Source organism: Hippoglossus stenolepis, chromosome 15, assembly GCF_022539355.2.
Source record: "Hippoglossus stenolepis isolate QCI-W04-F060 chromosome 15, HSTE1.2, whole genome shotgun sequence".
NCBI classification, from domain to species: Eukaryota; Metazoa; Chordata; class Actinopteri; order Pleuronectiformes; family Pleuronectidae; genus Hippoglossus; species Hippoglossus stenolepis.
Window position 1 is genome coordinate 7,167,546 of NC_061497.1, and position 57,572 is coordinate 7,225,117.

The 57,572-nt window shown below is 40.5% G+C and overlaps 3 protein-coding genes across 5 annotated transcripts; 1 reads left to right on the top strand and 2 right to left on the bottom strand.

The window, feature by feature from the left end:
• Positions 1-437: 437 nt before the first annotated feature.
• kif4 (kinesin family member 4) lies at positions 438-20,253 on the bottom strand. Of its 2 annotated transcripts, XM_035178574.2 has the most exons (32): positions 20,055-20,253; positions 15,003-15,273; positions 13,209-13,354; positions 13,010-13,124; positions 12,569-12,759; positions 12,343-12,432; positions 12,043-12,209; positions 10,766-10,860; positions 10,472-10,591; positions 10,126-10,301; positions 9,871-9,932; positions 9,632-9,764; positions 9,381-9,439; positions 8,951-9,056; positions 8,462-8,569; positions 8,148-8,324; positions 7,751-7,854; positions 7,437-7,581; positions 7,214-7,324; positions 7,052-7,135; positions 6,711-6,824; positions 6,393-6,548; positions 6,181-6,278; positions 5,150-5,279; positions 4,883-5,053; positions 4,644-4,763; positions 4,465-4,542; positions 4,139-4,240; positions 3,522-3,689; positions 2,692-2,817; positions 1,911-2,027; positions 438-1,275 (listed from the first exon to the last, which is right to left on the bottom strand). In XM_035178574.2, the coding sequence occupies exons 3-32, from the start codon at positions 13,329-13,331 to the stop codon at positions 1,063-1,065; spliced, it is 3,759 nt and encodes a 1,252-aa protein (XP_035034465.2). In that variant the 5' UTR covers positions 13,332-13,354; positions 15,003-15,273; positions 20,055-20,253; the 3' UTR covers positions 438-1,062. The 2 variants fall into 2 exon arrangements, with proteins under 2 accessions (XP_035034465.2, XP_047199381.1); XM_047343425.1 differs by having other exon boundaries at positions 15,003-20,253.
• Positions 20,254-20,326: 73 nt separating this feature from the next.
• On the top strand, positions 20,327-33,322 carry ammecr1 (AMMECR nuclear protein 1). 2 transcript variants are annotated; one of them, XM_035178575.2, is made up of 7 exons: positions 20,327-20,465; positions 20,587-21,841; positions 24,021-24,131; positions 25,327-25,441; positions 27,273-27,363; positions 27,475-27,571; positions 28,336-33,322. In XM_035178575.2, exons 2-7 carry the CDS (start codon positions 21,366-21,368, stop codon positions 28,448-28,450), a joined length of 1,005 nt encoding a protein of 334 aa, XP_035034466.2. In that variant the 5' UTR covers positions 20,327-20,465; positions 20,587-21,365; the 3' UTR covers positions 28,451-33,322. The 2 variants fall into 2 exon arrangements, with proteins under 2 accessions (XP_035034466.2, XP_035034467.2); XM_035178576.2 differs by lacking the exon at positions 24,021-24,131 and having other exon boundaries at positions 20,329-21,841.
• Positions 33,323-38,819: 5,497 nt separating this feature from the next.
• Positions 38,820-55,063, bottom strand: LOC118122349 (transmembrane protein 164). Its single transcript, XM_035179025.2, has 6 exons — positions 54,177-55,063; positions 48,952-49,001; positions 46,756-46,822; positions 45,212-45,290; positions 41,827-41,927; positions 38,820-40,300 (listed from the first exon to the last, which is right to left on the bottom strand). The coding sequence occupies exons 1-6, from the start codon at positions 54,612-54,614 to the stop codon at positions 40,094-40,096; spliced, it is 942 nt and encodes a 313-aa protein (XP_035034916.1). The 5' UTR covers positions 54,615-55,063; the 3' UTR covers positions 38,820-40,093.
• Positions 55,064-57,572: the final 2,509 nt, after the last annotated feature.

A 57,572-nucleotide genomic window follows, 5' to 3' on the forward strand; every position in this document is an offset into this window, starting at 1 on the left:
ACATGGAGAACCCGTGGTAGCCTTCAGTTGTCATAAAAACTCAAAAGGGGTTTAGTTTGTCCAGTCTGGGCTACTGTCAAAAACATTAAATAACCACTAAATGTTTTGTATTTTGCTACTTATAATGTAAAATACTTCATAAAAGGGACATAAAGGCTGCTCTTCAATAGTGTGTTGAGTTATACCTGTGACCCGTGCTTGTCATTCAACATGGAGGACATCTCCCACAGTGACTGAGGTTCAGGCTTTGATTAACACAAATAAGCACCAAACCAATGTATGTGATTTATACATACATTTACATTAGTGACATCAGTACCAGCTGCAGCCTTTGGACTTGGATAACTTGTTGACACCAGTTGAAGGAAACACGATAGAGAAGATATTTCTTTAAGCAGCAAATGAAACGGTTTTAAATACAAAAGACAAAAAGCGACTTCATCAATGGCTGTTTATTTTGCTTTTATGAACGTTTGGGGGATTTGAAAGAAACGTGTGCTACATTTGAAATACTCAGAGCTCAAACTGCTCAGTTAAACTCAGCAATATCAAAAGTAAAAACATTAATCATTAATGAAACTATTTTCCATCAGTTTACGATGCTACGATAATAAACATTGGTACACTTGGAGACAAAATGAAAAACAATGTTTTTTAAAAACAAGATTTAACTGTAAATCTTTATTCCGCTCCGATACTACACGAACAGTTAAAAACAAGTTGCTCTCCAGGATGTTGAGCTACATTGTGTGGAATGGTGCTCATTAAAAATGTGACTGTAGATTAAAGATCTATTGAATTAATGCATTAGAAAAGTAGATTCATTTCTACACTATGGGTGAAATATGATGTAATACATTCAACTAAAAGTTTCATACAGGCTTCTTTATCATCTCATTGTGTATTTCAATAAACTAATCAAAGCTATTCACAGTCCTCATGTTAACAAAGTGTTTTACAGTTAACAGCTACTTTCAAGTTACGACAACACATAAAAAAGACATTAAACCGAACACATACATACGGACACCTAACGTCGAAAGCCCCGCGGCACCGTCCCAATTAAGACTCCTCTCTGATTGGCGTGCATCCAGAGAAAAAACTGTTCTGAAAACTCGTCAGGAGTCTTTTCTTCTTCTTGAGGAAACTGACTGTTGTTCTGTCCTCCCCTGCATCCTCCTCCTCTTCCTCCTCCTCTTCCTCTGGCAAGATGGGTTTCCTGAGCAGCTTCAGGTCTGAAGCGGTATGCCCCATGCTAACAATCTCTTTTAGCACCTAGAATGGTACAGATTGGTACATTAGTGCTGGTTCTGCATTAGATCTTTGTGGACCAAATACTAAACGCAAAAACACACAATTGAAATCAGAACAAATTTGAAATGTAGATTTGCAGATAAAGGAGACCATATATTGTATATGAAGATGAATGACATGTCCACTTCCCCCCCACTATGCAGAAATCAAATTACATGATGTCATTTGAAGCCAGAGTATGCAAAGTGGCTATTGGGGGAATTGAGCCACGGTATCAATGTCCTGGCAATACACACACACTTTCATTTTCATTCATGGCATTTTGACACCTTTGTAGAGCAGCCTGCTGGAAATCTGATCCAAGTCTGTCACATTTGCGAGCCTCTCTCGTCTTTGAGGAGTTCTCACACAGCAATTGGCAGCAATCACACACTGAACAGAGTCTGCAACTTTCAACTTGTGCTGGCGACTGGCAAATCAGGCTTAAAATCATGTAATGTGAATTAGACTTAAGAGAATGCATCTCAGTCCGTTTAAATCTTCTTCTTTTTAACTCTCAAGCACATATTCTGCATTTAAAAAGGCAATCATTCTCAAGACCACCACATGAATGATTTGTCTTTGTGGTGCTGAGTGTTCAGAAGAAGCCAGTTTACCTTCTTTGTGGGAGTACAAGATGGCGGCTTGAAGAAGGTGGTGTTATCAGGGCTGGCAGTTGTCGGTTCTTGAAGAGATTCAGAGTCCCTGGAAGCATTTTCTGTCGGCCCAGCATCCTGGAATGAGACAAACGTTCAAAACCGAGAACAATGCTTATTGTTTCTCATGCATTTATTATAAAAGAAGCCAATGTTTTCAATAAAGCAAAGCGAGGATTTCTTTTCAGTTAAAAGTCAGATGTGACTGGACAAGTGGAAAGTGTCTGTGGCTGCAAATAAACTTTAACTAGAGCTCGTAACTAGAAGTCCTTTTAGATTAATACAAATTTCATGTAATTAACTTACATGTTTAACATTTCAATTCCATAATTGGTGAGGTCATGCAGTTGTCATAAATAAATTAGTCGTGAATAAATAAAAGCAAAAACGATAAAAATGATAACTTTTAACTTGATACGTTAATAATATTTGTGGCACTTATTACATTGATGATTGATATTAGTGAGTGTTCAAAACACATCCTGACAACACAACCTGCACATGTGAGAAAAGATTGTGTATCAGATTTTCTTTCACAACACTGAAAACATACATACAAAGTTTAAGTTGCATGTAACACACATTATATAATTTTTTTTTTGCCATTATTGATTTGTAAAATTTAATATTTCAAAATATTCCTCCCTAAAAACTGTAAGAGCAACTGTTGTGTTAGATTAGTTAGTTAAAAGCCAGTCAGTTGATGATGCTGAACATGGTCTGACAATTCAACATGATTTACCTCAGAAGGCCCCTGGTTGTCCATATTTCGGCATTTCTCATGATCACACTGGCAGTTTTCCCCACACGTCATCTTTCCTTTGCGACATCTGCACTGTTTGTTACTGCAGCGACCTTTACACGCACACTGCAAGAGGAGAAATCATCACAATCGTGGCCTTTGCATCAAAAGCCTGATGCTTATATGTGTATATCCCATTAACCTGTAAAATGTGATACATAAACCGTTTTCAGACATGAGTTCTGGCAGAAGGCCGTTGAATTGGGTTCGGACTCAGCAGGAGAATCTGTGCTATTGTTGTTCACAACAACACAGAATCTTCCGGAGCATTCAGGTGCAAGCAGAGGCAGAAGGTAACGCATCAATACCGCAGTGGTGATCACTTGTTTTTGTTTACAGCACATCAACACCACCCTTTATAACCAAAGCTCTCTGGACATCTTTGTGTCTTCTACATGTATGGCTCCACTTTTTCATCTGGAGATATTTGTGTTTTTGTTTTAGTCTGTCGCATGTTAGAGGCGTCATCAACACACCCACTTGCTCTTGGTGACATGAGCTGATTCAGACAGTCTGCTGAATTTTAACTGGGAGGCTGGCAGGAGAAACTCTGGACAAAGTTCAGACACCCTCCCTCAGACAATTGCGTTTTCATATACAGCCCCGCGGGGAAAATGTCAGAAGATTATCCAGAGTTCAGTGCATGTCTGAAAGCAGCTTTACAGATTTTGTAGACAGGTCAATTAATAGTCGTTCTTTAAAGAGAAATTTAACACGAACAACATTTGTGACCTTCCACTGAGCAAAGAAGTCCCCCATCCCAGTCTTACCCCAGTAGCCTTCGGTTTTTTTGAGGCCCTGCGTCCCTTCTCGGGTTTCTCAGGGCGCCACTCCTCCTCCTCCTCCTCCTTCTCGCTCTCATTCTCAGACATCAGCTCTTCAACGCTGATGGCCATGTTCAGCGGTGCTTTTGCTGTGGTGAAGCGCTTCACTTTAGGCTTTTGTTCATAGAGAGAGAGAGAGAGAAAAAAACAAAAAGAAAACTTGGATTCAGCTACATAGCTTAATTATTAAAATAAAACAGATAACATTCACAGAATCATTCACTCTTGGTGCATTGTTGTCTTACTTTACAACTTTCTGACTAAATCATTCTTAATATTGTTTTAGACAGACTTTGTTTTAATGCATTTTATTTTATTCATAACAAGATCACCAAGATACCTATTTATCACTGTACAGGCTCAGTGCTGTTGCTATATATGGATTTCTGATAGTAATTTCTACTCTTCCTCTCTTTTCACTTGGAAAACACTTGCTTAAGCTTGAAAAGTGCCAAATAAAATATATGTATATTTAATATAATGTAAATTTTTTCGTATTTAAATAACCCAACTTGAACATCAAACACACAATAGATAAAAGGTACAATATTTGCAATACCAACCTTTGGAGGAACGTACTCAAACGAGTCATCTGGGCTCTTTTCGTTGTTTATCGTAGGCACAAGGATCTTTTTCCCACTTGCCAGGTGAAGCAATGAGAGTTTCTATTGAGGAGAAACACAATATATGGTTGTGTTCAATCACAGCACAGGCGAAGATAAATAAACAGCAACATCAAAATGCAACTATTTACCAGACGACACATTTTTCAATAGTACGTTTTTCTAAAGCTGTGTTATAAATTAAAGCACAGAATTTATTATTCATAATTTCACTTCACATTAAATGATAAGAAAATGTTTTTTTATTGAGTGAATTCTACAGTCACCTGTCTGTATTGCTCGTTCTGCTCCAGCAGTTTCTGGTTCTGCTCGCTTAATTCCTGCAGCTTTTCAAGCTCTTCTTCCTAAAATGATATTACAAATAAGCACGTGATTGACTTCGGCATGATTTTCTTAGAAAAACGGTGAGAGTGGATTAAACACTCTGGAACCAGCGGAGACAAACCTGAACTTTGAGGCGCTCGAGAAGCTCCTTCTCCTTTGAACTCTCCTCATCTGTCGGCTTTGTTGTGTCCAACTCACTACATATGGGTTTGCTCTGTAGCTGGTTAAGAAGGTAAAGCACCTGCAGACAGAAATGAAAAAAGTTAATATATATCACACAGTGCACACACAACTTATTATTTTATGGCTAACCTTTCTCTAAAAAGGATTATGATGGTTCAGACTGGTTCAAATGGACACCTTCTCTTGATGTTCCTGCTCCAGTTCAACCAACTGCTGCTGATGCTCCATGTCCATGGTTGACATCACATTTCTCTCATCAGCGAGCATCTTCCTTATATCTTGTGAGTTTCCTTTTTCCTGTTTGACTTCACTCTCCAGCTTGGAACTGGCTGTTTTAGCAGACACCAGCTAGATGAACCACAAAGCAGCAAATTAATGCGCGATGAATTAATTAAAAAAAGAAGAAGTTGTGAATCATGGGACTTTCTAAGAGAAGACAATCACCTCAGACATCAAGACTTTAAGGGCACACTTGGCTTCCACGATGCTTGTGATGGCGTCGATCCGCTGTTTCAAACGCCCCTCGCTGTCTGCGAGAAGAAGTTTCTGCTGGAGGTCAGCGATCTGGGCGTTCCTGTTCAAATACAAATTAGTCTGAACACTTAATTATCCCTTTGCTGAACAAGGATATACAGAAATAGAGGTTTTTGTAAAATCTATATCATGGTTTCACAGTCACAAAATTATTAGTATTAGGCCATCTTGATATAGAAAAGAATTCTAAGATCGCGAGAATAGTGTTACCAGCATTACCAACATAAAGATGTAATGGAGAACAATGTCATAATTTTAAGAGAATAAAGCTAAAGAAATAAAATTCCTTCTGGATCCCAAATCTTGAACGTAGATGTAACCAACAATAACCCTGCAGTTGAATGCTACCAAACATTTCCAAATCCGCGTGATCGTCAGAATTGACAGTTTCTTACACAATCATTTCAAAGTCCTGATACTTGTGATAATGTGGTGCTCTTTTTAAGAATATTTTCAGTATTCGTATTGTTGCTTACTGTATAATGAGTGACATCTCAGTGACCTGCTGGAGGACAGGAAGCTCAAAAGGCTGATCTGCTCAAATTCTTCTGACATGTAGCCTAAAATTAGGATTTTATTCTTGTAAAAATTTTGACTGCTCTTCTCGTAATATTACAACTGAATTCTTATTATTTCCTCCATTTATTTGGCAATCCAATGCATTGACATGAAATGAAAGCACATACAGTATCTTGAAAGAAAATGTGCAATATCCGCTTTAGCCAGATGGTGGCGACTACCAGCAGACATTAGCGAGCTCAGGATGGAACATTGTTCAGTTTTTTAAACTATTTTGCAAATGAGAAACATATTAGCTGATAAATATGTATTGGAAAGTATTTCAGCCTGAGGTAAGAAAGTTTGATAAATGCAGATTAAATATAAAGCTCAAATCAAATGAACAGTTTAGGACCAAGTCTGAGATGGTTTCTGTGACTCACCTGAGAGCCATTTCTGTCTGCAGGTTCTCCACCTGTTTGGTCAGAGGCGTTTCCAGCGCCCCGTGGCTCTCCAGCTCAGAGATGATCAGGGTCCGGCGCTGCATGAATGGACAAAATTAAACTGTGATTTTATGTAACATTTCTGCTCTGTTGGTGCAATGACTTCTCAGTTATTCTCACTTTTGTGGATTTTTATCTCAAGTTCAGCTCACCCTTATTTTGGTAGCAGGTCTCTCCCCGGCATCGAGCTGCTGTTTTAGATGGTTGATCTCCTGAGCCAACACTTTTCTGTCGTCCAGCAGGTCAGTGAGGTGGCGCCGGGCCTCTTCTGTACTGACCATCACCTCCACTTCATTGAGAAGCCAAGTCTGATCACATAAACGCAGGGTTAACAATACAAAGATGGTCAATATAGAAATATTTCATTGTACAACCTACTCATGTATTATTATAAATATAATTCCATTTGCATTTAATGACCTCTAATTGACAAAATAAAAGTCAATGCCACTAGAAGCAGGTTTTACTACCTTAACTCTTGCAGCAGCTCCCTCTATTCCTCTGTTCTGAGCATCTTTCCGTTTGTCTACCACCTCACTTCTCTTCTGTAGAGCATCTTTCAGCCGTTTGTTTGCAGCTGCAGCCTGAAAGGGAAACAATAAACTTGCAAAATTCAACTTTGGATCATTTCAGGTTATATTTAATTTAAGCGGTTTAACATGAACATGATATTCAAACTTAATTATCTTAGAGCATGAGTCAATCAGACGTTTGTTGGTACAAAATATAATGTTTATGGTATGCATTTTCTATTTTACAGATACTGAAAATATTAAAGCAAGCATATTTACTTTGAGATCAAACGTCTCACCTCTTCAGTTTTACGACGCAGAATATTGGCCTGTTTCTGGAAATCCCGCTCGAGTTTCAGCATCTCGTACTGGCGCTTACGATCCTGTAAAAAAAATGAAGACAAAGAATTTTATCACTGAGTGAATTAAAGTGTCTCAAGAAGAAGTTGATCCTTACACACCTTCTCCTTCAGCTGCAGCACCTCTCTGTCCTTCTTGCTCTTCCATTGTCTGAATTTGTCAGAGTCCTCCCTCATCTGTCTCATCAGCTGCGTACGCTGCGTCTTCATGGACTGTGAGAAAGTGTTATTGTGCTTAGATTGGGCATCTTAGATGTGAAACAAGTAGTATTAAAATGGTCACCATCACAGACATTAAATAAATGGAAAGAAGATCAGTAGTTACCTGTATCTCGTGCATGAGTTTGCCAACTTTCTGAACTGAGGATTCTTTGATTTTTATCATTTTAGACTGATCAAGAAGCTTCTTCTTCATGTCTGTGAGCTGACCCTCGAGCTCCTGCAGCCTCTTCCTCCGCTGCTCACTAAGCCTACAAGATGGAGGTGATGTTTGTCAGACAAAGATAGAAGTAAAAGAGTGAGGGCTTATTAGTTCACTTTTGAAATTTTACGTAAAAACTAATAAAACTCATAAATAGGCTTCAATATTACATGGAGATGCAACAAAACCACAGCAAAAGAAAAACTCAGTATTCCTACTTGGCCTGGTTAGTGTCTTTCTTTGCAGACTGAAGAGCCAACACAAGATCCTCTTTCTCCTTCTGCAGAGATTCCACTGACGACTGTAGAGACATCACGTTTTTCTGTGGGAGACATTGTTCTGAAGATTAAAACCTGTTCAATTTTCAAAACTTAATTTATATGGCTCATAACGAATATTAATCACACAAAAACACTATGATTTATACATAACCCATTTCAATGCTCACACGACCCACCTCATGTTAAGTGGATTCCCACACAATCAATGTCAGTAAATTCAAAAAATCATAACAAATAAATAGGATTTAGAATTTAAATATACAGAATATGGGCACAATATTACAAAGCAGTTTTTAAGCCATTCATGTCAGAAATGTATCAAACATTCTCTTACCTGGTGCTCTGACTGCATCGGCTCAAGCTGGCTGTCATTCTGGCACATTTTCTTCACAAAAGCTTCCTTCAAACTCAACACTTTGTTCAGCTCGATCAGTTCCTTGGAGAGCTGGGCCTGCCGCAATGCATGATGGGTTGCAAAGGCCTCCGGGGAGTCCTTACCACCGGCGGCATCCTGTTTAATGTGTTGGAAGTGGGGAACATCTTACATTACATATCGTTCAGGAGTAAAAAGATAAGAAAGGAGACACTTTTTTATTCTTTGACAAATGTTATTTCATGTGAATAATAAGAGCATAAATGTAAACGTACTGATTGGTTGTCTTCTGCAGCATTATTACTTCCATTCGCAGACATCTCAGGTACGTCCTCTCCTGCAGCCATAGCTTCGATGGAGGCAGTGATGCCTGCGCTCTCATTCTTTTAAAATCCAACAAACAGTAAAACTGTTTAAAAAATAATGGTTTTGAGATACAAATTATCCAGAGCTGGATTTATAGTCGAGATTGTAGGTATCTGGACAGAAACATATTTTTGGTCTTCAAGCTCCGAGTTTCACTACATTCAATTTGAAAAGAAATAATTGGTACAAAGTGCCAGCTTTCATTTGAACAGTGTCCAAACTGCACACGCTTCAAAAGCTGTGCTCAATAAATAATGGTCAAAAAGCTCAATTCACTTATTAATTATAGATTACTCAAGTGAGTCTATAAAAAGTAAAATATGATGTCCACTGCAAATTTCAGTAAATCTCGACCCTGCTGTCTTTTGGTGAATAATTGTATAAGTTGACTTTAGTACCTTGAGCTCTAAGATGACTTCTTGCAGATTCCTCATCACCTCAACATTTTCCTTCAATTCCTGGTCATCCAGCGTCTCCAACAATTTCTCAAGATCCACTGTACATCTGAAACAAAGGTAAATAAAGAGTAAGGCTCAATATAATCAACTCCTTGGTCAATACACTTTTTACATCAATCATTTAATACCTTTTCTCAACAGAAGATATAGTCTTTCAGGTACAAAAAAAACCCAGTTGTACTGTTAAAGCTCTTGAGATCGTTAAGTATGCAACAACAAATAGCTGAAATTATAAAAAGGAAAAAAATCTGACGATCCAAAGCTAAACTAAACCTTAAAGTATGGCTTGGCACAGAAACGTTTTCTATGTCTTCATTATTCTGTCTGACCCTTTAAAATCACTCCTGGCTTCATGCCTTTGTGAACTTACGCTGCATGGTGCCGCAGTTGTTCCAGTTTGCTTTGCAGTACCTCATTTGCGTGTTCCGTCTATAGAATAGAGGAAATGCAATATGTTAAACACGATGGAGAACAATACTGAACAGTAAACTGTCAGATAAAAGGAAACACCAAAAGATAAACTAAGTGAGTGAATAAAACTTTTTTATATCAACAGCCATTTTATTTTTCTGTTTTCAGTTATGGTTTTGAAAGAGGGAAGGTCAACTTTAAGGTCATCACCATAATGATCTTTTCAAACATGAAGGCGGTCTGTCCAGCTGCCTCACTCAGTTCTCTGCTCAGCTTCATGTTCTCGCCCTGCAGAGCGCGGTTCCTTTCCACCAGCTTGGTAACATTCTCCGATGAATCTGACCTGTAACAGACGGACTGTGTGACTGTTGCAGCCTTTTGCTGTGGGTAATACTGTAACCCTGGTGTATTTATCTCACATTATGTAACTGGGGAATTTTTTGTCTTACCCAGAGAGCACCGGAGCTACCCCTCCACGGGCATGCAGGAGCATCACCTGCAGCTCCTGAACCTAAAGAGTAAATCAAGACACTTAAACCATCAACTTTAAAGAGAGGAAGGTAGATTGCGTGTCACGGACTCTCAGCTTTATCAATCTTTGATTTCTTTTTTAAACAATAGTTAATATAAACAAAGATTTCCAGCTTGTAAATAAGTAACTGAGCTGAATTTACTCGACAAAGATTTTTTTTCAGTCTCTGTACCTGTTGTTTCAAACGGCCCATTTCTGCAGATCTGGGGTCAACATTGACAATTGGTTTGTTTTTAATTTTGCGAGCTCTGTCCGCGTATCGCAGGGTGTTGATGGTCTCCTCCATGTTTGAGTCTGCGGGACTGATGCATGCAATCATCAAAGTGTGGCTATTGCCTCCTAGAGAGTCTGATGAAGCAAATACAGAAAAAAAACAAAAGTTGTCAGTTTTGCGTTCAACAACACGCACGCAACAGAACAGATACATGGATGAAAAATTAAGACTTTCAAACAGACAGTTAGACACTAAAAGTGAGAATGGAATCTGACTAACATAATGACCAATGACTAAAGCCTACTTTGTAGCAGGCGGGTGAGTTTGGAGTCTCTGTAAGGAACAAAGGAGTTTTTCTTGCTTTCATCTCCCAACGCACTGATGACATTACCCAAAGACAAAAGGCCGCGATTGATGCTGATGCCTACAGAAGAAAATAAATGGCATCAAAACAGAAATAGTGTTATTAAGGATACAATCACAATACAAAGAGTATAAAGTTCATAAGGAGTATATAAAAAATTTGGGGGAAACATAAATTGAGAGTTGACAACTTATAAATAACTGAATCTTAAGTAAATTTGATATATTAATTTACCTTCTTTTAAACGATCGCCCTCTGCTTTGGTTTTCTTTTGTCGCTCTGAACCAGCTAAATCCACAAGGTGCAACTTTGAAACCATTGAGTCGACTCTGCAACAAAAGTTAAAATTGTTCAAAAGCATGTATTGCATATAGACCTGCACACAATAGTCAAATTTCAGGGGCAGTAGCATATGGTATCTCTACAAAAAAAAAACACTAACAACAACTAACAAACCAGCCTGTGTGGAGATTGTCAAACATTTAAAATGACCGAGTCTGAAGAAAATGATTTGCTAGTCTAATGAAACTCTGTCTTGAGAACACCAGGCACTGATCACCACTGAGCCCATTGGATGTCAACTGATGACAAATTAGCCTCTGGGGGCAACAGCCAATATTTTGGGGCTTGCGGTCTCGACAGCAGATATATGGGCCAAAACTGCATTCACTGCACATTGTTTACAGTTTGACTTGTTTCTTTTACCACACAAGTCAAACTTTTGTCCACATAAAAACACAAAAAGTGATACTTTGATGTTTCAGATTCAGACAACATTTTAGGTTTAATAAGTTAAAAAGCCAATAGCAAACACATTTCAGTCAATGTGTTCCACCTCTATTGCTCTCAACACAGACCATTTACCTGAGGGCAACAAAAGTCAGCTCGATTTGTGATTGGTCAAACTAGAAACAGAAACCAGACGCTTCCAGGCCCAAAATCTTGTCCCTCACAGATCCGGCATATTCACATGTAGAATCTGGTTAAAGAGATTAGGCTAAAACCAACCAAACGGTGCAGCATGGTGGTGGCAGCAGCCTCATGCAATAGGGGGTACTGCACAGCAACACAGGCAAGGAGACTGGTCACGAATAATGCAGCCAAATACAGCTATTGCTCCCTGAAGAAACCTACTCCAGAATGCAGGCTGGGGCAAGAAGAGCCAAGTAGACACTGGAGTGGCTTCAGGACAAGTCTCTGACTGCCTTTAAGTAGCCTGGCCAAACTCCAGACTTAAAACCCATTGAGCCCTGAAGATGGCAGCTCACAGACACTTCATACTAATCTGATGGGACCATGAGAGGATTTGCCAGGAAGAAAAAGCTAAACAGCACAGCTCCAGGTGTGCAAAGCTTGGAAAGACTTGAAGTCATAATTGCAGTTCCTTCAAAGTACTGAGTTAAAGGTCTGAACAATATGAGAGAGTTAAGTTTGTGGTGTTAAAGGTATGTTAAACCAACAAGTAAGTATCACAATGATAAAATGATTAATGGAGAAAACACCACACTGACTTGTCTGTCCCTCTGCGCTGCTCCAGTGTGATGGTGAAGATGGCATGTGAGCGTGAAGAAGCAGCATTCATAGCTGTTGAGCCGACAGTGCGAGCAGAGTTTCCCACCTCTAGACAGCCCACCATCTCCTGGGCAGTGAACACCTTCCTCTCAGTTAAGCCCACAATCTGTAAAAGACAGTCAATGAAAACACAGGCTGACACCAACATATAGAATTAGACATGGATGTAGTTTATTCAGGTTTATCTGTCCATTTATTATAAGCTCCCAATACAAGAGACAATGTGTGATGTCACTCACCTTAATGCCATCTTTGGGATCTTCCCGAATGCTGATGGAAGGTTTATCTTTAGATGAAGATAGCAAGTCCAATATATCTTCATTATAGATCTACAATCAAAAGGAAATGCTTCACCAAATAAAATTATATAACTATTGTGCAGTAAAGTAACATTTGCTGCATGACGAAGACAACAATAAATGTCATTTAAAAAAATGTATAACACAAAACAATATGTCCACCAACCTCCAGGTAAGATACTGCCAGAGAGAAATCACTGTCTTTCCGTTTCTCACTTTCCTGAAATATTCTCTGGATAACTCTTGGGATAACTCCAACTGAAGAATCATTCTCCTGAGCTGATGTGTATGTTCCTCCCATGGAGAAGGTCTTTCCTGATCCCGTTTGTCCGTAAGCAAGAACCGTGGCATGGTAGCCTACAAAAAGGACAATTTAGTGAGGATACAAAATGACGAAGACAACAAAAACAATAATTTGACTTGACTTAGTTCATTTGATGATACTCTACATTTTACTTTTTTGCAGCCAATAATGATATTACATCTCTTTAAGCAAAACTATAGATCCAAATCTGTTCTTATTTTGCAGACCCTGCATGGTCATATCCCAGTACTAGGGTAAAACTGGACAGACAGAGACAATCGCTGTTTCACAAGGCATAGCTACCTTTGAAAAGCCCAGACAATAAGGGGGACACAGCCGTACTGTAGACTTCTTCTTGCTCAGCATTGGGATCGAACACATAATCATAGGTGAACGCCTTCTCTGTGCCGACAATTATCTGAAAACAAACATAAATTTAGCAATTTTTACGCATTAAAGTTTAACACATAAGAAGTATTTTCCCAAATGATTGAGCTCACACCTGGGGCTCGTCAGGCACATAAGTGAGACAGCACTGACATCCTTCATTGATTTCTTTCGGTACCAACGGACGGCATCGCAAAGCAACCCGCACTGGGATCACCTTCCCCTCCTCATTTGTCATGATGAGAGATTCCAGTAAATATCCTGTTAGGGAAGAAAAGAAGAAAAAGGGAAGAGGAGGATGTTATAATGAAGAAGAGAAGTGAGTAACACCAGTCCAATAATGTGGCCAGATGTGTCATCAGAAGTCCTTAAATATTTTCACTGGAAAAGGGACTTATGAAAAAAACATTACATATCGTTCAGGAGTAAAAAAAAACATTAATATAGAAGCCAAGATATTTTCTATGTAAAGATATAGTAGGGTAATGGTATCCAGAGCAGAGAATAGAATCGCAATCCAGCATGTTGTGATCGGAGCTTTTCTGTTCTTTGTTTTAGTCGCTACTCCAGGCACACATTAATGTCATGTATATCGGCCCTCCCCCTGTTTATAAAGCAAGATGAGAGTCCAGTACAGCATTCAGGTGATGCAAACATGACACTCAGGTGAGTTTGTCAGTTAAACATAACCTTTAAACAAGAGACACTGAAAAATAAAGTGCTGACACTGACCCAAGTGGGAGATAAACCCAGTGATTCCTGTTATTCAAAATAAGAATTTTCTCATGAGGAGACTATAGCTATATGCCTAGCGTCAATGTTTTGTTATAATTTGAGAACAAAAGGGAAAACATTGAAATTGAAGAAAGCAAGTCAACAGTGACGATAAGACAACATCAAAGTTCTGTTATTTATAAACAGTAGCTGTCGTAGTGGCTGGCATTATAATGGAATTTTTGCTCCAGATAGATAGATGTGATTTGAAGAAAAAACTTCTTAAAGATCTCTCTGTGTAATAATGATAATAACATCTGCAGTTGTCTTTCAGTTGACTGTCCTTTGTTGTTATGTTACCCTTTACTTCAAAATGACTATAAATAAAGGAAAGTCCCATTGTTTTATCATTATTCCTAAAACGTTGAATAACATACCTATACAAATTCTAGTTATTATTATTATTATTTATACCGATGTAAACATGATTAATACATTTGAAATGGAAATGTCAGATACACTTTATTACCATACACTAAAATACATAATCTTCTGTTATGACCGTGTTTGATCAAACTGAACTGTGTGGCACAGGGATATTCACCATCTTGTCCTATATTGTAAAGTATAAAGTTACACATGTGGGCAGCAGTCCCCACATGTAGTACAGTCAAGGTAAATGGTATCAGTGTCTGGAACATGGGACTGGTTTTATGGCGGTGAATCTAACAATTGTCTCGGGAGAATCGATATGGGTGTTGTCACAACTGTCCCCAGAGTCGGTCCACGATTCACCGTGTGTGGAGCAGCTGATTTGCCTGAGGATAACACCACAGCTTCCAGTTCCATTAACCGAGCGGACACATCAGAACCGAGCTGTGTGTTAAGATATCACCCTGCGACGAACCGTTTTACGATAACTCATCTATCCCTGTGATGTCACTCGGTCAATCGGTTGGTATTATAGGACACACGAGCCAGTAGGCTAACCGCAGCTCCCGTTCATTCCAATGGAGACGCACTGAAACTCAAGCTAGCAACTTTGTCGTTAGCGGTGGTTAAAAGTGCATTCGAACGAATTGACAGCAGCACTGGTGGAGAAACAAACCCCCGTGAACCGAGCGCCCTGATAACATCATGTCATCAACTAGCTAGCTGCCGTTATTAGCAATACGTTGATTTTTTTTAAAGTTACCTTTCCACGTCTCCTCCAACAGCACGAAACGTGTGTCACCGAACTTGCACCCGGAGGCTGTGGTCGACAGAAGAGGACATGGATATCCGCGCGCCTCTGTGAAACGTTTCCTCTGAGTGTTGACTTGTTGTAAACGTTGTTCTTGGCCTGTGTTGTTGAGGCCGACGTCGTCTGTGAGATGAGTGTTGTTACTGCCCGCCACTTTCAAACACCCGGCTCCTCCCCGCGCAGCCTTCTTCTACGCGTGCTTTATGGCACCTGCGCCGCTTTACTGACCCCCACAGGAAGAATAGAAAAGTACAGCATTGACAAAGGATGCATTATGAGCTTTATGTTTGTGCACATACAGGGAATTTGAGTCTGTTGAGCATTGCTCTAGTAAAAGATCATACAGCGTATATTGAGTTAAGGATATTACAAACAACTTAACAATAAATAACACATACAAAGAATGATAGATTAAGAATTGTGCAAAAAATAAGCAACAGACAATATGTACAAATAGTGATGAATGGGAAATGAATACACCAAGACTCTCGTGTGTGCAAGTCAGCTGCTCTGTCAATGATTATAAGATGGTATTAATGCAATCACTCTCTATCTTTCTCTGTTTATCTTAAAGTCTGAGAGAATTATTCTGCTTGTCATTCTTGTGCTAGAGACCATGCAGTTCCTAAATGTAGTCAACAAAGTAAGATATCTGGGTCACATCACTAGGAACGATTTATGTGGTGATGATAGTGAGTGCTGTAAACTGTATGCACAAGCCAGCATGTTGGCACCTGAATTCTCTGTGTACAGATGATGTTTAAAGAGCACTTTTTAGAGCCTGCTGTACTCCACTTTTCACAGCCCATCTGTGGTGCAGCTGTAGTCCTGCAAAACTGAAAAGGTCTTCATGCAGGTGGGATATAACGGTGCATTCAGAAATTAGCTACAGCTTCCGAGATGGATAAGTGCAAGTCACATGAATGTGGCCATCAATCTTTTATACTCTGCTGAGGAATTTTATGCATAGGTTAATTTGATTAAAACATGTGATCACAGGGACCTTTAGTGAGACAAAGGTAGTCATCTTGTTGATTGGAAACAAAAGGTCTATGTTTTTAATCCCTGTGGACATGTAAAGAGTGATGATTGTAATTACATTTTTTTGTTCTGTATTTTCTCATTTATTTATTAAAATGTTTATACTGACCTGATTGAGATAAAGCTAAACAAACAAACAATAGTCCTGTGTCTAGTGTCTTAGACTTCTGCAATGAAAGGAAGCTCTATTCAATACAGTATGCCTTACTGCTGCTAATTCAGCTTTTCGTTCCTTTTTTTCCATCTGTCTTCTCTGAGCTTGTGCCTTCTACACAGTGAAAAAAAATCGTTCACTTCATTTCATATTGCTCAAGTGATGCATTCAAGATTCTGGATACATTTGCAATGAAACAAATTTCAGTTTTTGTTCAATCTAACTGTATCACCGCATCAAGCAGTCTGTAATTGATTCCGTGTTCAAATCCTTGACCTAATGTGCTGAGATAGAGCAGGTTTTCCACTAACCATTTCTCCTGCTGAAGTGTCCTTGGGCAAGACACAGTGCCGCAAAATTGCCCCTGACGACTGTGCTGACAGTGTGTGAGGGCTGAGTAATGGAGTGGGTGCTGCACATAGATTCACTGTGAATGGATAAATAGCTAAATTTACTGTAAAGCACGTTGAATGGTCATTAAAACTAGAGAAGTGCTATATAAAACACAGAACATTTACTGTTTCATGCATAAATGACTCGTGAATGAACAGATATTACAGGCATAATATATCTCACTAAATTCCCAATGGTGATTTAAAAGCTGCGCTCTCTAACCTAAGATTGTCACACTTTAATAATAATGACAGAGCGAGGCGTGAAGGTGAATCACTGTTAAAACTTAAAACTTGACATTTCATCCCCTCATTTACTGACAATGACGACCACATGAGAAAGTACATCGATTCCTAGGTCACCAAAACCTACAAAACAACCACAGGACCGGTGTGAGGCAGAGAGAAGAGTCACTGTCAGAACAGTATGTGACTCAATATTTCTGAAAGATAGACGTGCCACTTAAGAAATAAAAAGCTCAGGGGGGATTTTTGTTTCACTCCATATAAGTGCATATAGAGGGAGAGGAGAAGCTGAGTGGGTGACATGTCATCCTTCTTTATGAGATGAGTTTTCAGCCTGCGATAAAATAGGGAGTGACTCTGATGGAGGAGACAAAATGTCATTACAATGGGAGTCAGAGGGGGAAACAGCTGAGTCCAGACAGAGAGGGAAGAGAATGAGGCAGTATTGTCAGAGGGTGCACAAAATTACATTTGCATTCATGAGATGCATTAACATTTCCATTAATTCCTTCATTTGCACAATTGAGCACACATATTTTCCTGTAACCAAATCTTGTTTTGCAAATCCATCTGGGGATTTTATTAGCACCAACAGCTTGGTTATAAATATGGTCCTGTGCGAGCCGCGACCTTTAACTGCCCTATGACCCCTGGGAACTGCAACAACATTGATGGAGTTTATCCACTGTGACACAGATGTGTGACTCAGCCTCCACACCTGTGGAAGGTGCTGCTGACCTCCTACAATCTTTTTCAGAGTACACGTCCAGAGGTATTTAATGTGTTAACCAGCCTATCATATTGATTATTTATCATCTTACTGGGCAGTTGAACCCATAAAGATAATAACCATGAATAAAAAAAAGGAGAGATACGATTTCCTTTATCTTAAACAGGGCGAGAGATTTTGTGTAACAACAGGAGATTGGCCAACTGTAAGTGCTTGTTTTAATATGTAGAAATCTCAGTTGGAGAGAAGTTATCACTGAGTCACTGAGCAAAGCAAATCCAAACATACAATGTTATTCTGTGTTTTCTGACTTTTGGAAGACCCTGCAAGGTTTTAAGTAAACTTTCCGTGGACTTGAGTTATAATTAAGACGGCCTACTCGCTGTCAACTGTCGACTTTTGCACATGATATCTCCGGAGTGAGCGGGTCCTGCGGCTGTGGGGAAATTCCACTACAAGGCTTAATAACAACATGCTAGATTGTTCCTGCTCCCAGGAATAGAAACAGAGGGGGAACGAATGGAACAAACCAGTCCATTCTCTCCATATACATATTCACCGGGTGATGATTGTGCATGTCAGAATTCCTCTTGAATAGGAAGATTAAAACTCTGCAGCTCAGCCTTTTCACTTCACTTAAAGCCACGCTGACCTTGAACGGCAGTTTATGCTGTAGCTGGAACAGGCAGTAACTCACCCTGCCAGCGTCCCTGCTGTAGTTTTAAAAGATAATCTGGATGGATTGCATTGCAGTGACATCACCTACGCCCAAAATCCAGTGGTCACATGAATGGTGTTTTGAAGAGAAAACACTCTGCTCAGCTGCTCTGAGCCACATGTACATCACAGTTAATTTGGCTCTAGTGAGCTAAAACATTCTGTGCTTCACATTAACCCCTGAATATGTACTATTAGATCAAAATAAAGTTAATCTATGTAGAAAAACATTTTAATTAAGTAGAAAGTCTTTAAGATTCAAAATTCAATAACTATATTGTCACTGTGCAAGCTAGCGCAATGACATTTTGAAAGTGTCATCCTCATATCAAATCGTACCTGTTATAAAGATTTACAAGGGGAATATACAGATATAAAAAAGCCATAAAATAAAATGTAAATATATGCACAATAATGTAGATAAAGTTCTTCAATATAATTAGAGTGAATTTCAGTATTTTTGCACATCACACACATCAGAACTTATATACACGCCTTTTATATTTAGCTTAATATGTACTTTAGTTTGCCAAAGATGACCTTTCACCAGACAAACATCTGAAGTCAACAATACAATCAGTACTCCATTCTAAAATAACTTAATGTAAAATTTAAATCTGAACTTGACAGGAAAAGCAAGTGAAGGCAAAGCAAGAGGACACTGAGGGCACATTTGCAAGTCTAATGTAAGTACAGGCCCCTTTTTTGGCATCGCTATATTGCAGACATTGTCATCTGTTTCATTGGCTCTGGTTCTGTTATGAGGATCAACACGACACATAAAGCAAACAGCACAGATACTAATATGACAGTCTACTCTCAGCTTTCACATAGTTTTCTCTGAGGTCAGTGAGCGGCAGGGAATATTTTCCTCTGAGATTGTTTAATCTGAGAGGTTGGAAGTCTGATTCTTTGGACATCGTAAACTCTATTGGCCAAAACCTTTTTTTGTCAAAGTGTGAAGCTTTGTATAGGTTTTAAAATTCAAGAGGGTTAGATGAGGATCAGATCATGACAGGTTCAAACCTTCACAGTGTAAAAACATAAAAAGGTATGATTAATAAGAAATTGTTCACTCAGATAGGCAATGTTGTGCTGAAAAGAAAAACAGTACCAGGGATTGGCATGGTTTTAACATTTTCAATGTGGTATGTAAAGGTAAAATCAAATGTATTAAAAATGACCAAAACCGTCAACTACTAAGGGATCAAGCTTGGAGAAGGATATCACTGGTTTTAGTCTCACCAGTTTCTTCACTTCTGCTTTGCTTCAAATTAAGTTCAACTTAAGTGCAGACCATGCAGACTGAGTGTGTAGATTTCCTATTGCCTAAGTATTTTTGAAAAGAATGAGAGGGGAACAACAATTTAAATGGATTTCAATTTCAGTCTCGAGCATCCAGGGTTCAAAATCTCCTACATCCCCCCACCCAGGTGATAGAGGGAAACTCTATCAGACAGTGTTTTTTTACAGAATCAGTAGTCTGCAGGGTCATCTTCAACTCATCATGTCTGACATTTAGACAATGTTCACCTCTCTATACTGATGAATGTACATGTTAATAGATGTTTATCATGAGGCAGGGGTGATGACAAGGTGTGGAGTGCATAACAATTCAGAGAGCCAGAATTGGTCATGGGACATTTGTGACATATGTCAGGATGCCCTGACCGCACAACACTCACATAACAAATTACTAACATGAACTATTAAAGATGTAGTACCTTAGAGTGAGTCACTTTTACAGAGATGCTTGCTTCCAGGATGCATCACCTCACAGCGTCCCTAATTATGCGAATACACATCTAAAGAAAAAGGCCCAGATGGACGCCATTCTGGTCCTAAAGCCTTTCATAACTTCGGGGTATACCCATACTTTCTCATGCACGCATACGCGCGTATGAGCGTCAGGGGCGCGCGTGCCTGCACGGCAGCTACGCACGATGTGTGGCAAGTGGACGCAACGCAGTCTCTGAATCCGGTTCCGACGTGCCGACGACACCGATGCCCGTGCCCACAGAGCGATCACAGGGCTTCTTACCCGAACAGCACTGAATGGTAGCAGCTGAGAGACGGGTGCGGAGCGAGGGGCGGCCGAACCCGGAGGATTTCCCACGGACCGGACCTGCTCCTCTGTATGTCTCCTCACACACGGATGACAACCTGCAAACAAACCCCTGCTGAAAACTTTCAGCTCTACATCTGACGCGGGGGTGTTATTGACGTTTTTATTTTTCCAAAAAAAAAAAAACCCAGGCTCCAACAACAGAGACGCCGTCATGCAGGTGCAAACTGTGGCCTAACGTTGCTGAAATGACTCGCTCGGTGCTGACGCGGTTCATCGTGCCATGCCAACCCCGCATTGTCAGATGCCATTTTACTCTGCGTGATCCCGGTGTCTGGGATTCCTACATACTGGGCCTGTGGTGTCAGTAGAAGTTCGCGAGGCAGGAGCAAACAGAGCTGGTGCAACGAGGAGCGACGCGGACACTGTGCGCAATTCGTGCTGAGGCTTATGGGTCCTGCGTACTCGAGCTCCCGGCTCCCACTTGGAGAGGTGCGCTGCTGCGGGGCTTCGGCGCACCGGCTGTCGGCTTCACATCTGGACCGCCTGCCTAGTGTCATCTGCGGCCTGTTCGGAGGGTGCTCTCCCTGAACTTGTGTGTGTACCAGGGGAACCGGCTGAGATCGCCTCGGATGGTGTCGTGTTAGGGAGGAGAGGCTGACTATTTGGCCCGGACTAGATCGGTGATCCACCGGAACACCGTGGTCCAAAAAGGCTGGACCCGCTGACTACTCAAGGAATAAAAAAGAAAAACACTCATCCAGCGCAAAGTATGGATTTGGCGTAGCGAAGTCGCGCATTTTAAAGGCAACGCTAGGGTGACATTGCAGTCTTCTCGCCACATCGCTTATTTCGTCGTCCGACAAAAAATAAAAGCGTGAAAGTGGAGTATCGTCCGTCGTACGTATCGGCGCAGTGGGATTTCTACGTCTGGTCGGCGTTCCCCCCCACCCTTCCCGCGGTGACGGTTATGGGTCGGAAGCGGTGTGTCGGTGCAGATTGTTCCAAGATGGCGGCCGGGTGCTGCGGGGTGAAGAAGCAGAAACTGTCGGGATCGCCTGGGTCGGGGGGTCCCGGCGGGGTGGGGGCGGGACGCGGGGTGCCAGGAACCGGACATTGTGGCTCGGAGCTGGGGATTGGCTCCTCCGCGACCGTTGCAGCGGCGGCGAACGTGAGCAGAGCCAACGGCCTGGGGGGACCCGGGGGTATCGTTAGTGGCAGCGGTAGTAGTAGTGGTAGCAGCGGCACGAACGCTCTGTCCCCAGCCCCGGCCGGTTACTCTTCATCCGGCCTCTCCCCGAATCTCAGCCCGGGACCCGGTTCGGGAAGTGGAGGCAGAAAAATGGTGGTCTCGGCGGAGATGTGCTGCTTCTGTTTTGACGTGCTTTATTGCCATCTGTACGGATACCAACCTCCGAGAACACCCAGGTTTACAAATGATCCCTAGTGAGTATTTTCTGTCTTTTGTTGTTTTGCTGCATGTCAAAGCTCATTGATATAATCACTCTACTATTGTGAACCGCGGCGCCGCTCACAGCTTCCCACACACACACCCCGCTCCCGCTTTACGGGCACAGACTGTCACGTCGAAACAACCTTTTCATTTCCCATGAATTTGAAGCGAAAAAGTCGCGATCAGAGGTGAATTTGTTCAAGTTGGAATTTGGGCCTTGTCGAGGAGACTGTCTGCACTGGCCCGCAGCCACACTAGCTTAGCATGGACGCTAAAATGAATGATCGGATCTGATGTTATCGGGCTAGATCACCTATCAATGACTGACGCACACTGTCGCTTATTAACATCCCGTCGGCACTTGGCATAAAATACATTTTACGATTCTGTATCCCACTCGAACAGCGCTAGCTAACGTTAGCTAAGGAGGTTAGCTCCTAGCTCAAGCCAGCTAACCACCAACAGTTGCAGGGAGAGGGTGGAACGAGCTATAGGAGATAATGTCTCATCATTTTATCGCTTCATCAGCAGCAGCTTTGCTTGTCGTTGTAGATTTCCCCCAAAATGTCAAACAGAAAATATCAAAAGTTAACATTTGTGTCCTTAATCTCTCCAGCTACCCTCAATGAACTCTGGATTGCCACATAATAGGCTTAGCTTTGTTAGCTATGAGCTACATTAGCGTGGTAGGGCAGCGCTAATGGGCTTGTATTAATTCATGAAATGGTAAATGTGTGGAAAGTCTAACACCACTGCGGGGTGGAGGTTTACCTTACAGCTGGTTTTGTGTAACGGGGGCTAGTGTGGTCTCGAACAAAGCGAAAACAAGCCGAGTGTAGCATCAGCCCATAAAGAAAAGGAGGCTCCTGTCAAGCAGTTTTGTGCCCAAATGACAGCATTCAATTAACATGACAAATGCTGTGTTTGACAAACTAAGACATCCACCGGACGTAGGATTAAATGTGGACGTTGACATTTATCGACTCAAAGGATTGATTCATATTTTCTGTAACCGCACTCCGGCGCCCTCCACCTAAACCCGTTCACCCCCTGGACGTACAGGCGGTGTAATGTGATAGCATGTGACTCTGTAGGCGTTTTTACATCCATGTTGAGGCTGTGGGTTGTTTACCCCCGAAGACAGAGCGGACTGTCCCAGTTCATCGACTTAACATGGGGCCAGGGAAGTTTGGAGCGACTTGTTGACAGGGGCCGTGTTTGAAATAGTTCAAGTAATGGGTGTATTGTGGTTTTTAAATGTGTCATTCGACGGTCGTATGATCAGCGACGGCGTAAAAGTGTATGGCAAAGCAGACTCTTCACACAATGCAGACACTATTATCCAATGCCGCCTACATTTCAAATGCACATCATGGGTTGTAAATGGCACATTCAACATGTTTGGTGGTATTTATGATCCATTATGGGGAACAATCCCTCACACATGTATACTGTAAACAAAGTCTGTATTCCTCTGCACACACATGTCAATACAAAGCACAAAATGTTGCACAAGAAAACAAAGGAAGTACACAAATGTATTATATAATATTATATAATACATAACATTTCCATTTTACCCAAGCCTGTAAGACCTAAACAGTGAGAGTTTGGCCAAACCGTCACCATATGAAACCAGATTCTAAACCCAACCTGCTCATTGTGAAGAGGAATGCAGAAGGCTAATGCCCACAGGTTTGAGAGACCCATACTTATGGTTGGCGGTGTCCTTGACACATGCTTCACTTGGGGGCATTGTCAGACCGAATTATCGAAACGCCCAAAACAACCACAACATTTGACACAGACACAGCACTCTGCAAACTTGGCCATTAAACTACAGACTGTGACCATTTAGTGATAATTATGTTGAAGCAGTTGTTTTTGAGTTAAGGAACAGGAACCTTTGCCTCTTGTAAACATGCCCTTTATTTTATTAAATCATGGAGGTGCTGTTTTACCCATTTCAGTTTTGAAAATAACCCCTGTAGCAATGTAGTATTAACAGCAACTCTTCTCTAATGGAATCCCACATGCTGACAGTTCTGCCTCAATATATCATTCTTTTAAAACATTCAAAAAGGTTTTCACACTTAAGAAATGTCCATTCGCTGTGCATGTTATTATAGTTCTGCCTCTTGGACATGGTGTCTGTTCTGTCCTGTTTTTCAGCCCGCTGTTTGTCACATGGAAAATAGGCAGAGACAAGCGGTTGCGGGGTTGTATAGGTACTTTTTCTGCCATGAATCTGCACTCAGGACTCAGGGAGTACACCCTTACCAGGTAAGCAACAATGTGGAATTAATTCTTTCTTTGTCAAAGCTGTGATAGAGAATCTTTGTTGATAAATAAAGTCACTGTTGTAAATTAAAGTGAACAAGCAACACAGTGACAGGGGTGATGCCAGCATCTCACATTAATGTTATTGTCTATCAAAGGTTGAGTGTGTAAGATTTAGCTGAAAGGCATCTATTGGCAGAAATTTAATATAAAATAATGTTAAATCATCAAAATTTTACGAATGGTTGTTTTCTTTACCCTAGAATGATCCCTTTTGTAGGAGGAGCGGGTCCTCTCTACAGAGGTCGCCATGTTTTGTACAGTAGCCTAAACTGGACAAACTTAACACCATTTGAGTTTTATGACCGCTAAGGTCTACCACAGGTTCTCTGTGATGTTTGGAAGGGGAGGGTGAGATGAGGGGTATTCAGCTGTAACATGAAACGTCACCAAAAGATGTCACTAAATTCTACACACTGATCCTTTTAAATATCATGTAACCCACCTCACTCGTGTTTTTTTAATTGGATATGCAAAAAATGGCTCATACCCAGAAATATCAGTCCCATAAACATGTCAGATTTTTTTCCAACAAGATCCATGAATTATTCTCTGAGAAATCCACAAAAACCTTGCAATGTTAAAGTGAAATAAAATCCTGGATCCTCACTTTCTCTCTCTTGACCCATACCACATCCTTCCACCAAGTTTCTTGGTAACCCTTCCAATAGATTTGATGTAATCTTGCTAACTAACAGTCAGACAAACGGACGCATATGAAAATATAGCCTCCTTGGTGAAAGTAAAAAGTAGAGTCTCACCTGCTGTGGAATGTCTTCATTAGTACTTTTGACCTGAGGGCAGACCTGTCAAATACACTTAAACACACAGAGACATAGCTCTTAACTGCACACACATACACACACTACAAACAGCACTGTGGACAGACATTATAAGTGACTGCTGCAACTAAAGTTAATTTATATTAGAGAAAATGTCTCCCCTGATTCTTCATCTCATGTTGTAAAATTAAGTGGAAACTTGCCCTCATTTTCAAAAAAAAAGTTAATTGTACTGGATCTAAGTTTCGAACCCTGCGCATATTTATCCAACCGTTTTTCGCCATAATTGAGTCAGCTACTTTCTGAAGTTCCTCCTGTAATGGTGTTTTCCTTTGTGCCTTTTCTCTTGTCTGCAGTGCCCTTAAAGACAGCCGCTTCCCCCCTATGACAAGGGATGAGCTGCCTCGCCTCTTCTGCTCAGTGTCTCTTCTCACCAACTTTGAAGACGTCGGTGATTACCTTGACTGGGAGGTTCGACACATGCTTTGCTAAAACAGGCACAGACACAGAATAATATTTGCTTTGAGGATGGTGGTGCTTTACAGCTTTGGTCTCTCTCCTAATTATACTCAGGCAGCTCTAACACTTTTTTTTTTTTAAAGATTTATTTGTCTGCACCAAAATTCTTTGCAACAGCAGCAACAAGTAAACGACCAAGAATAATTGTTAAGGGTGTTCCGATCAGGATTTTTGGGCCTGATATGATCGGCTTTCTCTTACCCGCTCTATAACCAAATAAACACTACAGGGCTAAATCCTACTCAGAATTTTTTCAGTAAATATCCATTATTACTGTCAAGATGTTCCTTTTTTCCCCAATTCAGCACCACATAAACTCCTATATCAGCTGTGTCTGTGTCACGTTTCACCTGCGCTGTCAGCAGCTGCAGGAGTCACGCTGTGCGGGATTTTATAACAACCATATGAGCAGGACACACATTTCAACTCTCTCTGACTGTTTGGAAATCATTCATAACGCAGATAGATGACGAAGAAAAAAGGCAATAATACCAGAGAAAGGACAAATGTGCGTCCTGTTCGCACCGCACAGCGTCTGTCCTGCCGGGCTGTGACAGGCTCTCACCAGGGAGTCACACACAGCGGACAGCAGTAGAGGAGGTTATACAACCCGATCAGACAGACCACTCGTGATAGAATCCCTGCTCTATATGCAAATAAACACGTACACGTACCTTACACCCCAGTCCGTCCGCTCTGCATCGGCCAATCGGCTTGCTGCTCCCTCACTGCGAGGGACACCTAGCCACTCAACAAAATCACGACTGTTTGCTGTCCTGGCTCCCAAATGGTGGAACGAGCTCCCCATTGACATCAGGACAGCAGAAAGTCTGCGCATCTTCCGCCGCAGGCTAAAAACACATCTCTTCCGACTACACCTTGGTTAACTCTGGTAATAAAAAAAAAAGAAAAAAATAAGTTTGGCTTTTTTGAAGCTAATGTACTTAAATGATTCTTGCTGTTCTGGGTTTGTACCCTTATGGTTGAATGCACTTATTGGAAGTCGCTTTGGATAAAAGTGTCAGCTAAAGGAAATGTAATGTACATCACCCTGAAAGGCACACAAACGTTTTTACACAAAAAAATAAATAACTTTACAACCAATTTACAAGAAGGCTCACACCGCCGAAGCCCATGATGCAGCCATTGCACTGTTTAATCGATACTGCGCATGTGCAACTCTCAACAGAGATGAGAAGAGAAGCAAGATGCCTCACTCGTTGGTTATTTCCACCATCAGCTCCGGGGGGGGGGAAGAAAAGTAATCATCTAACTACCTAAGTTAGAATACAAAAGTATTCACAGATTCCTTCTTATCTCTGTTGAGAGTCGCAACTCATGGGTGACAGCTGTTTGTTGTGCCTCATCAGATCGGCATTTGTAGAGATCGCCGATCAAACTAATTAGAGGGAATATCGGCCGATCAATCGGAGCACCCTTAATATTTGTGTATTATCTTTTTATCTGAATAATAGTGCTCAAATAAATCAATAATCTATTATAGCAAGTAGATTTTTGTGCACCACAATTCATTGAGCTTGATTGGGTGCTTTGCTGGTGCTTACATATTGATATATCTATATCATTCATTAACGCCAGTAGTGGATACACTTTACACTAACCAATCAGGGGGGAATTTTCAATAACGTTGAATGTGGTTGTAAAATATAGCAGTTCTCCATTTTGCCTGAAGTGCTTGCTCATTTTTTACAGCTTCGACTTGATGGAGCGATTTATGTGATTAAACATATTCTTTCATTGTTGTTTCTCTCTTGATGTTTAGGTGGGTGTTCATGGTATTAGGATAGAATTTTTCAATGAAAAAGGATCAAAGCGCACCGCCACTTACCTACCAGAGGTTGCGAAGGAGCAAGGTGAGATCTTTTTGTGCTCCTTGAAATCCAGCCTGATCTGTGTTCTTTTAATAAAAATTTACAAATCTAACTAAATCTGGATATTGTGTAAAACTGTTCTTTTTCATCAAGGTTGGGACCACATTCAAACCATAGATTCCTTACTACGAAAGGGAGGTTATAAAGCTCCCATCACAAATGACTTCAGGAAGACCATTAAGTTAACCAGGTAAGATTACACATGTTGTTTTAAAGTATCTATCTCCTGCATAAGTTGGGGAAAAGTTGTGTAAAGGTTTTTTTTTTGGCTCCAGAGGGAGCTGCAGGAAAGCTGATAAATTCTCAATCTTTGACCCAACTTTGCATTGTGGGCAATCTCGGAGCAACGGGCAATATTTTGGGGCTTCCAGTGTAGACAGCAGATATCCGCACACTTGTTTACAGTCACAATTTTCCTCTGCACAAAACATAAACTGATTGTAGGTGTTTTTAGTTCCAGATGATGTTTTGGCTAATCTAAATCAACAGCTAGCTCCATATGAATCCAAATAACAACAATAAATAAGCAGATGGCTGATGTATTTCGCTCTCCACACGGACTGTTTACCCGTGGGCAACCAAAGCCTGCTCAAATATGATTGGTCAAACTAGAAATCGAAACTAGAAGGCTTCCTGTCCCAAAATCGTGTTCCTCACCTACAGATTCTGCACATTCACAGACAGGTTATGATTAGATAAAAACAATCTCTGGTTTTGCTGCAGCAATTCTTTTCCTCATATTTCAAACTGTCCACAGCGAAACTGATAATTTGCAATGCTGAATCAGTAGAGCACTTTTTCAAATAGAAAAAAGGAACACATAAAAAAGTTTCCAAAGTGCAGTATGGTCTTGTAAACTGATCGTAAAGAATCACAGTAGGTGCAGCTCTGTGTCTTGGCCCGTTGTGCGTTTTCCAGCCTTGCCGTTACCGATGCATCTCTTCTCATCCCAAGGTACCGTAGCGAGAAGTTGACAATGGGTTATGCAGAGTACATCGCCCACCGTCAGCACCATCACTACCAGAATGGCATTGGGCACCCTCTACCACCGTACAACCATTATTCCTGACAGCGAGCCGCATGACCAATCATTGGACCTCTCCGCGGACCTTTTCCCAGGAGAGCCTGCCCCCTCCTGGTCTAGCTATTTCTACTACTGTACCATTTTATGATGATAGTTTCCGTTGCCATGCTGGCCGTCTCCCAGACGTTGACATGGCAACGGGTGGCAACGAAGCATCATTTGATTATGGCAAGAAATTCACTTTCTTTCTTTGCCTGTGGTTAAGTTTTTGCAGCATATGTATCCTTATAACTATAACCCCCTTTACTCATACGTTTGAAAATTAACAACTAATAGATTTTATTAATCTTTTCAGCAAACCTAATCAGGTGTTTGATTCTGTGGATGGAAGGAAGTCTCTTAGTAGATTAGTCTAACACTTATATTGTTTAGGCTTTGCTACAGTTCTACATTAACTAAAAAATCTTTAGTTCTCCTATTTTCTTTCTTAATATCCCGACATGTATAACCATGTAGCAAGGCAACTGCAGTTCTCAAAGGCTGTGTCATCTCTGTCCTGATTCCTCTCAAAAACAAAAAAAATAAGATTGACTGTGGAGGTTGTTTGAGCCTTGTAAACTCTTATAGTGTTGTAGTTGGAACTATTTATTGGGAACTGTGTACTCCAAAGTATAAACAGTAGGATAGTAATGCCCTTTGACTGGCCATTGCTAGTTGCGTTTCTTGTGCGAGCTGTGTGTATCTCAGTGTGTGGATATGGACGTTGATCTGCCACGAGAACAAACGAAAATTAGAAATTTGATTTTTAAAAACTCCCGACAGTTTTTCTTTTGGGAACCTTTCCCCTTGAGTGTTTGTCGTGTTTTTTGTGGTGGAACCTGTAAACTTGCAACGATGTTCCCTCTTTTTCAAATTACAGTAATCGCGGAGGAAGCCATTTGTCTGAGGATAATCACGTCCTTGCTGGTGATTTGTTATGTAAAATGGGCTACAAGTGGGCTCTGCTCTCCCGGCAGTGGAGAGGGGCGACCAGGTGTAATTACATGTCCCTAAAAGAAGAAAAAAAAAAGAAAATGCATGAACGATGCTTCAGTTAAAATTTACCGTCTGTTGGTGTCTGAGTTTACTGGCAGGGAGTCACTTTAACAGGGACATGCTATATCTACTTAAAGCCATATTCTCTTTTTATTCCACACTTTGTAAGAGTAGTCTGTTGTTTGGCTTGATGTATTTGCATTCTGTGCCACTGAAACTGGTAACTGTTCCACCACCGAATGCAAACGTATACCAACCAGCCTCAGGCAAGGCCGCATCACGAAAGACACACGTCGAATCAGCGGTTTCAGTCATTCGTCAGGTGTCGTGTATATTGCCCGTGTCGTCATGGAAACACTGTCTTGCCTTTTCAGACTATAGCTAACCATTGTCACTCGTCCGTGAAGTACGCTGTATTAAAAATTGTCATTTTTTGAATGAAGACACTTGACGCACAAAAGGAAGTGAGCTAATTAACATGTTTGTGTCATTTAGTAGTGCATGTCATTGTGGAGCTGCCACGACGCAGCCAGTTTTAGTTGTTGAAACCGCACTACCACCTTTCTCCGATTAGTCCGCCGTTCAGCAGGGTCCCTTTGATCTGTGTGTCCACGGCACAGGACATATTTTGATTTGTGGTGTGTTTAGTCAGCTGTTGGGCAGCCGATTCGAGCAAACACGGTTGAATTAGTCAGAGCTGAATCTCTGCACGGGGCCTGGCGGCTTACAGTTGAGGTCTACGAATAAAAAAAACAAAAAACAGCCAGGGCTTTGTATAAAGGACTTAAGAAGCCATTTCCCATCCAAATATCACTCGTTGTGAGTCGGCATCCACACACACACACACACGGCTAGTTTGGATTTACTTTTAAAGAATGTTACAGTTAAGGGTCATCGCGCGATCTGCTTGTTTTGGTTTTTAGTTTTGCGAACTGGAATTTTTGAGAGGTTCTTGTCACTTGACCAACATCTTTCTGCGTAACAGCCTTTACTAACTGACAGGTTATTTTTCTTTTATGCAAAAATGTCAAGGGCTTTTGGCACTCCATCCACAGTAACCCGAAATGACCCAGTATTCAGTTGTGTTGCCTTAAATTAATGATTTAATAAGTGATGGACCAGGAGATGACTCTGAGTGTCCCTCTGGCCTGTGGCTCTGTCCCAGCTCCATCTTCACATTGTAGGGAAGGAAAGAGATAATGTTATTTGAATGCTGTCAATACTTCCTCATACATGCATATGGGGGCTTGTGTACACCTGCCCTGTTAGCTCACATCTTAGCCAGCTACTGGTCCTCCATTTCACTTACAGCTCCACAGAGACCTGGTTAACACATTCTCTCTCTTTCTGACACCGTGGTGGTGTTACCCTCATCGTTTCACGCCTCTAGACAAATGTATGTTTTTTTAAAATACACTACACAAAGACATTTCAGAGAAGAACAGTCAGGCATTCATCTCCTGGTCCATTAAATACAGCACAACTGGAATTTTTCTGCTGCAAAACCAAATTGACCATGCTCTTTTACATATATGTCTTTGTATACACATGCAATGTGTTCAGTTGCATGTATGTCTGAGTATGAGACCTATGGTTTTATCCATGATATGCTTGATCTATGGCTTAGACACTCTTATTAACCATTAAGAGATTTAAAAGACAAATATGGTGCTATCGGACCTCATATTGGGGTGGTCACAGCTCGTGACTGGTCATGCGGACTCATTGATCATATCATACTTAAAAAGATGCTTCATGTAGGATTTTCTCTTTGGTGCATCGCTGTGAATTGAGTCACGACGGTCGCCGTTACGAAAAGGCCCCGAGAATCTGCTTTTATTAATTGCAGTGTGGGATCAACTTTCCTGTGAGGGGGGAAAAAACGGATTCTCTTAAACAAAGAGTAAAGAGGGAAAAGTCCTAGCAGCAATGTGTCATAGGGGCTCTTGAATGTACTGTTAATGGTCGTCATGGCGATTTTTTTTACAGCGGTATATTAAGAGAAAATCCTCCATGTGTTACCTTTACTATCCTTGATATATGCAGATCTGTTCAACAGGTGTTTTTTTTTTTTCATTATTATTATTTTTTTTCAACCAGTGCAAGTCAACACCCCTGCAGGTTTGAAAGGACAAGAAGTCAACACGTTAACCCCCCCCCCCGTTTACTCCCTACACTGTGGCCCAACCTCATGGCCTAGTTTGTCGAGGTGCGATGTGTGTGTCGTTAAGTAGACAGTGGCGGTAATAGACTGTGTTCGTTGCCTCTCCTGGAAGATCGGGTGCTGCTTTTTAACGAGCACATCCTTTCGTTTTTCCTTCTAGCTGCTGAAAGGGCGAGGTTTGCTGAGAACCTTGTTTGAAGGGGAGCATCCCACTTGATGGGACGCAGAGTAAATGTTTTACGTAGAACACGCAGAATATAGTCCTGGTTCTGTACTGATTTAACTGTTTTAAAAAGCATTGATACCTCATGAGACATTATGGAACGACGTTTCGTAGTTTGTTGTAGCAGATCGTGTTTTGGTTCCATACCGGGGTCAGAGTTCAGCCTCAGCATTCCTTGTGTGGTCATTCTCATGTGTCGTGGAATGCTCAAGCTCGTGTTACCTTCGTATGTTTGACTGAACCAAAGATGCCAGCGGCCATGCCCAAATGCTGCTCTTCAGGCCTGGCTTCCTGTCCTTCCAAAAAACACCCCTGCATTTGACAAAATGTTTTATGTCTTTTTATTTTTTTTTTTGTTGCGATTTCTCAACTGTCTTGACTTATGAAGCAACCTAATTTTTCAATGAATTTACATCTCTGAAACCGTACACGGCATCAAAGATGGTTAAAATTGGTTGCCAATTGTTGTTACTTATTTTGTTTATTATTATTGTTATCATTATTATTATTATTGCTCTAATTTACAAAAATGAAAATCCCATGGTGTGCCTCCTAGCTTTATGGGTTTATAAGTGTTTATTTTTCCCTAAAGACCAGCAGTTATACTTTGTATAAAAGATGGATTTTTCCTTATTTTTTATGCCATTAAAGATGAAATAGCCTGTTTTCTTTACTCTGGACCCAGTAGCTGCACTGGTATAAAATCGCACTGATAGATGAATTAAAAAAAAAAAAAAAAATATGAAAAAAGTCTAAATGAATCAATAATAATAATGATAATGACAAATGAAATAAGATCTACAATAAACTTGTGTTTGAGACTTTTATTAAAAAAATATTTTAAAAAATGCACATAAAAAACGAAAATGACTGTTTTTGTACATCGAATTACTTCTTTTCAAAAGAATATTTTGGATCTAGTTTCAAAATTATTTTAGTGGTTTTCTATGTTCTGAATTTTAGAGACACTGACTTCGATGACGTGTCACTGTACAAAATGATTTTCTTCAGTTGCAGTGGCCTGATGGGCTGGGAGGGTTGCCTGGTGTAACTCCTCATACCAACTTTTATTTCTTTTCCTTTTCGATTTTTGGATCTTTTTTTCTCCTCTGCTTTAGTAACTTGAAAAATGTTGATGGAAAACTATGAACTGGGAACTTCAAATCCATCCCCCTGTAGAGCTAGACCCTTCCTCTCTTCCTCTTGAATTTGCTGTTAGTGTGACGAGACTTGAAACGGGCATTTATTAAAGATAGTATGACTCCAAATGGAAAAAAAAGATAAAAATAAACAAACGCACACAAAAAAAAACAAAAGCAAAAAAATAAAGCAAAAAAAAAAATTGCAAAAGAAAAGTGGGGAGGGTTGAAAGAATATATATAGATGGGTTATCTGAGTATGTAAGCAATGGATGTGAAGGTAGTAGTTTTAAACATTGTTATTACCTTTTAAATCATTTATTCAATAAAAGATAAAAAATCTACTGAAAAGAGAACATGTGTCGTGGAATTTTCTTTAAGCACAAACACACTGATACAGCATTTCTCAAGTGTTTTCAAGTTTTAGGACTTGAAGATCCAGACTTAAAACACGTTCAGATAGATGCAATCTACACCTCCCTCAATTGAAGTGGTCTTCTGTCTTATTTTCTGAAATTGAATTCATCGTTCACAGTTTTTATGAAAACTATCCACATTATGGCCTGTAGATTTCCCCTGCTGATCTGTGTATTGTTTCAGGAACCAAATTTCATTCACACCAGGGATATTGGCTTTTACTTGATTTCTCACAACCACGGGCCTGTTTCATTCTCCATGAAGCTAAGCCGCTCACTTTTCTTCAAGTAGTCTTGAGTATCTCCTTCTCTGAAGCTGAAGGCCTCAGACTAAAGGAGGTGTCAAACACGGTGTGATCTTTTCAGTCAGTGAGAAACAATTCATCATTCATTTTGAAGACAATATTCCTGTTTTTATCAAGTCTTCTTTAGTGCAAGTGGAATATGTAATAGTTGATATGTATGTTCAATGAAGTCCACCCGTAGCACCTTATCCGTCTTCAACTGACTTTCCACCATGTGTTTTTCTATTTGTGTGTTTTGCATTTGCAGCCTTATGTCATCACTTTCTAAATCTGATATCCACATTTCTATTACACGTTGTATAGCTGCTTCATGGGAGCTTTGGGAACACCAGAAATTCATTTCTCATTTAGTTTCATTTTAACTTATTGTAACTTATCTTTCCGCGGTAATTTGGCTTTTGGATATGGGTGAACTTATCTCCCTCATTGTAATTTCCTGTATCACTTACACAACTGTATCATCCAGTGATAGATGCTTTTCATAAAGTGTAAACCTCAATAGGCAGCTGAGAAGGAGTTCTGTAAACAGTTCTATTGAGTCACATTATGAACTAGAATTACCGCCCTGTGGTTTAATGCTGCTTCGCCAACCAGTGCAGTTAGTCTACACATATTCTCTGTCCAGACTCGTGAGGTCGCTGTGACCGTTGACCACTGAAATCTAATCATTTATCTTTGCGTCCAAGTGAAAACTGGTCAAAATTAAAAAAAAATATTTCAATGAAGGCAGACTTCATATTTCATGTTCAAGAGACCAAAATATGTTTTGTGAGGCCACTGTGACCTTGACCACCCAAAACTAATCGGCTAATCCACGAGTCTCAGAGAACATTTGTGCCAAGCTTGAAAGGATTCTCTTGGGGCGTTCTTGAGAACGACAAAACAGCGACCAACAACCGTTGACTGTAACACTGGAAGCTGTGCCTGTTCTCCTGGCACCATCTTATGAAGTGCATTAATGTATCAGTGCTTTGTCTGTAATAACTCCAGGCATCACATTTCTATATGAAGTCTAGATCATGCAGGGATCATGCTGCGGCTCAGGGCGAAAGGATTTTCTGCCTGCGGTAAAGATGCTGTTCAGTGCTCAGGCCAGAATCAAGCTATAAGATATTCTTTAAACGGAACAATGGAGCTCTTCATGTCAAGTTGCCCTTCAGGACGACTCGACTAACTGCTGATGATCATGCGATACGACTGAAACGTCTAAGACCGATACTAACCGCATCTTGTGATGAGATCGTTTTCATTTGATTTGAAAATCATATCATGGCTTAATTTTACTTTTACTTTACTGTAGTGCAAAGATAACACCTCAGACCCGAGAATGATGTCAAAACCGCCATCCTGTGACTCATCCAGAGATGGTGTGGAATTACAGTTGAACGGCAATTCATAATGCATAATCGTGGAATAACACGGAAACATCATTGTTTCATGTTCCCAATGGGACTGTAACATCATCACATTTAAAGGGTTGACTAATTTTCTCACTTAGTGGTATTAGGATGAGCAGGTTCTGACAGATCCTTCTCAAAAACCAGCAAATATTTGATTCATGTCATCTATTCACTTGTTCAAAAATGCCCTGTTTTCTTATTATATAGGACCAGCTGTGCATGTCCCCAATAATAATACCTATAATAAGTATGACTATGTTCTACTCTAATTCTATCAATGACAGTAGTGACTTTACTGACTTTTTTATTCTATAAACTATCGATGCTTTTGTACTTTGTATTTTGTTTGTTCTACTAATGTGTGTATGTGTGTATTAAATATGTTGTCTGAATGTACTTGTACTTAATGTACTTGTACTATTGTGTTGAAAACGAGTTGATACGCCCCAAGGGCTTATTCCTAATAAAGTATTTCTCTATAAAGAGTATCTCCCACCAGCTAACTATAGAGGATGTGAATTAAACATTTGTCTGTGCTGCTCAAAGCATCGGAAACTTACACAACAACATCCTCCTTTTATGAATCATTTGTCAAATACTGTTTACTATTCCTACAGTTGTAGCATCTATTGCCAAGCTGCTGTACTGGGATGTGTTGTATCAACTTAAATGGTTATTATTCTGTTAAATATTAATAGTGGTAATATCTGCCCGTCCTAGTCTTGTCTTTAATGCAGTTTTAAGATTCATAAATAAATCTCGATGCATGTGGAAATGATGGCACTGTCATATCCATGTACGTGTAGAATTATTTATGAATCTAAATGTACGTGGAAGGGACGGTACATACATACATTTAGATTTATAAATAATTCTATATGTACCAGGATTGGTCAGTACCATCATTTCCACATACATTTAGATTTATTGATCTAAACACACATTTAGATTTATAAATTCATCTATATTTAATACACTAAATGTTACTAGAATGGCACTCAGTAGAGCACAGCCAATGCAACCACATTTAAATCCACTAGAAGCTGATTTTTATTTGGATCTGCACCAAATTGCACACATTCCTAAATATCAATCCCCGAAACATATCTGACTTATTACACATGGCGACCGTGGAGCTGCGACTGTAACGAGGAGCAGGAGTCTCACACGCCTGCTCCTTCTGTCAGTATCCACACCAAAACCACTCAGCACCCAGTCAGGAGAAGTCTGGGCAGGTGTATCTTAAAATACCTTGCTGCTTGTTACATGATATTCGGGGCTAAGTGCTCACAGATAGCTGAGTGGTTCAGAAGCGCCTGTGTGCGAGACCACACATGAACCCAGCACTGGCCTGAGATCAAATGCAAACCAGCACTTTATTTTATCTCCTGCCTCTGGGGCCTCCAGCTGTCTGAATAAGTGATACCGACCAGTGAATGCATGGAGTGAACTGGTGTTGTAAAGACAGTGATTGCACCAGGTCCATTTTCAATCTCAATTCACTTTATTTCACCAGGGGTCTATTTCGTATTATGTGCCATTTGTGTTACAAAACGTGTCAACTGTGTCAGCTCCATTACCCTGCTGTCACTACCCTCCATTTCCCTGAGCACTGATTATTTCTGTGCTGACCAAGAGCCTGGGTGTTGGTTGTGCTGGAGCCAGGGAAACTTAATTTCGCAGCAAGTGAATGAATGTTTTCCTATTGCCTCTGCCTTACATTGAAATAACTACGAGAGCACATAACCTGCGCCAAAGCCGGACAGTCCCCTTAAATTCAATCAAGTTGGACCAAAATACCCACACTCATAACTATCAGTATTATTCTCTAGGAAATCAGAGGAAATGTCCAAAATATCTGTTTCTCAGCATTAAAAAAAGTGGAAGAAAAAAATCATGGATCTGCCCCCAGAGCTAGATAAAAAATTGAATGGGACACATACTGCATCGTTCCACCAAGTTTCATGGACTTTTGTGCAATGTTTTCTTGCTCACAAACAAATGCCAACAAACAAAGGGATAGGGGTGAAAACATAACCTTCCTGAGCGGAGGAAACAATGGAGCCTGATCCTATAAAAGAAACATAGTGATTCCCTGTGATGTGGATGTTTCTGAATCTGCACAGACACTTGAAATGAAGAGCAGCATATTTCAACATTTTTCTATTCTTAATTCACCATCACCCCGAGGCCTCCTTGCAGCCGCTGCAGTGTTTTAAGTCGACCTCCTCTCTTGACAGTCTGAAGAGATGCGGTGCTATAGGCCTGTGAAAACACTCAGCGCACTTCATTCAATACGCTCCTCTTTCGAGCTCGTAGACCCCGTCTGGCCTTACAGAAAACAACAAAGCCAAACATACGGTGCAAAAACACTGTATGAGTCATGCAACTTGGCATCTGTGTCATAGTTGTGTTGTGGTGAGGTGGGCAGCTATTTGAGGAGTAGCATGACAGTTTGGGAAATACACGTTTGCTTTCTCTCTCTCTTATTGGAAGTTAGATGACACGACCCTGCTTGCTCTACGAAGCAGGAGCCAGCAGCTGGTTAGCTTAGTGTAAGTCATAGCCTGTATAGAAAGATGGATGACATGGCTGAGTCCCAAATATGTAGCCAATGCGTCTTGATCACCCCCTGGTGGCTGTCTGCAGTACAGGTCATAAAACCCACCTTCCACCCACCTTAGAGCAAACTAAAAAAGTCAGAATACAAATTTAAGAACATTCTCTCAAAGATGGTTTGTGTCATTTTTAGGTAGTTCTAATCAAACCTATGTAGGTCCAGATGTTCATTTCTCTGGTAAGTGTTTGAATTAGTTATTTGATGCTATAATAACAGGTGAAACGTGATGATTGACAGCTACGATTGGACAAACGTGTGTCTTGGAGGCTCCATCCTCTGCTGTACAGCGCAGAATCTGGCTCCAAATGATGTCATCGGCGCAATATGGCAGTGTTCGAATCCAGGATGTTTTGGCCTCTTTTTTGGATAGTGGGAGGAAGTGGAGACGCGTCGGCCATCTTTATATTCAGTCTATGATAAAGGCTGGCACCAGCTAGCCTGGCTCTGCTTAAACAAAACCTTCTAGCCTAGTCCTCTAGCACATGTAAAGCTGTTTGGTTAACACGTTAAGGGTTATATCAAATTTGTTTAATCTATACAAAAAAGCAATAACAAAAAAAACCCCTACAAAAAGTCACTAACCCTAGTAAAGAAATAACCCAGACCACCAAATTGGTTTCATGCTTTTGTACAGATCAAAGAACAATACATAGCTTTATAGGCACTAGTAGATGTTTTTTTTTTTTTTATCTAAACACTCTGCAAGATAGGGATTGTGCGAATTTCCCAAAACATCAGGTTGTTCAGTAACTTCCGTCACTTGTAGCATTTACAGTACTTAATACATGGCTGTTCTATATATCCGTTATCAGTACGAGCTATTTCATCCAATATTTGCAATAATCCCATGTGTGTTTGCATCTTATTTATACACTCATTAAATACGTGTAATTTCAGTTGTAGATTTCTTTTCTTTTACAGTGCTTTTATTTCTACTTAGGAAACTATAGCATTAATATGTATATTTGTGAGCTGCATGCTTTGTTCACTGTGCCAGTGGAAACAAAATAAGTCTTCAAAAGTTACAAGTTTTAAGTCTTTAAACTGCATGTATTCAACATTACAAAATCCACCTTGAACATGGTTCGAAAAGATGCTACATTTCCACGAGAAGTGGTCGACATCACTTTTATTCTCAATACAGAACATACACTTGAACCGATAAAAATACAAAACTTTGTCTTATCCCTTCTTTACAGTGAAGTACAATAATATGCTACAGTAATAAACACATCCCTCATAATTGAAATGTTATACCCAGACTGACATTTTTCAATCATCATCAGCTAATACTTTCTCTCACATGGATAGTCAATATATGACTCAAATTGATCTCATAAAGATCATTTGATGCAATTTGTTAAAAAACTGAGGTCGTGATTTGTTGCGAATATGGTGGTGGAGTGAATTCAGGATGCTTTGGAAGATTAAGCAACAAATTGTATTCAAGTGTCATTATGCATGAATCCAGCCCAGAAACATTTCAAGTTCTCCACACATTCATTCAACTCACTGAAATCTATACTTCACTGAACGTGGTCCGACATCACCGGGAAATAAAAGACAAAAACAACATGTCCTCCTTGGTGGGAGGTAATAACATCCCGGTGTAGATCCACAAATCCTCATTCATCACTAGGAGTCTCAGCATGTAATACATCCTCATGTCCCCAGATTACCACAATTGGAATGATCAGAACGGGGGGGAAACAGAAACACAGAAGAGGCCATTGAACAGCGATGCGTTCACTACCTGTCCATGTGTGTGATGAAGTGAGAACAGGGGGACGCCATAAATAAGTTTGGTTTTTTTTTTTCAGTCATGACAACACTGAGAAGTGATCATACGTGTCGAACAAAAATCCTCCAACCGAACGAGCAATAACGTTTACGACAGCTCACATTTACAATCTTGAGACAAATAAAATGGCAGCTTTACTAACATAACAAAGATCTAGCGTAAAGAGGTAAAGAAATGAAAGTGTAACAACTGCAGATCAGTAGTGACATTTTCGGTGACTCCCATTTCTCTGTCACAACGGTTAGAAAAAGGCAGCTTGGGAAATCATCCACAAATTCACTTACATATCTCTGGAAATGGTATTTCCAAGCAAGGCTAGCTCTGGCAAACTCAACAACGCTAACTACCAGCCTTAGAAGTCCTATTATGTTTGTCCATGCAAGTATGTATGTATGTATGCAAGCCAACTACAACACTAAAAGAATGACACATTGATTCACTGGCCCTGAAATGCTCACGAGTTTCAGTAAAACAGATGGTTAAATCTAAAAAGATGCATTAAAATGTTGCTTTAAAAAAGAAAGAAATCTGGATGAGCAGGCATTTAGAGTGAAAGGCTAGGTCTGTGTGCATCTTTGCGAACATTCAGTCGACTTTCTTGCTGCGCAGTCGGAGCGCGTCCAGCAGGTATCTGCAGACGGAGCCGGTGTGCTGCGACAGGAGCGTGAGGACCTTCCCGTGAACGAGGGTCAGCAGGGTCTGGTGGCCCGTCGCCCAAACCCGGTACCAAGGCCCGTAAAAGGGGTCGGACACCGCCGGGCACAGCATGTTGTTCAGGTTGACCTCAGTCGCCTGCAGGGGTCACAGACAGACAGACGGATTGAGTAAACACACGTCTTAATATAACATAATGCTAATTCTAGTGAGAATAATAAGTGCTACTCACTTGGATAATGAGTTTTTGCTAAATGTCATGGTTGAATTCCCTGCATACGTGTTATTAATTTCTGTTGGATTTCTGCTCTGCAAAACTATCAACTTAATGAGTTCAGTCAGTAAATGCTCTATTATTCAATGTGTGACTGCAGCCATTACTTTGCAGTCACAAGTTGGCATTAGTGGCTGTTTAATGTAGACTTATATATATTTTATAATAGTTTAAAATCTGTGGAGAAACACCTTCACATTACAACATTACACAATGAAACTCATTCTAAACTGACTTTGTGAAGCTAAAAACATTTATTAATCTGATTCAGTGTAAAGGTCTTCATGCGTCCATCTGAACTGCAGGACCAGAGGCCCGACCTGGGGCCGATACAAGTTCAGACTCATGTTTTATACAATCAGTCGAGCCCGAGTCGAGTGCGTTCTATCACCATGGGTACTGTGTCAGTTTAACATTATGTGTATAGTCGAGCTGACCCAAGTAGACCTGGCTAGCCAAGCCATCTTTAGTATACTACAGCAAAACTGCAAGACTGATTGTAAACGAGTCGTGTTAGTCACCGTGACAATACATGGACTTTAATCTGAAATCACACTTAAAGTAAGCCATGTTGCTGTTTCAATCAGCAAGAGTGGACTAACAGAAAACCTGGATGTATTTGATCAACTATCTTGGAGGATGGATTATATGCATCACTGCCAGGAGCAGAGGAGAAGGCCAAAACAGCCCTGACCCGCAGAGGCATCTCTGGGGGTGTCCTGTCGTTTCCAGTCAACAAGGTGTTAGCACCAGTTTGCATAAGTGTGTGTATGTGAATGTGTGTAAACTGTATATGTTCATGTGAACAGAGACCAAGGCTGATCTTAAATTATTGATCTTAGTACCATATTGTATTTAGGTCAGCCAATAGATAAATATCTCAAATATTGATATCAGCATTGGCCTCAAAAATCTAGTATCAATCAGGCTATGAATGCATTTATGCAGCATGTGTGCATGAGTATATATACATGTGCAAGAATGAATGTATATATCTTTGCATTGGGTATGTTTGCTTACTTATTTCTGGACTGTGCAGCATACGTGTTCTAATTCAGTGTCGTGAGATGGGTTTGTGCAATAAGCCGTCATATTTTCAGTCATTATTACAAATCTTTATTTTGAAACATTCATTCATTCATTAAAATGAATGAATGAATGTTTCATTATTACACCAATATATAAACTGATAAATACATCTCTCCACCACATTTCCCTTTCTTTGGATCAGTATAGTATTGGATAATATTAACATGTATTCCTGTTGATCACACCTCTATGTCCAAATAAACTTTATTCTCCATGGAAATGAAACCACTGACACTAGATGATGGCACATACTTTGCATAATGAAATGTCAAGCAATACCCAGCAGAGGGCTCCATCTTACCAGGCCAAGAACCTGCAAGAAGAGGAAGTGGTAGAGGAACAGCAGGCCCGTGGCGAGGAGTGCCCACCACATGTCCCCGAGAGGCTCAGGCTTGTATACACCTGCAGAAACAAACACACACATCTGTTTGTAAAACATCTGGGAGAGCGCATTTCAAAAACATCTGAACCTGAACTCTGAGTCAAAGAACCCTAAAATGGGAAACTTTTCAGATCAGCTTTTCAGACGTAGTTTTGCCAACTGAGTATATCCGGGCTGAGTAAAGAGTAAGTGTGTGTGTGTGTGTGTGTGTGTGTGTGTGGTGAATAAAAAAAATGGAAGTGATTCGGCCATTCGCTGTGGCAGTGGGTAAATAAAGAGCACAGCCTCCATTTTAATCCAGCAGAGCCAGACAGATTAATGTGCAACAGCAGTGAAAGAGCTGGAGGGACAAATCTATAAACTTCATTCAGCACAGGCCAGAACACCTGCTGCTTTTTAGATTCAACATTTAAATGTATTTCTTCATCTGAAACCAGACAACATTATAATGGAGTATTAGGGCTTTTCCCCCCCCGAGAATAATGTTGTAATCTAATGAGGAAAATAGTCATAACAGAAACAGACTGCAAGGCACCATTACCAAACAGACAACTTCCCTCAAATCTGTGTGGTTCTGTTTCTGGATTAGACCACGGTTCTTGCGCAGTCTTTTGAAAGACCCGATACTTATGATAATGTGGTGCTGTTGTGACAAAAGATGAAGTATAACTTAGCAAGATGCTTCACATTCCTCATGACAACACAGGTAACAGGCTGATCTTCTGATATTTGTCCTATAAAATGACATGCAGCCTAAAATTATTTTTCCTTTATGTGGCCCTAATACTACAACGTGTACAACGTGCTGCTGGCAGCAGAACATGGAAATATGAATCAGACAGACGGGACAGTTTGTTTATAGATAGTCTGACTCACTTTTGAGTTTGGTGATTAGCAGTTAAAAGTGAGTGGACATTTTTAGAAATCTATTTAACATTTTAAATCTTGCTCAGCAGCCTTTAACTGTTGTTTTTTAACATGCACTAAATGCTATCATTGTAACTGAAATGTTACAAGACTATATGTAGTTTATATGTAAAAACTTACTTTTAAAGTACATTTTGTCCAGTTGTGTTGAACTTTACAGTGATCATTGCACGGTGCAAGGGAAATGACAGACAACCTGACATTGTTGTCTCAGTTACTTCACACTGATGACTGACAGCTCATAATAAAAGCCGCACTGTTAGTCAGCATGGGTTTTGGGTAACAAATGAGTGTCGAATAGGTAAATGCAAATCCATGGGTTTTGACATTTGCATGGTTAGTGGCTGTATGAAAAAGGAAATTAAAACACACCCATTTGACGGGAGGTAACAGTAGGAACCTGGGTTTGTTGAAGAAAACCTGAAAGCAACTCGAGCCGTTCGGCTTCAAAGTGACTGCAGTAACACAAAACCCAGAGTTTCCACCTCATCCCTGGGTTGAACAGACTTTTTTTCTTGAATTCCTCTTTGTCAGTTGAAAAGAGCGCAAACACACAGGATGCGTGTTCTGTGACAACACTAAAGAACAAAATACTGTTTCCCTTCACATACAAGTCGAATCAAAAGACACAAACACTGTGAACCAGTAACAGGATGTGGTGTCAAACTGGCTTTTCCGGTTTCCTCACTGCTGACATTGGTTACAGCACAGTGAGGAAATATAAAATGTGTACCTGCTGGTCATTGTAATCCGAGCATTAAATATTTTCTTTTGTTTGGGTCCAGTGTTGTGACACTAATGAAGAATGGGATGAGTTTTGGTTAACATGCAACACCCTAGATAATTCTCTCTGTCATTGACCTGACTTCTATTCTAATACACTTAAAATCAACAATAAACCCTGTAAAATGTGACATGTTATTCAAAGCTGTCCCGTCCTTGTTCTTGTGGGCTGTGTAGAAACCTTTAATCATTTCACCTATGTCCTGGTCCACATTTACAACACGTTTAAAGCTGGGAGCTGCCCGACGCAACATCTGTCCTCCTGCCTTTGCCCCTCGGTGACTCTGAGGGCACCTGGACAGCTGTTTCTCAGAGACAACCAGCCAACATGCATCTGCTACCATTTGTGGAACCTGGAGACATTGCAAGTTTGTGCCCTTCAAGACACGATCCAGCAGTCGGATTTAGTTCACTTCATATCAAAATGCAGTATGCAGAATAATAACTGCACAAGTGTTGTATATCATATCTGAACGTTAGGTAAGCTGTTTTCTGCACCACTGTTTATAAACATCTAGAAAATCAGTTGGTACAAAAATTATTGAGCACATTATCTTTTTTCATGAATTGTATAATGAATATATTTTGTCGATACTTCTTTCCTCTATCTAACAATACTTAATAATCTAAATCTAATGACATTTAAAAAAAAGAACACGTCTTTTTAAAATAGCTTCCCATTTGTGATTTGGAAGCTGGTGAAAGGAGAACTCAGGCAGCAGCTGATGTCTTATGCAGAAGATTTTAATGTAGACTTGACGCATCAAGGAGACCAGAAGGTGGAACAATATACAAACGCCAACAAGTCTGAAGATGTCTCCCAAAGCATCTCAATTTATCTCCCTCACCTTGCGTCACCCATCCCAACCGCGCATCCACGAAAGCACGCATATCTAACCTTTACATCTAGCCACTGATGTAATACGCAAAAGAATTGGAGTTGGTGCCTCTCTGTCTGGGCATCTGAATTAGATATGAAAGTCTATGAGCGTAGATATTACAATGTACTGCTAGTTGGCCCTTTATCTATAACCTGACCTTGGGTGCTGCCAGGAGAGAAGGGAGTATCTGTGGAATGAGTCTGTCTGTAGTCTCTTCATGGTGAACAGATTTACTGTATAATTAAATGATATAATAATACATAACTCATACATACACAGTCACATCAGTCCCACTTTTAGTTAACAAAAGCTGTAAATCTTTAAACTGCAAGTCTAATGATCTCTGCCTCCTGTAGCTCTAACCACAGGAGGAATAAAATCTCTCCTTCCCATTTAAATTAATAACTTTAACTTTGGAAGACACAGTTGAGCAACACAAGGTTTTATGTTTGCTCTTCAGTAGCATGAAGCTCATGTAGACAGAGCAGCAACACATAGAATAAACAGAGCTTTGAAGATTAAATAGGCAGCAACAGTCAACACGACAGAACGCACACAGAAAGAGCCAGTACCAACAAAAGGGAATCCATGCACAGAGAAAGGTGTCATGGTAATATAAGCTTGCTTGTTTGGCACGTGAAAGGTATTTCTTCATGTGTGTCAATGAAATGGAGATAGAACAGGGGGAGCAGACAAAATGAATGTAATCCTACCTCCTTTCCTGAACAGATAAAGAGGCACCAGGTACAGCATGGAGTGCTGGATGTAGTAGATCTCCTTCTCAAACGGAAGCTGTGGAGAGAATGTAACGTTTCATTTCTGTGAAGATTCTCAGTCACAGAGTTTTACATGTGTACATTTACACCTGGATTTGCTTGTGTTTCTTGAAGACATTCACACAGTGACTCTGGCGCACAAATCTACCCTGCCTGTGCTTAGATTTCCTGCTCTCCAGCTACACAATTCTTCCAAAAGATGTTCCCTCATTTGGTTTTTTGATGATGACGGTGGAGAAAACTAATTCGCCAGTCCTAAATCTCCCGCAGGTGTTCAATTAGGGTGAGATCTGGTGATTGTTAAGGTCATAGAATATGATTCACATAACTTTTATACAGATCAAACCATCCAGCGACACGTTTACATTCTTCGGCTTAGTCTTAAACCTGCAGACACACCTCCTGCACTCGGTCTGTGTGACCTCAGACCAGAATTTACAAGCAGAGAGGAAGTCAGGCTTGATGTGACTCATCCTATTCTACTGCGAGTGAAAAGATGTCACGAGAGGGTTTGACTACCTGATCACAGAGAGCACTATGTGACTTAGGATCAGCAGAACACTCAACCTCTTTTAAATCTAACAAGAAAATTAAGGAATATATAGAAAAATACAGATTACATTTTTTTTATATCAGTGACAAATTAGCTGGTTTAGCCACTGTGTGACTTATTAATAAAAATTAAAAAATAAACGGCACGACTGCAGACACTTATTAATGGTGTTATAAAAAAATATATAATTCAACATGCGTCTGCACAGTCAGGTCAGAGATCAGTATTTTTAATGAATAAAAATTATTAAATTATTCTCTGTAAATGTGAACCATTAAGGATTACACTTAATGGTCTTACAAGACTTAAAAATTCATGTGGATCTGATGGATGCTGCCTTTCAGTTAACGTTAAATCAGATTAGCATTCAGTCCCCACAGTTGTGTTTTCTATATCTGTGGTGAAAACTGATAAAGTGCAAGCAGACATATGACATAATGTTCATGGATGTTAAAAAACGTTATGTGAAGGCATACTTCATATGTCTGAGATCTGTCGCTGATAATGAAATAGAGTTGAGGCCGAAAACTTTACCTTTACTTCGGTGTATGTATATACATATATAATTAAGTTCGAACTGTCCAAACTCCACGAAAACATTTCCATCATTTATCAAACTTTACGCTACCAGGGTTTGACATTTTGTTAGAATTTGTTCTTTAGATTCGTGCTCTTGTAGAGACTAGACGTATTTAAACTTCACATTCATATAAATGTCACTTTTTTAGACAAGAAGAAGATAAAATGTCACAAGTTAGTCTCCAAAACGTATCACAGCTAAGGGGGTAGAACTTGCTCTCTTGTTGAGCTGTCAGAAAAGTGAGAAATAGGGATAATGAAGAAGAAACCGTCCTTATTAACTTCAGAAACAGAACAAAGGCTTGAAGAGGGAAATGTGTGAATGAGATTTCCAGTGCTGGTTACTTACCAGTCTGGTGTTGACGACAGGGAACATTAAAGCCAGTAGCGCACCGTTCAACATGTGGACCTGCAGCCTGAAAACACACAGAGGAAAACATTAACCAAGGATATTGACAAATGACCATTTAACATGTCAGTCAACCCCACCTCTGTCTGAGACCACCAGGAAACTTTCAACAACCTTTTTCTACGTTGCATGCATCATTGCATTACAGACATATTAGTAGTATGGTGATAAGAACACTTTTGAAAACGGCCCAAATATCCTCACTTTCCTAAAATGTCCTCACTACGTAAATTCTATGCTCAAAATGGTCCTCACAAAGATACAAGTACAAGTGCACACACACAGAGGGTGTGTGATGTTTGTTTAGTTAACTTCTGACCGTCAAACACGAGGATAAATGCCCCTTTTAACCAAGGATCATTCACAGAGGCACCATCAATAAAAACCCAGGAGTTTATGTGTCAAAGTCTAGACCTTCATCTTAACTCCTCTGACTGCTCTTTTTGTCAAATGAGCCAAAACAACTGTTGTGACAGCTAAGGTCACTGGGAAAACAGCAGCGTTGTCGGAGTGTCAGATTAAATAAACTCAGCAGTCACTCTCAAGGGCCTCCTGAACCCGTCTGGAGAAACAGCCCCGCTTCATTCAAATTCACATTCACTATACGTTTATTGATCAGTAGCACTCTTGGCCGACTATTTCTCCCCTGCTCAATGACTATGTTTAAAAAATGAAGTTCTTATTAACACTTTTTGGTATGAGGAAGTTCTCTCTGTCCCGATCAATACTTGGGCCGAGACATGAATCACTGATGCTGTTGTGCTGTGGGAGGAAATAGGCATTTACCATCAAATATGAATCAGTATAAACAAACAATTATACCATCATATTGACTTTTCCAGAGCTCCACGTGTATCCACGTATGATATCATTTATTGTTAGCAATAATACATTTTAAGTTCGGTTCAGGCCTGGATCTAGATTGCTGATATTGGGGGACACAGTGGACTTAGTGTTGAGAGTTTTTCCAAGTTTGAAAGAACGTGTCACAATAGGAAATTCAACCAAGCCGTGGTATAATAATAATAATAATTATTATTATTTATTTTTTACACGTCACACGCACAGAGCTCCACCAAACCTCCTGCGCAGCACACATGCAGGTGATGAGTTCCAGTAAGGAAGCTGTGAATGGATGACGCTGTAATTAAACACGCCACTGAAGATTATTTTTAATGATACAGATGTAATTAATGTTAAAAACAAGTTCAACAGCCTGGTTTGTTTTAGTAAATGAACAAACTGCAAACACTTGGAGACTTTGGCTTGGTTGTCCTCTGTGTAGTGTTTATTTTTTATCAGAGAATCATTTTTTCAAACCCAGCCCCTGTGTCCCACCAGCAATTCAGAAATCAGGAAATTCTGACAGGGCGAATAAATTAAACGTAATTGTCAGATTCAAATGGCACCGAATAAAGTTGACCAATTGGGTGGGCATTGATCACCCCTGCCAACTTCTAGATCCAGGCCTAGTTGTGGTTGGATGAAGAGCTGTGGGCGGCTGACTGCAGCCTTTAGAAAGGATAGAGACTCCGGTTACCGAGCCTTTAATGTTGTGTGTTTTCGTAAAACTTCTCAGACTCTTGTTTTATTTTTTAGCAGGATACTTTATGGCCATTTCAGGTGAGACACAGCTTCAGACTCCCATGGGCTACGGCAACAGAAAGTGACCCTGCTGGTTTTTTTCTGTGTAAATTCCACATCGTGTTCCCTCCGGCAAGAACACAGTCATTTCTCCTGAATAATTAACTGCCCGGACCTGAGCAGTCGTTGAGGAGAGGAGACCATAAAGCCCAGTGAATCCATTACAACGAAAACCGTGAAAACCCAATTTACTCTGTAGAAGTGCACAGGTAATTGCAATCAATGAGGCAATTGTTTTTATATGAAAATAAAATCCATCTTCAATTGTGGTGTGTCGGCCCAATCATTTTATATTGCATTCAAAATTTACAGCCGTGACTGCTACCTACAACTGCAGGTTGAAATGAGGGCAGATGACCCAAAGATGTGAGGAACTGTGAGTCCGGTTATAATCAGCACTTTAGCATGACTACAGATGTTTATTGCCAAAATACATGGTGGCATATAACAGAGACCAAAGCCAGACATGAGCCATGGTGTAAATGTACTCACCTAAATACAACCATTGCTGTTTTACCCGGCGGGCAGGCCAGCAGGAAGATCTGTGAAGAAAGCACAGAGAAAAATGAGAAACTGCATTATCACAGTAAATTCAGAGTCATTGTTGAACAGCTTCAATGCTCCAAGAGCTTCCGGTGCTCATTGCTGGAAGTAATGAAAATGTACGAATTACTTGAACAATTATTAATAATATAAGAACAGGAGCCCTGAACAGAGCATCCCTCTGGCAACTGTCAAGTTCTATGTGCCTCGAAAAACAAGAAAAACAAAATGCAGAACTGAGACTGAGGAGGATTGAAACATAATTTAAGTAGAAACTGGAAACGTCTTTGTGCGTTTAGTTATTTCAAGACTCTTTTAGTAGATCTCCACCAGGAAGAAGAGATCCTGGGATCTGAGCAGATGTTCATCAGTTTCACAGTTTTACTGCAAACTCCTTGCATATGTCGGATTCAAATTCACTACATCGGAAACATGAGTGTGAGCTAAATGGATTAGTCTCTTTGTAAAGGTAAAGGTAGTAGAATGATTAGAAATGATGTGAATCTGAAAAGTCGGCCAAAAGTTTGGATTATTCACACCAAGACCATTTTTGAGCTATCTTGTTCGTTTTGTATGGGACTCATTTGATTCACTACCAAACCAATCGTCACTTTATTACATCAAGACTTTACAGTGCGTGGTAAAATGTTGGGGGTTAGCATTTCCTGCTTGTACTCTGATCACTGCTAAATAGGCCATGTGCTTGAACAGAATTTGACCTCCATTTTATTATGTGCTAAAACAAAATGAAATAGGTTTAAAACATTAAACTAAATACAACATATCGAATACAAGACCCACTATTTTAGCTTCTAAATCTTTTCCAGGCCAGACTTTCTCAATGCTTGATGACAGTCAGGAGACAAACCAGCCTTGACTGTTGTTGCAGCATAAAAGACACTGTTAACTCTAATGGTGGTTTCTCTCTATTAATTTTACTACTGAAACATAAATTTGTACTGAGGTACAGCAGGACGAAACAGAGTGCCTACATCTTTCCTGTCCCCTGACATGGGCCTGCGAGGAAGACATGAATCTGAAACATGAGCAGGGGTAGTGTTGCATCAAAATATTTAGTATTTAATAAACATGCAGGTGACGACAGAGGGCTGCCAGAAAAGAAGTGAGTCCAGGCGACACTAATCTAACTGGGATAAACCTTGTCCAGAAAAATACTGGAACACCAAACTGTTTACCACACAAAACTGATATTTATGGTAATGGCTCTTTTTTGGGAGCTTAACCTTTCTTCACATTTTGGGCTTGTGTACTACAAACATAACAAAATTCAACAAAAAATATTTTTCATCAGTTCAAGAGCAATTTAAGGGTGAAAGCCCAGCTGTAGCTGCATAATAATCTCTAAAGATGTGAAGGGAAACTGTTGAAAAGTACTCAGCAGAACAATCTGTTCTGCTGGGTGTTAGCACTGCAGCTGATAAATGTGGCTATATGTAATGATAATGTAGTCTGGTGCACAGATACAGGATATTTGCACACAGCTTTATAACAACGTGGGGCTTCCATTTGGAGGCAAAAAGCAAAGCATAAAAGTTTGCTGCTGCTGTGTTATAGTGTTTCAAACTTCTATTTACTCCATTACAACCTGCTGAAGAAACGCCTGAGGAGGTTTTCTGCTGCCTGTCACAGTATTTATCCACATCCACCAACCAAATCTATCTATGAGAGGTTTAAATGATAAGTGTGACCAATCAGGATAGACTCCTGCTGGGATCTATGAGTCAGAAAGTTCACTTGATAGGGCGACTGTGTGTCTGATAGGAGCTTATCCACCATCGTGTATTAAAAAGGAAACTTCCAGCTCAGTTGAGAATCCCACATCAGGGGATGGGACGCTTGTATGAAGACACTATGACCCATCGTCCCTGAGCAGCCACAATGTTGGATAGCATTTCTACAGTAATGACCAATTCAAGTTAACACCACAAATCATGCTTATGATTATATTCACAGCAGAGTTTAATAATAGTGTTTGTAGCATCGTCATATGCCATCTGATTACTGGCACGTGACGATCACATCTTAGTTTCTTTGCGTGTAAGAAAAATCAAATAGAGATTTGCAGTTGTGACACTTTCATGGTACAGCTATAACAAAAGGTTTTGGGTTTTCAGTGTAAAGAGCCTTATATTTCACTTTTCAGCCAAAAATAAGGTTTCCCCAAATTAGGTTGTTGTTCATGTGCAGTATGGGACAGTTTTAATCTAATAAGTAAACATCAGTAGTCTAGAACGATTTAGCAATAACACTGACATTGATCTTCAATCCAAAATAGAATAATAACAGACTATAACCTGCTGCAGCATAGCAACACAGTCAAGTGACTTTATTCTTTTTAGCAGCTCACTGGTGAAGTAGATGCAGATTATTCAAGGCCTGTAGTAACTTCAGCTACAGCTAGGGTTGCAAAGGGGCGGAAAATTTCCATGGGAAGTTAAGCTCGGGAATTTTGACACTTTTTTTGCAAATGTTAGCTTATAACAGGTAACTTAAATGTAGTTGAAAACAAGACTAGGCAAGCCTAGCTCAGCTGGAACCTGGATGCAGCTAGTTGGGAACATTGTCTGCCAGAAACGTAAACCTATGACTTTCTGTTGTTTTTGAACGTCTTTGTCACTTGTTACACTGAAGCCATGTTCATTTTAATACCAAGTTTATTTGTATACAGTAGGCTAACTTTTTACAGCAGTGAGAGTAGGATGTATGCATGTCCACACAAAAGTACACCATCCCCTCGATTACTCGCGGCTGTTGGGGTCCATCAAAAAAGCGCGAGTTGGGCTACTTATCAAAAATAAAAGTAATTACCGCAAATTAAAGGCTGAGCAATAAAAACGTCATTCAAAACTCTATTTTAAAGATGTATGGAATGCAGCACACGCTGTGTTTCTTTGAAAAGGATGTAGCTAGCTATTGTAAACCAAATTGACAGAATTAATGGATTGTTTTATTTTTCTCTCAACCTGACATGATCAAATGCGTCAAATGAAAGTCCGAAGTCCTCTTGTCCGAGAAAGCACGCTGTATCCATTATTGATTGACAACGCAAACAGGGGACTGTATTTATAGTCCACAGGAACAAAATTGTCTTGCTGGCAAGTGGCTAACGTTAGCAATTCTAGATCTTGCAGCATGATCTTGGTTAAAACATCCAAGATCATGGTTGATCATGGTCGATGACATCAACATCGCTTTCTCCTCCGCTGAGCCACAGGAGACATTTAACACCTGTGAACTACTTCCCATTAACTGACGTTTATGTGTAAAACTACTTCCCCTTTGCACTTTACATCCATTTCCTCCAAAGTAAAAATATATTCAGAAACCACCAAGATCACAGAGACGGTAGAGTTCTACTCACAAATGGATTAAGTCAAAAATGTAATTAGAAATGTTTGCATGCATGTCTGCTTATGACAAAACAAAATGTTTATATTTATGTCTGTATATGACAAGGTAAATACAGTTAGTATAAATTACCCCAAAGTTTCCAGTTTATTCCCATTAATTCCCGTATATTCCCGTTAATTCCCATGGAAAGTTTCCAACTTTGAATATTCCCGGAATTTTGCAACCCTAGCTACAGCATCACCTAATTCTGCACATCTCAACAAGCACCATGGATAACTCTTTACAGGGGCCCACATACATAAGTGTGAGTGTGCATGGGTGGTCATGGGTATGTGTAGGTGTGTATATTTGTTTGTGGTTATTTTGCCTATTTGATTCCCAGGCTTATGTAATTACATGTGTGCATTATCCTTTTGTCTACTTAAAAAAAGGAATCCTTAATCCGTGTTTGTTTTCCTCACGTGCAACAGATTAAAATTGTGCCACACCCTCCTACTGCAGATCCAGCAGCTCTGATGAAGACTTGGTGAGTGGAGTCCGAACTTACGAGTCGAAAGAAATCGATTTAAAACAATCAAACGGACACATCCTCAGAAACATGACCTCTATTGAGCTGTCAACTATTCAAAACATGTATTAATCCTTATTCCAGTCCACTCGTGGGAGGAATCCTTGAGGTGCGCCACCAAGCGTCAAGCGTACACACTTACATCACTTTCAACAGAGCAAGAATGGATTCCACACTTTCTGCTCCACCTCTTTCTGTGACATCTCACACATACAAGCTCCAGCAAGTCCCTGGCCTGGTTCCCTGTGATGAGTAAAGACCTGGAAAGAACCCCTGCTGTGCCGCTCTGTCGATAGAAACAACACCATCCTGATACCCACTTTCAGAAAAGAGAGAGAGAAACTGTACCACAATTCATACTGTTCCGATCACATTCACAAGGAATTACCTGCGGTGGATTATCTAAACCTTGGTCAACATTTATTGGGGACATTTTGCTGCCATCAGTCATTTCTTCATCACAGCCAGTAATTTATCAATGTCCCCTGGCTATCACACCACGTCGGCGTAGAATTAAATAATATCAATATTACGCGTTCCCCATATTTCATGAGTACGATCCGACACATTAAAGCGCAGTCGGCAGTGACCTGTAACCGTGTCATGGCGTGTTCGACCGTGCACCGTGAAGGACGAGATAAACACAGGGTGTCAAACACGCAGGTGCTGTGCCTTCTTACAGCAGCAGCGCACAAGGGCCAATGAGAAATTTAGTGCCACTTGGGGCGAGACCAAATTAAAGTCAAGACAACAAAACTATAAACATCCATTTGCATTTTCTACAGGTGAATCATTAAATTCTGGGCAGTTATAAATGCAGCTGCTCCTTTGTGGTTTCAACACTTCCTCTTTCAGTCATAAAAAAAAAAATCGTTTTTATAGCCAGGTTTTGATGTGGACCCTTGTCTGAGCAGGTGATGAGGGCAAAAAAAAAAAACTTTGAAAACTTTTGTACTACAGTGTCCTGTTGTGTGGGGCTCATGTGAAAAGCCTGTTGATGTGTAACTCAAGGAAAGAGAGAGAGAGAGAGCACTTCAGGTAACACTGGTTGGAAAACACAAATCGGGTTGTGGGCTCAGCTGAGATCACACTTATTAAAACAGTGTCATCACATCATGCGGGACATCGCATTGTAGATCATGGCCATCAGTCAACTCTGTCAGTGTGTTTGGGAAAGTTGGAGTATATGAAATATGTGTAAATCTCATGGCAACAACTCAAGTGTCATCCTCACCTGGACCATGGTCACGACGTGGCACGGGTTCAGCAGATAAATCACAGTCTTGGTGGCGAACTTGAACCCGACCTCCACCCCAAAAGTCATGCAGAGGGCGACCAGCAACAGGTTCTTCCCCAGACTGTCCTCCTTCGCCCGGGTGCACTCCTTCCCCACCGCCCTGAGCTCCCTGGTCAGGTTGATCTTCCTCAGCGCCACGCCGATCTCCAGCAGGGAGATGAGGACGATCACCAGGCTCTCGCTGACCCGCTGCTGGGGCGCGAGGAAGGCGGCGCACTCGGGCCCCCCGTTGCCCTCGAACTTCGGGTCCACGCCGCCGTAGACCCAGTCCAGCAGGCTGTATATGTTATACCTGGACATATTCCTCTTCTCTTGTTGGAAAAGATACGAACAAGATGGGATGAACGACGTCACACTGACTTCTTGGCGAAACATGAACTGCGAGATGTGCCTTCTTTCGTAGCTCGTGTCGTGGTTCGGAGGTAGACATGTATCCACCGCCTCGACCTGTGTGTCTGTGTGTGTGTGTGTGTGTGTGTGTGTGTGTGTAGCTAGCTAACAACACCTCATCCACAGACGTGCCGGGGAACTTCAGCTAGCAGCAGCTGTAGTCAAGACTCCCTCGTAGCTGCTGCTAGCCTCTCTGGACACTCACACAGGCACCGGCATGTTGTGAAGCACGGTTCCACTGTGGCTGCGTGTCCTCACTCATATCAGGCCAACGCGGGGCTTGCTGGGGGGAGTTGGGTGCGTTAGCATCGGTGCCGACACCGGGGAGGAAGCTAGCTTAGCCTAGCCTAGCTTACCAAGTCTACCTCCGTGGACTGAAGTGATGCTAACTGTTGCCCCGAGTTTGGCCTGGCAGGCTCCGCACAACTAAAGGGGGCAGGAAAGCTGCCCCGAGGCTGTGGAAAAGTCAGTTTCGTTTTTAAATATTTGCCCAAAACACATTTTCATCGTATTTCCTTTTCAGATTTTACGTGAACTCAGTTTCTTTTCATGTGATCCTTTTACTGTTTCTTACTTCATTTGATTCCGTCTTTTATCTGTGTGTTTTGTAACCATGTTTTAATTAATGCTATATAAATAAAGATTATTATTATTATTTGATAACTGGGGGAATTGCTATCTTTTTTTAACCAGGAACTGTACCAATAACTACAAGAAGTAACTACATGAATGTGAATGAATGAATGAAGGTTTTGCGCCGATTAAAAATGAGATATTGGGGCTAAATATACAATATAAAACGTTTCAGTTTACGCACAAATATAATTACGCAAGTGATATTCTAATAAAGTATTTACGAATAAAATGCACTTTTTGGGTAAAACTTTCGGTAAAATTTAACCCAACACAAGTTATACACGGCCTGAGAGTCAAATCTCCGGGCTTTATTTTTATTCCTGAACACACCACAGAGGACTCTGCGCTCAACACGTGACGATTGAAGATGGTACGTTCACTGAAAACCTGTAAAACCCCGTTGTGTTGAAGTAACAGACATTATTGTGGATGTATTCTACACCTCCATTGCTTCCACGGCTCCAGAGACGCATGTGTATCACTTTAATTTCACCCCACGTTGGAGTCATTTAAACACTACACCTTAATAGTTGTGTTAATAGGTTTCCTTCTCCACAGGGTGAGATATATAAAGTAAAGTCAGTCACTCGGTTCAATGCGCCACATGAAAATGATTCACAGATGGGATTCTTGGAAACAAGCTCTCTTGGGAGGAGTTCTGTACAATGATTTTCATCCTGTGTTCACCCACCCTCCCACATTGGTTAATAAAGTTTATGAATCACCGATGTAGGCAAGTTGCGCTTAAGGGAAATATGTATTATTCAATATTGTCGCTATGAATTCAAGGCCTAGTGCAGACCCTGTAAAACCAGCATACATCCTCACACAGGAAACTTATAACGACAGTAAACTCTTATAGAAAAACAGCTTTTATTGTGGCAACTGCAACTGAATGTACATAAAATGCTTTAACCCTGTTATTGAAAAATGCTGTACATGTCTATCTCTGACTGACAATGGTATGTGTTTGCCCGAGGGCACACTGCAATGTTGTTATCTGCACATCAAAGTTTTAAGGGATTCATGGAATTGAGACTTTAAAGGGGACCTTAAATTCTTTTTGAGCTGTTCCCTTTAATCATGGTAAATAATACATGTTGACGGCATGACTGGTATAACCATAAAACTAGTACAGCCATAAGACATTGGCTGTAAACACTCAGTATTTTCTGTGCACGTCAATAGTCCTAAATGAGAGAACCCTTGATTTCCATAGTGCACCATCAATATAAACATTGACAGTTTTATTGTAATGAAAATGTAAATATGAAAGCAATCGACAACTGTGGAGATTGCTTGTGGTAGCTGCATTTTTTTAGTCATATGCTGTGTTTTTTTGTTACACTTTTTGATTAGCTAATAAAAGTAGTAATTGTGGAACATCTTTATTCCTGTTGCAAGAAAACAGTCATAACAATGTTCACCCCTGTGTGTCTTTTTGGACTATTCTTGAAAATATGTAACACAAAAAGTAACTGGAGGTTAATGCATCACACGCATCCTCCAAACTATGGACAAAAATGATCAATGTCACAGCAATAGGAAGGCTGTACGATTTGGATGAAGATGGGACCCAAATGTTTCCTTAGAAATCGCTCCATTGTGTGTAAGGAGAAGGGAGACAAGTCTGATTGACGTGAAATACAAAATACTAACTTGCCAACACCAGCGTCCACAGAGAACTCATTTGTCAGCCTGTTTCCTCCACGCTCAAATGGCACCATGTTTCCACGATAGCAGGGGGTATTGACGTAAGCTCTCTTCACCGATTGGTTTGGGAAGCACTTCAGTATGGCAAATTTGTTTTTACAAACATGCGAGGGGGAGATGGAGTGGATTAAACAAGGGTGCAGGGAATGGACTGACATGGGTTCTCGAGGGAGGACAAAAGAGGAGAAGTGGATGCATCTAATGCGTTTCCCACAGCGCCTACTTTGGTTGGCCAATGCTCAGTTTTTGAGATAACCACACGCTGACATGATTCCATTAGCGTAGAGGTGTGGGTAGCACTGAGTGTAGTGCGGCACCCGTTTGAAAGCAGATCCAGCAATCTGAGTGCAAATGACTCTGTGGCGAAATGTTGTAATTGTGGCCAAAAGTGCTTTACTATGCACAGTAAGGGAGAAGATGACTCTCAGGGTGGGTTGTACTGGTGGTGTTGTAGCGTAGGTTTTCTAAATTAAAAAAATAAAAGAGCTGGGCGCCAGACAGGGCTTCTTCACCTGTCAACATTTTTTAATATATCCTGGTAAGAGCGTTAACCTGGATAGCTTATTTACTCAACTACAAAAGGAATCAAAGAAA

What these genes read in the sequence shown, in the direction of transcription:
- kif4 (XM_035178574.2), bottom strand. Translation starts at nt 13,331, where the DNA reads ATGACAAATGAGGAGGGGAAGGTGATCCCAGTGCGGGTTGCTTTGCGA. An exon ending in ACTCACCCGCCTGCTACAAA is followed by an intron (nt 10,302 to 10,471) that starts GTAGGCTTTAGT and finishes TTGCTTCATCAG; the next exon opens with ACTCTCTAGGAGGCAATAGC. An exon ending in TGCTGCAGCTGAAGGAGAAG is followed by an intron (nt 7,136 to 7,213) that starts GTGTGTAAGGAT and finishes TTTTTTTTACAG; the next exon opens with GATCGTAAGCGCCAGTACGA.
- ammecr1 (XM_035178575.2), top strand. Translation starts at nt 21,366, where the DNA reads ATGGGTCGGAAGCGGTGTGTCGGTGCAGATTGTTCCAAGATGGCGGCC. An exon ending in AGGTTTACAAATGATCCCTA is followed by an intron (nt 21,842 to 24,020) that starts GTGAGTATTTTC and finishes CCTGTTTTTCAG; the next exon opens with CCCGCTGTTTGTCACATGGA. An exon ending in AGGGAGTACACCCTTACCAG is followed by an intron (nt 24,132 to 25,326) that starts GTAAGCAACAAT and finishes TCTTGTCTGCAG; the next exon opens with TGCCCTTAAAGACAGCCGCT.
- LOC118122349 (XM_035179025.2), bottom strand. Translation starts at nt 54,614, where the DNA reads ATGTTTCGCCAAGAAGTCAGTGTGACGTCGTTCATCCCATCTTGTTCG. An exon ending in ACAGCAATGGTTGTATTTAG is followed by an intron (nt 46,823 to 48,951) that starts GTGAGTACATTT and finishes GTGTGTTTTCAG; the next exon opens with GCTGCAGGTCCACATGTTGA. An exon ending in TTATCTGTTCAGGAAAGGAG is followed by an intron (nt 41,928 to 45,211) that starts GTAGGATTACAT and finishes TTGTTTCTGCAG; the next exon opens with GTGTATACAAGCCTGAGCCT.